Here is a 72,089-nt window from a genome sequence, read left to right as displayed (position 1 = left end):
TACCTAGTCACAACCATGCTCTCGGTGGGGGAAGATATGTTTCTATGAGGAAGATAGGATAGGGTGTATTGCCTTTAATTTTAAGATTATAAGTTATAAAATGTTTTTGGATTTGTTCTACCTTTGTCCACAATTCTCTAGATATGTTGCAACCCCAAACTTCTCAACCATATTGTTAGGGTAAACTTGACTTAATGAAATATACAAAGTTGTTAACTCCACAATGGTGGTTTCAGGCACATGGTTTTGGTGGCCTAAGGTATTAGAGCCCATGGATTACATGTGATGAAGCCTTTAAAAGTCTTGAATATTCTCCATTATAATGTGCATGAGTTAAGTAGAGGGCTCACTTGCCTTAGCTAAGATGTTGGTCGGCTTTGTTGCTTTTAAGTCATGGTTGTATTTAATCCATACGATAATAATAAATCTATTATTACATTATTTTTCCCCATTGGAGTTTTCTAGTGTAAATCATGATGTGCATGCTTTATTTGTGTTCTTGCCATGTATGAAATTGTTATCATTTATTTCTATTGGATTTTATTTTTTATTTTTAATAAGTGGTATCAGAGCTAAGGGATCATGGCCTGGAGAAGGAGGTGATGGTTGCAAATTGCAATATCCCCTAGCCTAGTTTTATTTGTGAATATTTTATATTTTAGTATGGGGGTTTACGTAGTGCATTATTTTAGATATCATTTTGGGATTCAACTGTGTTAAGTAAGTCATTCACGTATGACCATTTCCATGAGAGGTAGTCGTAACTGACTAATTTCTCATGATTTTTGAATAGTTCACTTAGCACTCATTGCATCGGGTGATGCTCACAGGGGTGAAGAAGTGGGATTGAAACTAGTGAAATGAATCACATAGTGTCAATCATCACTTTCGGGGCTTGCACCCGGTAACTAGGACTTCCTGGGAGGTCACCCATCCCAGATCGCCTCTGGCTCAAGCACGCTTAACTATGGAGTTTTCCCCACAATCAAGCCCACTTAGCTTGCTACCCCATTTGCAAAACCTTAGCAAGTATTGTGCCTCATGAACCATTCAAGTAGAGATCCCTTCACTCTTTTTTGAATTTAAGTATGGGGGTTTACGCAGTGCGTTATTTTAGATATCATTTTGGGATTCAACTGCGTTAAGTAAGTCATTCACGTATGACCATTTCCATGAGAGGTAGTCGTAACTAACTAATTTCTCATGATTTTTGAATAGTTCACTTATCACTTATTGCATCGAGTGATGCTCACAAGGGTGAAGAAGTGGGATTGAAACTAGTGAAATGAATCACATAGCATCAATCATCACTTCCGGGGCTTGCACCCGATAACGAGGACTTCCCAGGAGGTCACCCATCCTAGATCGCCTCTGACTCAAGCACGCTTAACTGTGGAGTTTTCCCCACAATCAAGCAAATAGGGTAGCAAGCTAAGTGGGCTTGATTGTGGGGAAAACTCCAAAGTTAAGCGCGCTTGAGCCAGAGGCGATATGGGATGAGTGACCTCCCGAGAAGTCCTGGTTACAGGGTGCAAGCCTCAGAAGTGATGATTGACGCTATGTGATTCATTTCACTAGTTTCAATCCCACTTATTCACCCCTGTGAGCATCGCCCAATGCAATGAGTGCTAAGTGAACTATTCAAAAATCATGAGAAATTAGTCAGTTACGACTACCTCTCGTGGAAATGGTCATACATGAATGACTTACTTAACGCAGTTGAATCCCAAAATGATATCTAGTATTTTATATGTCAAGTGTGTTGATGTTTTGACTCTAAGACTTATATGGAATTGGTTTATCTGTATTTTGTTACTAATAATTACTTTATGTAAATATGTTTTATTAAGTTATTAATAAAATTTGGAAAATAATATTGACGTTGGAAATGCTAAAGAGAAGTTATGGACTGCAAGCTAGTGGTTGGATTTATCTACCCTTGACTGATTTAAGACCTAAGAATCTAATCTGGGAATTAGATCATTAAAATGTATAAAAATGTATTTATCAATAACTCTCCCAATAGGACGGGACGTTGTCTTAGGAAGTTGGGGAGAGTAGACCTCATTAATGAGCAAAGTAACTACCTACCACCTAATGGATAAGGGAGGAAGTAGTTACTAACTATCAACAAAATCTTGAAAAGGGTCTTTTTGTCATATACTATAGTTAGACTCATGTAGTGCAGAGCTACAGTGAGGAGGTATAGTATATTGGACAGAAAAGAGAAAAACGAAACAAGAATGTTTTGTTGGCTTGTAGTCCACTGAAGCTCGAGGGGACTCATCTAGGAGTAAGAGTCAAGATTGGGAGAAGCATTGTAGCTCCAACACTTTTTTCCAAAAATATTTATACAAGTCGATACATTGATATCTTGGTTTCTTTTAAGTATTTATAATATTCCAAGTATTTTAAATGTCAAATATTTGTGTAGCAGTACTAATATTATAGTTGCAATTTTTCTAGAACGCATGTGAAGGAAAAGAAGAAAAAAATGTAGAATTACATTCTTTAAGTATTTGAAAATGTTCAAGTAAATTGAATATATTTAGAACAATAACAATCATGTTACAAATATCTAAATAGTACAGGTATTATGCTTTACAATATAATGATTTTCTGAAGCATCCTATCATAAATATTTACTTTTGAAAGCATAGACAATCTTAATTTAAAGTTCAACATCTATGTGACTACGTTAAAACAAAAAATGACATATCTTAGCAAAATATGTAGGGTATGCTAGAAGCACCCCTTTCATATATACAAATCTAGTCACGACAACATAGTAACCATAAAATAAAATGAAGAGCAAAGATGTGGCCAAGCTGGCCTAATACATCAAAGAACATTGGAATTGGAGTAATGGTCTTAGGCCAACAATAAGCTTAAGACATGGATATAAAAATATATTTGAGTAGAGCTTTAGGAAATGATAGAAAATTCTCTACAAGTGGTTTAGAAAGTCTAAGAAGATGAGATAAATACTCAAATGAGGGGCAGTAGATTTAGTTGAAATAGCAAGAAAACCATTAATGGGTAGACATATTTTGTAGCGTTTAATCTGGAATTTTCACCAAAGTAAGAAAATATTGAAAGATATTAGGAATAAACATTGGAATTGCAAAGGAACAAGGAAAATTATAGTTTATATTAACCAAGGGGAAAAATCCCTTTGCATAAGTAAACAAAAGAACTCAATATACAATATAATTACAACAAAACACAAGAATTAACCAGAAAGGTCAATTGAGACCTGGCTCATATTTAAAAATAGAATAGTGCCTGTTTGCATGCATACACAATAAGTAGTAATCTATAGATCCAAAAATCTAAAGAGAAATAAACCCTCATAGTGTAGATATTGGATTTTTAAATATAATTTTATCATATATGTTGTGACGAACGATCCAGTGGAACATCCACGATAGTTTATAGAGCAATTATCAAGTCATTGAGGAGACTTATGGATACCAACAATGTTATGGCTAGGCTATAATAAGTTCTCAAGTTGAGCAGATGAAGGAGGAAAAAATTGGGCACCAAGGTTCATATGACCAGTGTGAAAAAATATAATTGAATTCATTAGATTTACATCAAAAAATATGGAAAACCTAATTTTATTGTTTCTTCCTTCCTGCCAAACAATATTGGGCCTCTACCTCTTCCCCTTCTATTTCCTCTATTATTCCTACTGAAGAAGCTCAATTAAAAATCCATGCAAACAAAATTACTAATAGAAAGTATCATATAGTCCCCCAGGGTTAGCTCGATTAGTGATCACTATGAAAATGAAGTGTTATGTACCAAGAGATTTCAAGTTCAAATCCCTTGATTTTACTCATGGCCATGTGTTGGGGTTGACATGGTTAACCTAGGGGTTATAATGGTAGTTGTCAAAATTGACCCCATGTCACGTAAGCATGAGGTCGGCCCAGTTGTTGATTCCTCTAGTGAACAAAGTAGAAAGTATCATATTAAATGTAGTAATTACATTGCAAATTATGTTACATACATTAAACATGGTTCAAATCACAATATAATTACTCAATAATTAATAGGGATATGATACTGTTGGCATTATGATGCATGTGTTGTACTTGATGGCAAACAACTCATAGAAGATCAACTCACTTATATATATCTAGATGAATCTACGGAAGAGATATCAGATGACAATTCTCAGTATGACAAGTCCAAAGGGGGAGATTGTTGGCATTATGAGACAAGTGTTGTCCTTGATGGAAAATCACACAAATGATAAATTATAGTGCAGCAAATTTATTTGATAAATTATAGTGCAACAAAGTTTCCTTCATGTAGAGAAAAGTTCACGCACTTTTATGCAGAGAAAAGTTCATTCCATGTAGAGAAAAGTTCACGCACTTTTATGCAGAGAAAAGTTTATTCCATGTAGAGAAAAGTTCACGCACTTTTATGCAGAGAAAATTTTATTTCATGTAGAGAAAAGTTCACGCACTTTTATGCAGAGAAGAGTTTATTTCATGTAGAGAAATGTTCACACACTTTTATGCAGAGAAAAGTTTATTTCATGTAGAGAAAAGTTTACGCACTTTCATGCAGAGAAAAGTTCCCTTCATGCAAGAGAAAAGTTCACACACTTTCATGGTTGGTTCATGGTATTAGTCCGACAGTTTTTGATCCTATGGTTTTGGTCCGTGGTATTGCATCCAAAAGTGTTGATCTCACGCACTCTCATGGTTGGTTCATGGTATTAGTCCGACAGTTTTTGATCCTATGGTTTTGGTCCGTGGTATTGCATCCAAAAGTGTTGATCTCACGCACTTTCATGGTTGGTTCATGGTATTAGTCCAACAGTTTTTTGATCCTATGGTTTTGGACCGTGGTATTGAGAAAGGACTAAGGCTATAAAAGAGGAAGGAGATCATTTGGCAAAGCATCTTCTGAATTATTGAATATCTGATAAAGTGCTAGATCTGGAATATGGTGATTGGGTTATGGTGCAGATCTGGATCTGAATGAAGAAGGAACCTGAGCGTAAGGAGAAGGATAAGTTCTATTGATGGGTCAAAATCTTAAGGCTGGAATAGTGGTATGTGGCACACGCTTGATCTATAAATCTAATAATCTGGGTCTGAATTATTGATGCATGTTTTATTGTACACATGTTATGATCTGGGTATGTCTGATGTATGGAACAACTGCAAAGTTATAAGGAAATATTTGCAGATCTGTATGCAGGTTGGCTTTGGTGAAATCAGAGATTGATGATGCAAGTGTAGTTGATGGGTTTTTGATGTTCTTGGATCCAGTCTGAAAATTAATGAAAAGTGGTCCTTGAAAGAAAAGAAGTAGGGGGTTGTAGCTCCCTTCCAGGAGAGACTGGAAAATGAGAGAGAGAGAGTTGTAGCTCTCTGCAGGTTGTAGCCTGCGTACTGGTAAAGGACTGCACCAATACAAAATCATTGTAAAAGGAGTTTCTTATTAAAAGAAGATAGAGACATATTGCAGCAGGTGGTTTTCACCCACATTGGGTTTCCACCTTATATCTGGTGTTCTTTTGTGTGACTATTTGCTTTTCTTGTTCCTGCTCATTATTTTATGATACTGACATACAAAGTAATGATCAATATTTGAAGAATTATTCAAAGTAAAAATAAAGAAGATATATTGAAAAGAATTTGATAATACTGATTCACCCCCCCTCTCAGTATTATTTCCAACAGATACAGGAATATAATGCTAAGAAAAAAAAGAATTCTAAATCACTTGACCATAAACTCATTGTCTATTCATACAACACCATCAATAAAACAATCATGTTTATCCATTTTATTTCTTTCATAAATAATTTATTGCATCTTCATATATGTAATGCATCATTATCTTTGATTATGCATATTGTTTAATTATGAAAAACAAGATTTATGAATGTAATGGAATTGTATGTCCATTTGGGATAGGAATATCAAAATTCATTTAAATGAATCACACACACACACCGATACATATCTATGTATGTATGTATATATATACATATGTGTGTGTGAGAGAGAGGAAAGTGAAAACAATGAAATGATGTGGATGCACATTAACAATAGGAAAGTTGCTTGAATTCCAAGTGTGCAAATATTACAAGGAATGGATCAATCCAAGTGATTTTTTCATCATCAATTCATTGCTTTCCATATTTCCTCATAAAACAGCGTGTAGGATATGGAAATTTCTTATCTTTTAATTTTATCTTCTATAGGGTCACCAAAATATATACATGTGAAGCCAGAGGACGATTACAGACTTATATGCATATTTCTTACTAGGATGAAAATGTTTTAATTATTTTACTATTATATTACCCACTATTTGACAGTATTTACCATGTGACCATTTTGTTGAGAGCACATATGAACTTGTTGAGGAACACATGTTCCTTTCATTTTAATAATGTAGTAAAACAATGGCTCCATCCAGTGGTGAAGTTATGGTTTCAACCCTACATCTCAAAATACTATGATATAATTGTAAACTTTTAGGGTTTCTTTTTTTAACTTTAAAACATAATTTCATTCTAGGCAAGGGATAACCACATATTCATTTCAAGAAATCACATGCCCTGTGCCATGAAACTACCAAATAAGAATGCATAAGTTCGTTGTCACAAACCAATCATTATTGAACTTCAACTTCTTGTTATCTTTTAAACATTGTTCCACAATTACAACTCTATTTAGTTATGAAGTTTGGGTTTTAACCTAACTAAACAACCCATCATTAGCATTACTAACTAGTGTGAGGGTTGATGCATTCACATGCATGTAAAACCAACCAGGGTACTACAGACATTTTCGCTTACAATCATGTAGATTTTGTTTTATATTGTAATTCGTGGTAACCCCAAAATTTTATGAAGGTACTCCATAGGTAACCAATAAGTTTATCAATCAAGAGTTGTTACAAAGAATGATCATCTACATGAACTTGAAATATTACTACAACACTCGCAAATATCCACCTTTTTACCAAAATTTACTACTCAGTAAAAACCTTCAACCAATCAACACTTCAATATAAGGAAGATTACTATAACACTTCATACAACACAAAGAAATCCCCTATTTTTCCTTTACTAACATTTTCTATCTTTTTCCATGTGCAATGAACTACAACAACATAAACAAATATTGTGTCAATTCATTTATTAGGTGTAGAGTGTTTTACAATGAAGGCAAGGCAAATTTGTAGGGGAAAACTTGTTTTAAAAAATGAAAGTATGAGGAATAAAAGAACACTATGCAAAATTCTTACAGTGAAAACAACCAAACATAGCGGGCAACAACACATTTATCACCAATTTGTTTAAAAAAATAAAGATAGGGAGAAAATAATTAGAAAACGTAATATGTGTAGAGAGAGGGAGAAAAGAATTGGAAACATACTATGTGTGAGGTCAAATTTAATGTTTAAGAATATAAGAAGAAACTATAGTAAATTTCATGCAATACTAACCTCATCGAATTGTGTGAATCAAGATTTATACCTCCTATAGGAATAGTTGAGCAACCAACATGCAGAAGCAATTCTAAATTTGACTAGCGTAAAGCGTAACCACCATAGCCAAGAATGCAAAATGAAAAACAAGAATAAACCCTCTTTATGCCAAATAATATCATAATCAAGAATGTAACACAAAGAAATCCCCTCTTTTTCCTTTACTAACATTTTCTATCTTTTTCCATATGCAGTGAACTACAACAACGATAAAAATTATTGTGTCAATTCATTTATTAGGTGTAGAGTGTTTTACAATGAAGGAAAGACAAATTTGTAGGGGAAAACTTGTTTTAAAAAATGGAAGTATGAGGAATAAAATAACACTATGCAAAATTCTTACAGTGAAAACAACCAAACATAGCAGCCAACAACACATTTATCACCAATTTGTTTAAAAAAATAAAGATAGGCAGAACATAATTAGAAAACATAATATGTGTAGAGAGAGGGAGAAAAGAATTGGAAACATACTATGTGTGAGGCCAAATTTAATGTTTAAGAATATAAGAAGAAACTATAGTAAATTTCATGCAATACTAACCTCATCGAAATTGTGTGAATCAAGATTTATACCTCCTATAGGAATAGTTGAGCAACCAACATGCAAAAGCAATTCTAAATTTGACTAGCGTAAAGCGTAACCACCATATCCAAGAATGCAAAATGAACTATAAATTTGGGTCCATAGGCAATAACCAACTTATAATGCAAGCCAATGGAAAAGTTAACGTAGTAAGACAAATTTCCTATCAACATTAATGCATGGGCAGGTGTAGTGGCCACATTCGACTACCACTACTCATTTAAACCATCAATATGTATATCAATGTTTAACCATATCAATACAATCTTTCATTGAAGTAACAACATGACATTTCCATATCCAATGCAATGTATACACACAAGGTGGCGGGTATAGCATGCTTTTTTTTATTTACCGAACTCCAATACATCTGTTATCACGTTCATCCATGTTTGTTATATAGACCTTATATATGTAACCACGACATTATACACCTAACGTATGGCTTATACCTTATAACTTAGCTTATGCATGATCACCATCATAAACCTATGAGTCATGGTTACAACCCTTTTATATGCATTCACATTCTATTTCAAGTTGCAAAAAATAAACCCTCTTTATGCCAAATAATATCATAATCAAGAATGTAACACAAAGAAATCCCCTCTTTTTCCTTTACTAACATTTTCTATCTTTTTCCATATGCAATGAACTACAACAACGATAACAAATATTGTGTCAATTCATTTATTAGGTGTAGAGTGTTTTACAATGAAGGAAAGGCAAATTTGTAGGGGAAAAATTGTTTTAAAAAATGAAAGTATGAGGAATAAAAGAACACTATGCAAAATTCTTACAATGAAAACAACCAAACATATCAGCCAACAACACATTTATCACCAATTTGTTTAAAAAATAAAGATAGGGAGAAAATAATTTGAAAACATAATATGTGTAGAGAGAGGGAGAAAAGAATTGGAAACATACTATGTGTGAGGCCAAATTTAATGTTTAAGAACATAAGAAGAAACTATAGTAAATTTCATGCAATACTAACCTCATCGAATTGTGTGAATCAAGATTTATACCTCCTATTGAAATAATTGAGCAACCAACATGCAAAAGCAATTCTAAATTTGACTAGTGTAAAGCGTAACCACCATAGCCAAGAATGCAAAATGAACTATAAATTTGGGTCCATAGGCAATAACCAACTTATAATGCAAGCCAATGGAAAAGTTAATGTAGTAAGACAACTTTCCTATCAACATTAATGCATGGGCAGGTGTAGTGGCCACATTCGACTACCACTACTAATTTAAACCATCAATCTATATGTCAATGTTTAACCATATCAATGCAATCTTTCATTGAAGTAACAACATGTCATTTCCATATTCAATGCAATGTATACACACAAGGTGGCAGGTATAGCATGCTTTTTTTTATTTACCAAACTTCAATACATGTGTTATACGTTCATCCATGTCTGTTATATAGACCTTATATATGTAACCACAACATTATACACCTAATGTATGGCTTATACCTTATAACTTAGCTTATGCATGATCACCATCATAAACCTTTAAGTCATGGTTACAACCCTTTTATATGCATTCACATTCTATTTCAAGTTGCAAAAAATAAACCCTCTTTATGACAAATAATATCATAATCAAGAATGTAACACAAAGAAATCCCCTCTTTTTCCTTTACTAACATTTTCTATATTTTTCCATATGCAATGAACTACAACAACGATAACAAATATTGTGTCAATTCATTTATTAGGTGTAGAGTGTTTTACAATGAAGGCAAGGCAAATTTGTAGGGGAAAACTTGTTTTAAAAAATGAAAGTATGAGGAATAAAAGAACACTATTCAAAATTCTTACAGTGAAAACAACCAAACATAGCAGCCAACAACACATTTATCACCAATTTGTTCAAAAAAATAAAGATAGGCAGAACATAATTAGAAAACATAATATGTGTAGAGAGAGGGAGAAAAGAATTGAAAACATACTATGTGTGAGGCCAAATTTAATGTTTAAGAACATAAGAAGAAATTATAGTAAATTTCATGCAATACTAACCTCATCAAATTGTGTGAATCAAGATTTATACCTCCTATAGGAATAGTTGAGCAACCAACATGTAGAAGCAATTCTAAATTTGACTAGTGTAAAGCGTAACCACCATATCCAAGAATGCAAAATGAACTATAAATTTGGGTCCATAGGCAATAACCAACTTATAATACAAGCCAATGGAAAAGTTAACGTAGTAAGACAACTTTCCTATCAACATTAATGCATGGGCAAGTGTAGTGTCACATTCGACTACCACTACTGATTTAAACCATCAATCTATATGTCAATGTTTAACCATATCAATGCAATCTTTCATTGAAGTAACAACATGTCATTTCCATATTCAACGCAATGTATACACACAAGGTGGCGGGTATAGCATGCTTTTTTTATTTACCGAAATTCAATACATATGTTATCACGTTCATCCATGTTTGTTATATAGACCTTATATATGTAACCACAACATTATACACCTAATGTATGGCTTATACCTTATAACTTAGCTTATGCATGATCACCATCATAAACCTTTAAGTCATGGTTACAACCCTTTTATATGCATTCACATTCTACTTCAAGTTACAAAAAATAAACCCTCTTTATGCCAAATAATATCATAATCAAGAATGTAACACAAAGAAATCCCCTCTTTTTCCTTTACTAACATTTTCTATCTTTTTCCATATGCAGTGAACTACAAAAACGATAACAAATATTGTGTCAATTCATTTATTAGGTGTAGAGTGTTTTACAATGAAGGCAAGGCAAATTTGTAGGGGAAAACTTGTTTTAAAAAATGAAAGAATGAGGAATAAAAGAACACTATGCAAAATTCTTACAGTGAAAACAACCAAACATAGCAGCCAACAACACATTTATCACCAATTTGTTTAAAAAAATAAAGATAGGGAGAAAATAATTTGAAAACATAATATGTGTAGAGAGAGGGAGAAAATAATTGGAAACATACTATGTGTGAGGCCAAATTTAATGTTTAAGAACATAAGAAAAAACTATAGTAAATTTCATGCAATACTGACCTCATCGAATTGTGTGAATCAAGATTTATACCTCCTATAGGAATAGTTCAACAACCAACATGCAGAAGCAATTCTAAATTTGACTAGCGTAAAGCGTAACCACCATAGCCAAGAATGCAAAATGAACTATAAATTTGGGTCCACAGGCAATAACCAACTTATAATGCAAGCCAATGGAAAAGTTAACGTAGTAAGACAACTTTCCTATCAACAATAATGCATGGAAAGGTGTAGTGGCCACATTCGACTACCACTACTGAATTAAACCATCAATCTGTATGTCAATGTTTAAGCATATCAATGAAAGATGACATGTTCAATGCAATGTATACACACAAGGTGGTGGGTATAGCATGCTTTTTTTTTATTTACCGAACTTCAATACATATGTTATCGCGTTCATCCATGTTTGTTATATAGACCTTATATATGTAACCGCAACATTATATACCTAATGTATGGCTTATATCTTATAACTTAGCTTATGCATGATCACCATCATAAACCTTTAAGTCATTACAACCCTTTTATATGCATTCACATTCTATTTCAAGTTGAAAAAAAAAACCCTCTTTATGCCAAATAATATCATAATCAAGAATGTAACACAAAGAAATCCCCTCTTTTTCCTTTACTAACATTTTCTATCTTTTTCGAACAAAATTGGGTTGTAACTATATCCCGAGAATCGCGCGCGCTGCTGTTCTGATCCTCGGAGCCGACTGTAGGTTTGCCGCCGCCAAGCTCTTGGACGCTGCCATGAGCGGTCCCGGGGGTGGGGAGTCCGCTCCCACCCCTCCATTATCCACCGCAGATGCCTTCAGAAGACTGCTAACGCAGAAAGGGAAGAAGCATCAGCACGTTGAAGTGCCGAAATTCATTAAAAAGCTCGACGAAATACCAGAGATAGCACTTCCAGAGGAACAATCGATTAAAATCGCTCTTGCGTTGTCTGACAGAGGCCTGGTAGGGCAGTTTATGGGCCGATGGCCGTCCACCAAAACCACAGACGATTGGATCCAACGAAACTGGAGACCGCAGCTGGAAAATAATGTGATTTGTTATGCTGTAGGGCGAGGCTATTTCATTTTTGAATTTACCACCAAGGAAGATCGCGACCTGGTTTTCAGAAACGGGCCGTATTTTATGGGAAATCAGGGACTGTATCTCAATAAATGGAGTCCTGATTTTGACCCATCTGTTGATGTCCCCAAGGAGGCGCCGGTCTGGGTTCGTTTACCCAATCTCCCTCTTCACTGTTGGAGCTATCAATCTCTGCAGAAGATTGGTAATGGGCTGGGTCGATTCATTGACAAAGCTGATCACAAAGGCCAATATACATGTGCTAGAATCTGCGTAGAAGTCGACCTGGAAGCCGGGCTACCAGAAGCGATTAAACTCAAAGTTGGAGAATGGCAGCACTACCAGAAGTTGGACTACGAGCAGCTGCCTTTCAAATGTCGAACCTGTCATGAGCATGGACACTTCCAGAGAAACTGCCCAAAAGCCCCAACAGGGAACACAGTTGAAGAAGAAGGATGGAAAGAAATCAGAAAGGGAAAGGCTATTCCAAAGCCTCCCGGACAGAAAACCTCCGCCCCATCGGGAAAGCCTCACATCAACCCAAAAGCCGCTGCTGCTTCTAAAGACGGATCTCCCTCTGGAGAAAAGATGGATGATAAGGAGAACCAAGAAGAAACCGGAAATATGGAGAAACAAGGAAAAATAAATGAAGTAGAATCAACAGTTCCATCACCCGAGGAGTGTCAGAGGGGAAATGAAGGCAATGAAGAACACATTAGTCTAGCCTCAGACTCTGAAGGAGATTCAGAAGAGAGAGATTCTGAAACTGACAATTCGTTAGCCACTCCAATCAAGACGACTAGAGGGCGGAAATCCAAGAAGAAACAGAGAGAGGAAGAAACTTACAAAGATGTCCTCCAAGGCTCCCAAAAAACTCTCAAATCAATGATGAATACCAGATCTGGGCGCAAGAGCAACAAGGCTCCAATTGGAGCCTCCTCTCCCCACAAAAGTAAATAATGAAATACGTCTCCTGGAACTGCAGAGGTTTAGGCAGCAGGTCGAAAGAGGAAGCCCTGAAAGATATAGTGAGAATATACTCGCCTGAAATCCTCCTCATCCAGGAGACAAAGCTGGAGGATCTTTCTCTCCTCCATTCTAGTAAATTTTTTTGGAACAAAGGCCATGGAAGAGCGGTTAGTGCAAGAGGTGCCTCTAGTGGAATAGCCACCTTCTGGAACAGCACAATATATGACTTTATTCAAGAAAAAAGCAGCCCTCACTGGCTCTTCACTCAGCTACTCCACAAGGATTCTGGTCAGCAAGTAAGTATGTTTAACGTTTATGCTCTTGTTTTGCCAAGTGAGAAAAAAATCTGCTGGAATTCGCTTCATTCATTTCTTTTAGAGCAAAACCCCGAGAATATCATAATTGCAGGTGACCTGAATGTCACCCTTGAGATTGATGAGAAAAAGGGAGGTTCCATTGTTAGGGATCCTGCCAGAGAATGGGTTGAAGACATAATGTTGGGCTGGGACCTGGAGGATATTAAACCTTCTTCAGGAAAATTCACTTGGTCCAATAAAAGATCAGCCCCCAACCACATTGCTGCCCGGCTGGACAGATTTCTTGTCCACTCTTCTTTTCTAACCTGCGGTCTTATGGCATCCTCTAAAATTCTCCCAAATCTCACCTCTGATCATAAGCCCATTCTTCTCGAGCTTTCCCTAGATTGCAATCTTGGCCCCATCCCTTTTCGGTTCAGTCCTCTGTGGATCCAGCAAGAAGGCTTTCAAGAAGTGGTCTCCGACTCTTGGAATAGGCCCGTCCATGGTTCTCCTTTCTTTGTGTGGGAAGAGAAAATTAGGGTTCTAAAAAGAAATCTTAAAGACTGGGCTAAAAGACTGCAAACCCCCACAGGCAAAAGAAAAGAAAATATAAATAGGCTTGCTGCTCATCAACTAGAAATGGAGCATAATCCTGTTTCTCAAAGTATGCTACTAAAAGAAGTCGAGCTCCAAAAAGAGGTTCATAGATCTAGCAGGGAGGAGGAAGAATTTTGGCGGCAGAAGTCTAGGATTCTCTGGCTGAAATCCGGCGATAAGAACACCAGCTTTTTTCATAAGCAAGCGGAAGCCCGAAAGAATTTCAAATCAGTCTCAGAGATTCATTACCAAAATACTGTGATTAAGGATTTCGAAGGCATCAAGAGAGCTGCATACTCCTTCTTCCAAGATCTTTATTCGGCTCCTAAAGAACCAGCTATTGATCCCCACTCATATCCGATCAATTTAATACCCAAATGTGTCAAGGACTCGGACAACGATATGCTGACAGCTCCGATTTGTATGGAAGAGCTTGAGGAGGTACTGAACAACATGGAGCCTGACAAAGCCCCAGGGCCAGATGGGTTCTCTGTCAGGTTCTTTTTGACTTGCTGGTCAATAATAAAAAAAGATCTACTGAGGATGGTCAGAAAATCCCAGAATTGTGTAAAGATAGGCGGTGGCATCAACTCAGCCTTTCTAGCTCTGATCCCAAAAGAGAAAGGCGCCTCTGACTTTAGTAGATTTAGGCCAATATCTTTGTGCAATTCTAGTTATAAGTTGGTCTCCAAAATAATAGCCAACAGGCTGAAAAACATCTTGCCAGACATCATCCCTGAAAATCAAGGCGGATTCATAAAAGGCAGAAAGATTTTGGATAACATTGTGCTGGTCCAAGAAGCAGTCCACTCTAGTTGCCAAAGAAAGGAGAAAGGCATGGTGATTAAGCTCGACTTGGCTAACGCATTTGACAGGGTGAGACATGAATTTTTGTTTGTTGTGATGAAGAAGCTAGGCTTCTCAACAAACTTCATCAACTGGGTGAAAGCCTGTATTGCCTCGCCTTGGATTGCGCCTTTGGTTAACGGCCGTTCTACTGATTTCTTCCAAGCTTCTAGGGGCCTGAGACAGGGATGCCCATTGTCTCCGCTCCTATATGCTGTCCAAGCCTCGGTGCTAAGTTTCCAACTAGATCATAACCAGCAAATTCAAACTCTGCCTGGCCTCAGAACTACTCACAAGGTGAAAGACATTAATCATGCCCAATTTGCCGACGACACTCTGCTGCTTGGAGGAGCCAGCTTGATCTCTGCCAGACATTTCAAGAGGGAACTGGACATTTACAGGTTGATCTCGGGCAGCAAAATCAATTATAGAAAATGCTCTATCTATGGCTGGAATTGCTCGACTAAAGAACTGTCTGACATAGCAAGACTTTTAGAAATGGATGGAATCCGAAATTGGGAGTCATTTAAATACCTCGGGATCCCAATCTTCAAATCTAAGCCTAAAGTTGCTCACTGGCTGCCTCTGCTTGATAAAATAAAGAACAGAATCCAAGCCTGGGGTGCCTCATGGCTGAACAATGCAGGGAAAGTCATCCTCATGAAATCGGTCCTAATAAGCATGCCTCTATTCCAAAACTCAATCCTCCTTGCCCCAAAAACCTTTCTTAGTAAGTTAGATAGCCTGTTGAGAAGATTTTTGTGGGAAGGTGGGAATAACAATGATAGAAGAATCCATTTAGTGAGCTGGGAAATCCTCAAGAGACCTTTTCAGGAAGGAGGCCTCCAGCTGCGCAATTTGGCTGCCCAAAATCTTGCTTTGGGATCCAAGATTCTATGGAATTTAGTCTCTGGAAATACTAGCTGGAGTAAAAGAGTCATTTGGAAGAAATACTTCCAAGGGCAGCGGTTGAGATGCCTGGATAAGCCTCCAAGAACTCTAAAAGGTTCACCAATATTCAATCTTTGCAATGCTGCTAGGGAGCAATTCAGCCAACACCTATATTGGATCCCTGGAAATGGAAGGAAAATCAAAATCTGGGATGATTCGATCTTGGGTGACCAGCCAATGAAGCATGTGAATGGTCTTGCAAACATCAAAGATTGGCTTCAGTCTTGCAATCTGCACACATTGTGGGACATTTCGATCTGGAAAGAAGCTCCTGATAGAACCTGGGATGGGTGGAATCTGGGGGAGATCCCCATAATGCTGCAGGGGGAAGCCTCTTTACTTCTAGATATGCTCCAAGGTAAATCTCCTTCAAAGGCCACTGCTAAAGACAAAAGAGGCTGGGGGTTCATCTCTGGCCAATATACTGTTTCTGAAGGTTATAAAAGAATTATGGCTGTTCCTTATGCTCCTCCAAACCCGGCCCAATGGAAATTTATATGGGATTTTCCAGCTCTCCCAAAAATAGACTTCTTCTGTTGGACCGTGGCACACCAAAGCATCCTCACCAGAGATAACTTGAGAAGAAGAGGGATGGAAGGACCTTCCAGATGTCCTCTCTGTAGGTCTGATGAAGAAACTACCAATCACCTGTTGCTGCTTTGCCCCTTTGCTCAAGAAGTCTGGAGGGGAGTGCTGCTGTTAGAGCCCTCTAACCTTGCTCTTCCAGACAACATTCCTGCCCTGTTCAGAACTTGGGCCAACTTATCTCCCTTCTGCCTTAAAAATAAAAGTCTTCTTAAAACCAGCTGGATGTGGATCCCTAAATTTATTTGCTGGAAACTATGGTTGGAAAGGAACAACAGAATTTTTCGAGAAGAAAGTTGCACTACAATAAGAGTTATCTCTAAAATAAAAGCATTGTTGGGCGAGGCACTGGAAGCCAATACTTCATCAAGGAACGAAACGAGTCTGCTCATAGAAGAGGAGAATTGGTTCAAAGAATTGGTTCCAAATCTGAAGGAAAGGCCCCCTCATCCTGTTCCCGTTCATTCCAGTTGTGAGATTAGGCTGGAAGAACAAGAGTTCATCAAGTGGAGATCGGCCTTGGAAGATCACTGTTTATTCTTCGATGGGGCCTCTAAAGGAAACCCTGGGGTTGCTGGCAGTGGGGGAGTTCTATTGAGCCCTGGAGGTTTTCCGGAATTGAGATTTCATTGGGGTCTGGGATCTGAAACAAACAACAAAGCGGAGGCTCTGGCATTGTGGCAAGGGCTGACACGGGCGATTAAAAGAAATATCCTTTCTCTCTCAGTCTTTGGAGACTCAAGACTCATCATCCAGGCCATGCTTCGTCCTAAGAACTCTCACCAGGTTCAGTTAGCCACCATCATCAGGAAAATCAGACTATTGCTGCCCAAATTCAATAAAATATCCTTCTTTCATATCTTAAGGAACCTCAACTCCCTAGCTGATACTGAGGCCAACCTTGGTGTCCTCTGTTCTCGGAGATCCCTGGTAATTAACTCAATAGAATCTTCTTGTCCCATTCCCTAAATCTCCAGCTCGTTCCTCCTTTCCTCCCTGAAATAAGGGCTCCCTATTCCCCTCCCTCCCCTGCTCCTCGGGACCTCTGTTCAATCAATTTTTGTAATCCGACAATTCAAGACTAATTTCAGACTCCGAGTTTGATCTCTGTTTATTGTTTTGCTCCTGTTTCCCAAGCGATTTTAAAGGATCCTCAAGGGCGCATCCCAGTTCAGTTTCGCTTTTCTCCAATCTCTCTTTTCTGAAGGTTTGGTTCAGAAAACTCAGAGCCGATCTTCTCCGGGAAGCAGCATTTGCGGCTACTCCCAAATCTAGCGTTGATGCTTCTAGTTGATGAAGAGTCCTCCTCATTCGGTGGTCATTCAGTTTCCTATGCCAATGATGTCTTTTGGAACAGCACTTCAAAGATCCGCAGGCAGTCCATTTGAAGCGAAGTTCTGAGGCACAGTAAGCTCAAGCTCCGCTTGAGGCCCTTTGCATTGTGCGTCGTTGCATCTACAGCCATCAATATGCCGAAGTAGTTTATTTCTCTATTTCAGAACATCGACTTGATCAGCATTTCTCTCGGATTTGATCAGCAATCCTATGCATTCCCCTGTTCTCTGTTATGGATTCTTCAGAAATGTAAAAGCATGCGGTAGCTGGTTTACTGCCCATTTTAATCTAACCGTTATTGTCCAAAAAAAAACATTTTCTATCTTTTTCCATATGCAATGAACTACAACAATGATAACAAATATTGTGTCAATTCATTTATTAGGTGTAGAGTGTTTTACAATGAAGGCAAGGCAAATTTGTAGGGGAAAACTTGTTTAAAAAAATAAAAGTATGAGGAATAAAAGAACATTATGCAAAATTCTTACAATGAAAACAACCAAACATAGCGGCCAACAACACATTTATCACCGATTTGTTTTAAAAAATAAAGATAGGGAGAAAATAATTAGAAAACATAATATGTGTAGAGAGATGGAGAAACGAATTGGAAACATATTATGTGTGAGGCCAAATTTAATGTTTAAGAACATAAGAAGAAACTATCATAAATTTCATGCAATACTAACCTCATCGAATTATGTGAATCAGGATTTATACCTCCTATAGGAATAGTTGAGCAACCAACATGTAGAAGCAATTCTAAATTTGACTAGCGTAAAGCATAACCACCATAGCCAAGAATACAAAATGAACTATAAATTTGGGTCCATAGGCAATAACCAACTTTTAATGCAAGCCAATGGAAAAGTTAACGTAGTAAGACAACTTTCCTATCAACATTAATGCATGGGCAGGTGTAGTGTCCACATTCGACTACCACTACTGATTTAAACCATCAATCTGTATGTCAATGTTTTACCATATCAATGCAATCTTTCTTTGAAGTAACAACATGTCATTTCCATATTCAATGCAATGTATACACACAAGGTGGCGGGTATAGCATGCTTTTTTTTATTTACCGAACTTCAATAAATATGTTATCACCTTCATCTATGTTTGTTATATAGACCTTACATATGTAACCACAACATTATAGACCTAATGTATGGCTTATACCTTATAACTTAGCTTATGCATGATCACCATCATAAACCTTTAAGTCATGGTTACAACCCTTTTATATGCATTCACATTCTATTTCAAGTTGCACAAAATAAACCCTCTTTATGCCAAATAATATCATAATCAAGAATATAACACAAAGAAATCCCCTCTTTTTCCTTTACTAACATTTTCTATCTTTTTCCATATGCAATGAACTACAACAACAATTACAAATATTGTGTCAATTCATTTATTAGGTGTAGAGTGTTTTTACAATGAAGGCAAGGCAAATTTGTAGGGGAAAACTTGTTTTAAAAAATGAAAGTATGAGGACTAAAGAACATTATGCAAAATTCTTACAGTGAAAACAACCAAACATAGCAGCCAAAAACACATTTATCACCAATTTGTTTAAAAAAATAAAGATAGGGAGAAAATAATTTGAAAACATAATATGTGTAGAGAGAGGGAGAAAAGAATTGGAAACATACTATGTGTGAGGCAAAATTTAATGTTTAAGAACATAAGAAGAAACTATAGTAAATTTCATGCAATACTAACCTCATCGAATTGTGTGAAACAGGATTTATACCTCCTATAGGAATAGTTGAGCAACCAACATGTAGAAGCAATTCTAAATTTGACTAGCGTAAAGCGTAACCACCATAGCCAAGAATCTAAAATGAACTATAAATTTGGGTCCATAGGCAATAACCAACTTATAATGCAAGCCAATGGAAAAGTTAACGTAGTAAGACAACTTTCCTATCAACATTAATGCATGGGTAGGTGTTGTGGCCCAATTCGACTACCACTACTGATTTAAACCATCAATCTGTATGTCAATGTTTAACCATATCAGTGCAATCTTTCATTGAAGTAACAACATGTCATTTCCATAGTCAATGTAATGTATACACACAAGGTGGTGGGTATAGCATTCTTTTTTTTTATTTATCGAACTTCAATACATATGTTATCACGTTCATCCATGTTTGTTATATAGACCTTATATATGTAACCACAACATTATACACCTAATGTATGGCTTATACCTTATAACTTAGCTTATGCATGATCACCATCATAAACCTTTAAGTCATGGTTACAACCCTTTTATATGCATTCACATTCTATTTCAAGTTGCAAAAAATAAAGCCTCTTTGTGCCAAATAATATCATAATCAAGAATGTAACCAATACACATGAAATGTATATGAACTATAGAAATGGTCAAATATAATTTTGGTCAATGTATAGCGATCACCCTTATCTCTCCTTTGGCGTCACATTTGTATGTATAGATGAATGTACAATACCAATCTTCATTATGAGCAAAGAAAACATATGTGATGTATGAAAAAACAACTATATCATAGCATACCATGAAATAAATATCAAGCCTTAGCTTATTTTATTTTCTAGGGGACCCCACCTACATAAGTTTTTATTATTTCACACAATAGTGGGACTTTGCTATGTCTTGCAAGACTATGAAAAATTACAAGGGTACATATGTCAACAATTCCCACTATAAATAAAAAAGGAAAGTTTAAAAGGCTGGAATGAAAATTACATCATTCTACATTGGAGCACATTCTTTAGTCAACCAATTGTAATTAGTGAACCTATTCAATCTTATTTTCTTGTATACCTTTATACAAATTTACTAATTTGATCCACTCTATTTGGAGATCCAATGGATAGAATTAGTAGTTCATTAATCATAAATTTTCTTACCAAGATATGGTTGTTATGGATTCTTCCTTGCTTCTACCATACATGTTAAGTCTTTGGTACACTAAGAAATATTTTGTCTAGTTAGACAATAATTTATTGATCTAATGATGACCCTCCATGGATTTACCTATATAAGTTGTGGGTTGAGCCACAAATATTAGAGCTTGCATATTGCTCATAAATAATTCTAGGAACATTATAAGTATATGAACTATAAAGGTGTTGGCTTTATGATACAGGTGTTGTCCTTGATGGCAACTCACACATATGACAACTCACAATGCAACAAGTTAACAACAAAGGATTACAGATCAGACACCAGAGATTGAAGAAAGAGAGTGGTTTAAGAAGTATACGATGGTTCAATTTGTCCAAGAAGCGTATACATGCGGGTTAACAGAACAAAAGGAGTGTATACGTATACACGCACTCCCACAGGAGGAAAAGTGTGTACATGTTGGAAAACCAAGGTTTTGGTCCGAGGTATTTGGTCCAAGGTATTTGGTCTGAGGTATTGACCCTAGGTATTTGGTCTGAGGTATTGACCCTAGGTATTTGGTCCAAGGTATTGGTCCTAAGTGGTTTTGGTCTGAGGTATTGACAAAGGATCTAACTATATAAGGAGGAGAAGATCATTAGGCCATGGTGTGCAAGTATTGAATATCTTATGAAGTGTTAGATCGAATATGCAGGTTATGGGTTTCTCATGCTTTGCTTGATCTGAACTAAGGATGCACCTATGTGGTTGATGATGGATGATGGATCAGGATCATAAGGCCTGAAATGATTTATCATTATGTGGTTTGATCATGGATAGTCTAGATCTAAATACTGACGCAAGTTTTATTCTACAAATGTTATGCTCTGGGTATGCCTGAAGTCTAGAATATTTGTGAAGTTTTGAAGTTAGTATTTGCAGATTTGTACGTTGGTTCGCTTTGGTAAAAGCATGTATACACGCTGGTTCGTCACATCAAAGTAGCGTATACATTATGAAATATGACATTTGAAGTTGCAATTGGTTATGGTTGTTAATGCAGAATTCTGGGTTCTTCTTTGTGTTATGGTGACAGTGTTCTGAATCTTCAGATTGATTGATTGTGATTTGCTTCAGTGATGATGGGTTTTCAGTGATTGGTTGTATTGCAGTGGTGATTGATTTTGAGCTTCAGTGTTGCTGATGGGTTCAGTATGAAAATTTGATGAAACGTGGCCTTCAAATTGTGGTGTTGTGTTACAGGAGTATCAAGTCTTAAAATTTATGAAACTTGGTCCCTAGAGGAAGAGTGAAGGTTGGAGTCTTCTATAGGTCGGCGCCTACGTACTAGTAAATGGATCGGCCAGTACAAGAACCAGGGGGTTAGAGCTCCCTTCCAGTAGCAGCTGGAAAACGAGTGAAGGTTGGAGCCTTTTGTAGGTCGGCACCTACGTACTAGTAAACGGATCAGCTAGTACAAGAGCTTGGTGGTTGTAGCTCCCTTCCATTAGAAGCTGGAGAACGAGAGAAGGTTGTAGCCTTCTGTAGGTGGGTGCCTGCGTACTGGTATGAGTCTGCACCAATACAAGATTGTAAACAGGTTTTTCTTATATTAAAAGAAGACAGCAGCAGGTGGTTTTTGTCCCGCATTGGGTTTCTGCCCATGTGTGTTTCTTATGTGTGATGGTTTGTTCAATTATTACTGCACATGGTTACTGTTTATATGGTTAATGAAGTATTGATGCACTGATTAAAGATCAACGTATAATGAATTAACTGAATCATAAGTATGTTGGATATACGCAGGTTGCCTTAAATACAGTTGCATGTACACGCGAGTTACCTTAATTGAAGTAGCGTATATAAATCAGAGTATGAAAAGAAAAATTTATTGATTTGACTAATACTAATTCAACCCCCCCCCCCTCTTAGTATTATTTCCAACAATTGGTATCAAAGCAGGTCCTTTGGCAGAAGCTTGATCGCTTGAAGGAGATCCGTAGAAATAATGGGAAAGAAGCTAAAGAAGAAAGCGCCTAAGAAGAAGAAGACATCTCAAAGGAATAGTGACAACAGGAGAGACAATTGGTCGTTAGGTGGAAGCAAGTATTCAAATTCAGAATCACCTCAGATTGAAGATGAACAAGCAAATAAAGTATCAGGTACAAATTTTTGGTCTTCTAGTGATACTTTTCTTTGTTCATGCAATATTGAAGATATTGGAAGTGATCGTGAAAGAAACATAAAGGCAGAAGTTAAAAGACTCACAGATAAAATCAGAGATCAACAAGATCTATTTAAAAAAAGGGAGTGTGCCTTCAAAGAAGAAGTTACCAAATTAAAAGCTTAGCTGGAGGAAGGAAACAAAGTAAGGAAGTAGTACAAGTGGAAGAAGGAAGAAAGGCTGAAGAAATCTTGAAGAAGCAATATCTGGAAAAGGAAGAGCAATATCAGGTTGAGGTAAATATCTTAAAAGGTAAACTAGAAGAAAAGGATAAATTGTTACGATTTCAAGACAGTACTAAGATTTTGGATAATATTCTTAGTAGTCAAAGGTCTCCTACCATCAAAACCGGTCTTGGTTTTCATGAATCTATTGAAGACGAATCTAACTCACAAGATGAGGCAAGGAACTCTAATGCAAAATCTGAAGTGCTCAACAAGGAGATGAGAAGTCAACCCCATGAACAACAAAGGAAAGAAAGTCTTCAAAGAAAATCTTTTACTCCTAAATATGGAAGTGATAGTCAGTTGTTTCCTCTGACAAATAATGTTGAATGTTTTAAATGTCATAATTTTGGACATGTTGCAGCCAGATGCAGAAGTAGAATGGTTCAAGACCGTCACACAGAAAGATCATCAGTTTCCAGGTACTTTAAGGGATATTGTTTTTCTTGCAATATGTTCGGTCACAAAGTTATTGATTGCGATAGAAGGAATATGAAACATGTAAGATGTTATGCATGTAACAAGTTTGGAAATATAGAAAAGGAATGCAGGAGCAAATTTCGGCCACCATACCAAAGGGAGAAAACATCATCACACTCGAAGATATGGAAGAAAAAGGAAGTAAAGTAAGAAAGATGTGGCATAGTACAGTGTACAGACATAACAGACTCAGGGAGAGATGAAAGTGTGAAACTTCAGTGTTCTAAATCTCATACGGAAGTTTCATGAAGACAAGTCACATATATACACGAGTTCGAAGCTGCACAATCGCGTATGTTTTGGTTTGAGGAAAAAGCAGTGGGACAGACTTAGGAAAAGGGGTCTAATATGGTTCAGTCAATTATTTGCTCTGTTTATTGATGGTTACAATCTGCTAATGATATGTAGAAATGTGTTGGTGCTCATAAGTTGTTAAAAATTTGATGTATATCTGATTGATGATGATGCCTTCATGATTCTTACTGATATTTGCAATGATCAGATCTGATAATGAACAGTTGGCACAGGTTCAGGGGGAGCATATGCTTCTAATAATGCATTGTTGGCATTATGTTAGAAGATCTTGGTACATGAAGATGCTTATATTGCTTGATCCACATAAGTGTTTTGATTCAGGTGACTATTTTGATGATGGACATATACAGGTTGTTGATATTGATGCTACTGGAAGATGTTGATGGTGCAATTCATATATGATGTATGATAGTTGTTGATGACTATCATGGTCTTGTTTAGATTGTTGGTCCTCTTTATAAATTTCATGTATATCATTTTATGTAAAGGTCATGAAAAGACCTAATTTGTAATCCCATTATGCATGGGAAGGATGATGTAATAATTTCTATTGCAGTCATGTATAAACATTTGGTATATCCCCACTTGGTTGGGTGGATGAGTCAAAATTGGTGTATCCCCACTTGGTTGGGAGATTGATATACGTATGAGTCATTAGTGATAGGAAGGTCATACTCACTTAGTTGAGTTATAGATTCATGTTATTCTTTTGAAAAATATTTTTGCAAACTCTGCATGTGCTCACGGGGAGCATGGACGGTTTAGTGCATCTCAGCATGTACAAAGGAGGAGCTTAATCAGAGATTTCAGCATGTACTCAAGGGGAGCATGGACAACATAATGTATATCAAAGGGGGAGAATATATTGGTCCGCCCTTTGCCCTTGATGTCAAAGGGGGAGAGTGTCTTGGTGTTGTTGTTTTGTTGCCATCAAGTCCAAAGGGGGAGATTGTTGGCATTATGATGCAGGTGTTGTCCTTGATGGCAACTCACACAGATGACAACTCACAGTGTAACAAGTTAACAACAAAGGATTACAGATCAGACTCCAGAGCTTGAAGAAAGAGAGTGGTTTAAGAAGTATACGCTGGTTCACTTTCTCCATGAAGCGTATACACGCAGGTTAATAGAACAAAAGGAGCATATATGTATACACGCACTCCCACGGGAGGAAAAGTGCGTACATGTTGGAAAACCAAGGTTTTGGTCTGAGGTATTTGGTCCAAGGTATTTGGTCCGAGGTATTGACCCTAGGTATTTGGTCCAAGGTATTGGTCCTAAGTGGTTTTGGTCCAAGGTATTGACAAAGGATCTAACTATATAAGGAGGAGAAGATCATTAGGCCATGGTGTGCAAGTATTGAATATTTTATGAAGTGTTAGATCAAATATGCAAGTTATGGGTTTCTCATGCTTTGCTTGATCTGAACTAAGGATGCACCTATGTGGTTGATGATGGATGATGGATCAGGATCATAAGGCCTGAAATGAATTATCATTATGTGGTTTTATCATGGATAGTCTAAATTTAAATATTGATGCAAGTTTTATTCTACAAATGTTATGATCTGGGTATCGTTGAAGTCTGGAATAGCTGTGAAGTTTTTAAGTTAGTATTTGCAGATTTGTACGTTGGTTCGCTTTGGTAAAAGCGCGTATACACGCTGGTTTGGCACATCAAAGTAGTGTATACATTATGAAATATGATATTTGAAGTTGCAGTTGGTTATGGTTGTTAATGCAGAATTATGGGTTTTGCTCTGTGTTCTGGTGAATGTGTTTTGGTGATAGTGTTCTGAATATTCAGATTGATTGATTTTGATTTACTTCAGTGATGATGGGTTTTCAGTGATTGGTTGTATTGCAGTGGTGATTGATTTTGAGCTTCACTGTTGCTGATGGGTTCAGTATGAAAATTTGATGAAACGCGGCCTTCAGATTTTGGTATTGTGTTCCAGGAGTATCTAATCTTAAAAATTATGAAATGTGGTCCCTGGAGGAAGAGTGAAGGTTGGAGCCTTCTGTAGGTCAGCACCTACGTACTAGTAAATGGATTGGCCAGTACAAGAGCCAAGGGGTTGGAGCTCCCTTCCAGTAGCAGCTGGAAAACGAGTGAAGGTTGGAGCCTTCTGTAGGCTGGCGCCTACGTACTAGTAAACGGATTGGCTAGTACAAGAGCTAGGGGGTTGTAGCTCCCTTCTAGTAGAAGTTGGAGAACGAGAGAAGGTTGTAGCCTTCTGCAGGTGGGTGCCTACGTACTGGTATGAGTCTGCACCAGTACAAGATTGTAAACAGGTTTTTCTTATATTAAAAGAAGACAGCAGCAGGTGGTTTTTGTCTCGCATTGGGTTTCCACCTTAAATCTTGGTGTTCATGTGTGTTTCTTATGTGTGATGGTTTGTTCTGTTATTACTGCACATGGTTACTATTTATATGGTTAATGAAGTATTGATGCACTGATTAAAGATTAATGTATGATGAATTAACTGAATCATAAGTTTGTTGGATATACGTTGGTTTCCTTAAATATAGTTGCATGTACACGCGAGTTACCTTAATTGAAGTAACGTATATAAATCAGAGTATGAAAAGAAAAAGTTATTGATTTGACTAATACTGATTCACCCCTCCCCCCCTGCACACCCCCCCCCCCCCAGTATTATTTCCAACAAAAGGTACTAAAGAAACATGGATGGAAGCTACCAATTTGTTGGCTAATATATTTCTAGAGAGCCTAAAACTAGCAATAAATGTTTTGTAAAATCCCCAAAGATGATAATTGGTAAAAGTGTTGGGGTTGGTTCAATGTATTTACCAAAATAATGCTACCCTTCTTTGTGAGATTTGCAAGAAATATGTTATTGGCGTAGCTAAAGCTAGAGCAAATGTATTGTTATTCACCTTATATTCAACCATTTTAATGTAATTGCAATTAATTTTTACTATGCACCCCTTCAACTATGATATTTTTACTTACGCTCAATTGATCCACCAAGATAAGTAAGGGGTCGAAGTTGAAAATGTGTTAAATGACTCATTTTTTTAATCAGATTCAAACCACAAGTTCCTAACAAGCCTTACTACACACTAGAAGTCTCAATTAGGAAAGTTGGACATAGGTAGAACCCCACTTAAGGGGTGAAATCCATGTCATATGTCTAATTCATACCCTACTAAAATATCAACACTATTATGTCATAATCAAATCAATTTACGAGATAATTTAATTATGAAACTCTCTTGGATAAATCCCCAAAAAATTGTAATAATATTGATTTGGGCCACTCTTGATTAGAAACCAAATGGTGTGCCATAAATAATTTTGGGTTTGTTAGTTATGAAAAATCAATAGTTGTTACTAAGATGTCTAAAGAGATAACTTGCCATTAGTGCAAGAAAAATAGCATAACCAACTAGTGTCCATAACAAGGTTCCACTAACGTGTTATTTTTTGTGTTTTCTTGCTAAAACTGATGGTTAAGGACTATCAACAAATGTTACATTGTGTATAGCATGCAAAATCATAGTTACCACAATTGTCACGCTATTAAGAAACCAACATTTACTTAGCACATGTAATACTTTAATACAACAAACACAGTAGGAATTATGTAGCTAAACTTGCCAATTTTTATTAATCACAAACAATTATCCATGTGCAACATTAACCATCCATTTTAATCATGTCTGAAGTGTTAGAATGTGTTTTAATGTTGTTTAGTGGCTTGATGTAATTTTTTACTTAATGTCATAATTATGACCGTTATAACATCATTTGTGGGGCACTTGTGCATGTAACATGGCCTCACTAGATTTTTGTAATATAGCACATGTGCACGTGGAGATAGTTTTGGGAGTTATTTTGTGGTGACTTATTTATCAGAATTAACAATGACCTACACCCATAGGTAATTCTTATCCACTACTTCTCCCTTATCTCTTGATGAGCTTATCATCAACCTTTATGGGCTGGTTGATCTCCAGCTTTGATTATGCCTTACGATCAACAATCTAGGTTTCTTTTGGTTACTACAAATTGAGACAACTGGTCTAGAGTCATGATAGAGTGGAGGGTGATTTATGATGTTGATTGTTATCCTAGAACCTATGGTTCCTTAGGTTAAATCATCCATATGCTTGAGAATTGTATGGAACCCATTTGAACTACATAAATATGCATTTTCTAGCAATTTTAATTGGTGGATGTCTGAAGAATAGAAGGCCTCGCTTCAGTGGATGTTTCACCACGTTAGGGTTTAACCATATAAATTTCTTGTCTCCTCTGTCTTATTCAATAAATCTACTTTGATTCTTTCCATAGGAGTTTAAATAGGATAGATTTTGGTATTATGTTTATGCATATTTTCCCTAGTATTACATGGCATCAATCCATACATTTAACTCCCAAAACTATCTCCATGTTCACATGTACAATATTATGAAATTATGGTGAGGCTATGTTACATATATAAGTGCCCAACAAATGATGTTGTAATGATCATCATTATGAAATCAAATACAAAATTACGTCAAGCCATTATACAACACTAAAACACATTCTAACATGAAGCATCATTGATCATGGCATAGCTAACCACAATAAGTCAATATCTCAGATTTAGTTATAGTTCTTTCCTTCACTTGATTAAGTGTGTATGCCTTACATGCACATGACCAAAATAAAAAATGAAACACAACTCATGTATAAAAGCATCAAATTAGAAGATGGAAAGCACCATAATGTCTCAACTAAGGTATGTGGGGACATACATTGCAAAAATTCCCATGCAGCAACCCCAATCTTTATATGTGTTTTTATTATTTAGGCAACTACAAATCATTTAACTATCCAATGGTTAAAGGTGCAAACATGAATTGTACCAATATGTTTTGCTTAAATCCAACATAATAAGCAAATGCACAAACATCAACCTTTATGTTGGAAGTGAGGACTCATGTAGATGCTCATGTGTGCATTATTGCTCATGTGAATCCTTAAGAGTTCAACATAGTTTAAACCCAAAGCATCAATCAATGGAGATTCTTTGGTCCTTATAATATGTTAAATACAAACCTTCTAAGTAAATGTTTCCAATATACTTAATAATGATCAATTAGCTAAAATATATGTTGTATTGAATGGAGAAAATGGCAATTCGAACACTAAATCCCTGCACAATGATATAAGGTCACCCCAAATACCTTTATTATGCATTACTAACAAGAAATATGCAAATTTAATGTGCATCAAGAGCTACAATTAGTGCATCCTTAGTCACTCAAGGTTACGAAGATAGTAAAATAACTACTTGTGCATGCATTAGACAAATTTGAATGTGAATGACCTTCTCTTGGATGGTTCATATATGCTTAAGGTCTAAACATCATTATATGAACCATATGTTGATAAGGACCCTATCAACAACAACCACCTAGCCTTTATTATGTGGTAAATGTTGATATGTGCATTTTTTATCCATTTCAATGGTATCAAATAGGTATGCATTATTTTGGATTGAAGCATTGAAACTAATATCATTTTTGCCTCCTCATGACTAAGAATTGGTAAACCTCCTCTCATGATAGAATGCTTCATTCTTATGGGTGATGATAGACGAAAGATGGTTTGAGTACATTAAACGATATTACTAAGTAGATATAATATTGCAATATACATAAAAAGAGTAAAGGGTTTAAGGTCCTTTTCAGCCAACAATATCTTCATTACATGCATGAACGTATTTGGAAACTAATTCACAAATTAAATGCCCTCCTCAACAACATTGAATCCATGCAAGAGGAAAAGTGCACACTTACAAACTTTGAGTTTGAGCAAAATGATGTCATATTTACATAAATAATGCAAACATTGCCTCATTCCTAAAATAACACAATTGGAAAAGACTTGCATGAGATATGTGATGATTTCTTCAATAATTTAGTATTCTTGATTTACTAAACCTAGGTTAATATGGATTTATATGTTATTTTGGTTTATGGGTAGAATGACTTCGTGAAGTGTATGCCACCCCTATCCATTATATAATTGCCATGCAATCATCACCCATTCCTCTTATCATGAGGATAATAGTGCCTACGTTCTTTAATCAAACCTTTACTATCATATATGTACATAGTATTGACTGTATTGAGTCCCGATGTCCTTTAGGGGTGTTGTTTGACAATGTTTTCCAAGTACATAGTGGGAAACATGATCTTAAATCTCCTTCCAAATAAAATATATAAAGATTCAAGTCCTCTGAATTGTTAAGCCTCTTACTCATATACAATCATTAAGTCCTAATATACCACCTTAATGTATTTCACATCTTGGAATATAGTTTTTATTCTAAGTATGTTTCTAGATCATGTTTCGTCTCGTCTTATTTTATCTCTTTATGAGTTCTCAAGCTAAGAGCAATTGAGGTGGTTTCATAATTGTATTATACATCTGTATCATTACAAGATGAAATACAATATGAGTGATTATGACTCGAGGCTTTTTCCACGCCTCTCATATTATCATCACTGTTTTCTTTATTTTATTAATTGGTATTAGAGCACCTATGGTTCTTATGGCCTGGGTGAATCCATGATCGTTTTCCACAGAAAATCTTGATATTAAATTGACGAGGCACAACAACACTCAAATCGAACCCTAGTCACAAAGGCAGAGCTCGAAGGGGCATTGACCGGGGGCGAACTTGGTTCGTTGGCAGTGGAGTGAATGATATCAACGCACAAACCCATTATCAAACCCATTATGGTGAGGATGAAAATCGTGTAAACACGTGGCTGAAGCAGATCACGTGGGAATTGGATTTGGCTTTTTGTTTCACATCTGGCGACTCCACAACAGTTGAAAGGAACTTCACGTATTTTGTTCGCTTCCCTCCAACATTGTGTTGCGTAAGCTACCTCACTGGTGGTTGAACAGACGTTGGCAGCTTCCTTTGTTTCTATTCCAGTTTGCTTTCTACTTCACACTTTATTATGAAACTTCAGAGGGCATCTTTAAGAGATATTTGCGTTCCAATAATAATCAAAGCAATACGCATGTTAAAAGCAGAGTCTGGAAAACTTTGTGGCCAAGCAATTGAAAAATATAATCATGAAATTGTTGATATTGAAAGGAAGAACAAAGCAAAAGATGGCATATCTATGATTCAAAGCAATGTTGAATATGTATCAAAAATTTTGTTTAGAATATTAAACTGATCAAAGGTCTTTTCGGATTTTGTAATGGATGCAGAATTTGTCAATTTGATGTGTTCATATAATTTCCAAACAAAATTATACGTTCCGAGCTAAAATTAATGTTTTCGATATGAAGAAAGCTCTTATTGTTGCTTCCAATTTACTGAGTTGTAAGATGAGTCCATTTTGGTGTGTGAGATCAAAGGCATTTGATGTGTGCAGATTGAGAGTTTGGAACCACTGTGGAGAAAGCCGTAGTGGTGTGAGAGAAGTGTAATTCTAGTAGCAGTGAAGTTGTGGTCAAGCAACCTCTATGACCAAGAATGTCATGGAACCCGACGCTTTAACATGGATTGTAGTAGGCCACTCGCTAACAGTGATGTTAGAACCATTTTTCATAGATGAGCTCCTTGGGACATGGAACTCTGTGATTTCTCTACTGTGAACTATTTTTATTGTTTGTACCTTATAGATGCTACTAAGTTTCCGATTTTATAGCTCATCATTATTTTTTTCTTTTTTGATCGAAGATACTATTTTGATATAGGCTTCGTTGGGGCTATCAAGTTATCTCTTGTTTCAATGAGGAGGCTTCTTACCAGAAAGAGCTTTTACAAACCCCTAGTTCTAAGCATCTAATTGTTCTTCTTTCACTGTGATTTTCTATTCGTTCTTCTTTCACTGTGATTTTCTTTGTTACTTTCCACTCGTTACAGGGTGTCTGATTCTCTGTTATCTTTTTCTCTACAGACAGTTCAATCATAGTAAAAAGATTTTTTTGTGATGTTCTCTGTTATCTTTTTCTCTACAGACAGTTCAATCATAGTAAAAAGATTTTTTTGTGATGTTGAAGCATTCTCCTCGATCCACTTGAAATTGAATAAGGTGATCTAAGGACATTTGTCATTGTGTGTGATGGTGAATACTCTATTGATTGTATTCAGCAAGGGAGAAATCAAAGCTTATGAATTCAATGCATTGAACAACATTCAACAAATCAATTGTAAGTGGCAAACAACATTTTCTTAAGTTAACTTGTAATCAAGTTGAATTGTACTTACAATAGTATATTTGTAAGTGCTAATGTGAAAATCAAGTTGAATTGAAATTATTGGGTGCACTTTAGGTTGAACCTGACACTCGTAAATTGATTAAGCCCACATTACAACAATTGAGTCAAATTTTCCAAGATTGACTAGTTGAAACTCAAGAACCATTGTACAAATCACTAGTTTGGGTGCATTTTCGGTGGTACCTGACACCCCCATCGTGTTGAAGAAAAAATCAAGTGAGCATGAAATGCAAACAAGTGAATTCAAATGGAGTGAAGTATGGAATTTTTGGACCTATTGAATACTTTGATAATCATAGATAAAGACAACACAATTGTTATGCACAAAAATACTGTCCAGATAATAATAACTTGTATAGAAGTAAAGCAAGCTCAAGTTGATCTTCTCCAAGATGAACTTCAATGAAGTAATTTTGAACTAGTAGTGGTCCATAAAAACCCTCTTTTTTAGGATAATGATGAGGACGGTGATGTCGATGATGATTCACTTCAATAAACCACTCATGAGTCACTCAGTGATACAAATTCAAGTGCAGAATATGATGAAGTTGTACACAATGAAAATCTAATTTCTCTTTGCAAGTCAATCATCAAACCATGAGAAAAAATTAGTGCAACAAAAATCGGCATGGATTAGGATATAAAAAAGAAGACAATACCTTGCATATTCCATATTACTCAAAACCAATCAAGTTTGTCACTGGTGATTATTTGGATAAAGAAACATCAAGAAACAATGAGGAGAAAGATAAATTCCAACATTGCAATCGCATTGGTCACATGGAATATCATTGCTTTGATCTCCATCCATTGTGGCAATAAGAATCATTTTCCAAAAAGATGCTACAAAAGAAACCCACCTGCAAGATTGAAGATTGATTATGAATGGATTGATCCTTGGGAGTGGTCATCAACATACAAGCGACTACATCAATTTTACCGAAGAATTCAATCTCGAGTGAAGACAAATATTGTAGTTGACAGTGAAAATAATATGGTACTCTCATGTGTGTGAAAGGGGAAAGAACTCTCCTACACCTTAAAGGGAGGAAGTTCAGAACTCAAGTGAATTGGTCTCTCCTTTCAACTGACAAAGGGGGGAATTGATGATGAATTGAAATTGAATTGATGATGAAATTGAAGATGATTGGCAGACTTAAAGTTTTGAAAACACAATAAAATTGTCAGATGGGGATCAAAAAATTTTCCAAATGGCCATCAAAATTTGCCAGATGGAGCAAGCAAACTTTGCAAGAACTATGGTTCAATATTTTGCAGTTGAATCACACATTGGATATAAGAATGGGATATTGGCTAAGAGCAAATTTGTGGACATTCTTTGTTCACTTGGATGGTCATTTGACCTAGCAAAGGATAGATGGATCCTTTTGCATTATAGCTTGGCATTATATTGAGTTGTCAAGCATTTTCAAGGATGTGTCAGACTTGTAGTTGATTCACTTCTCTTGGTGTGTTCTCTTCAAATCGGAGTTTTCGGAATCCTTTTTTGGCAGTTTTTCGAGCAATTCTTCATTGAGGATCAAATCAAGGGTTTCAGGGTGAAGGCTTGGAGATGGTACTAATTTATGTTGCATTTCTAGTATTATTTCTTGGACTTATGATTGGGGGGGTAGTGTTAGCCTCTTACTCATATACAATCATTAAGTCCTAATATACCACCTTTATGTATTTCACATCTTGGGATATAGTTTTTATCCTAAGTATGTTTCTAGATCCTATTTTGTCTCATCCTACTTTATCTCTTTGTGAGGTGTCAAGGTGAGAGAAATTAAGGTGGTTTCATAATTGTATTATATATTTGTATCATTGGAAGATGAAACACAATGTGAGTGATTATGGCTTGAGGCATTTTCTACCGATCTTTTCGTCTCTCATGTTATCTTCTTTTTTTCTTTTTTCTTTTAATCAAGAATTTCATTTAAGCAATGGCAATAAATTATGCATTGAAGTGTTAAAAATTTTAAAGCATTATTTACCAACTATATTGATGCTTTTGCATGAAAATATAAACATGGAAATAATTTTACAATACCTAGGCATAACATTGATTAAGCTACTTCCAAAAACTAAACCAATCCACTTACATGAAATCCACCATGATTTGTAGCTCAAGATCAAGTCTACAATTAAGAAATTATTAGGCTTTTGCCATATTTGCCTCATTTGGGAGATTAAATGAGAAAACCATATCACCTTATCGTGACAAAATGTTGGTCATTTATAATTTACAAACATTTTTGTGTGCTAAATAAAATAAAAATTCACAAACCATTTCTCATTCCTCTCATCAAGAATTTGTTCATGAGTCCTCCACTAGTGGATACTACTAAGTTAGGATAATGAAGGAAGTTCAATAAAATAACACATTTGTCATTGAATGTTGCTTATATTGTTACATTTTCATGCCATTTAATCTCACCCATCACTGTATTATTTATTGGAATTGTTTTCATTATCTTCTAATAAATTATCTAAATTTAATTTTTGAATATATTTATATAATTAAATTTTTAAAAACTTAACTATCAGCATTAAACAATTAAATTAAATACTATGATATTGTTGAAATTATAAAATATTCTTATAATTTTCTCCATATATATGGACTCCTAATAAATGATGCCTAAACAAAAAAGAAAGATAACTGAGATGGGACATAGTTTAGAGGTCTACAAGAGAAAGAATTGCTTGTAAATCGAAATTTACATTTAAATATTATCTCAAAAGATAAATTATACAACTAAATTAAAATAACATTAATGTGTATCCATTGGTTAATGTTATTCATATCTAAATTGTCTTACGGTACACAAACTATCATGATTATGCACACATTACCCCAAACTAAATAACTTGTCACATAAATAAGATTAAAACTTCATTGATTTAAAGCTTATCAAAAACTATTCCAAAAGAAATATGAAAGCGCCAATCTTAATCTATCTAAATGAAGTAAGGCACTCCATGTCCCTCCAATAAATTCCATGCTTAAAGAAAGGTTTACTTGGTCCAAAGGCCACCATGATGATAGGGAAATAGTAAAGAAATCCATCAAAATAAGCAATAGATTTTGGTTGACTTATTAAGGGAGAGAAGTTCCTCCCATTTAAAGCACATAAATAGAGTCCAACAAAACCATTTCCCATTTCGTAACACTTATGGCTCTCCAATACGAAGCTCCTTGATCTAATTGTAGACTAAACGAAAGGCTATGGGGAGTCTCTACCCAAAAAAATCTCAACTAGTGGATGGGTAAATACTATATCGATAAATACATAAAATGCTTTATTGAAGAGAAATTTCATTATTATACCCCGCTCAGGTATAGCGCATTAGGTTGTTAGTTGAATTTATATTAATTTGTTTTCGAGTAAAAAAAAAATCTAACATCATAGCTTAACTTTATATATTAAATTTTCTTATTATTTAATAATATTTAAATATATATTTTTTCAAATATTATTTTTATTTTTTAATCATAATTTAATTTTATATATTAATTTTTTTTATTATTTAATAATATTTAAATATATATTTTTTAAAATATTATTTTTATTTTTTAATCATAATTTGTATTTATACAAGTCTCAAGCGTTAGCTCAACCGGTCGAATTCTCGTTGTTAAAGTACCTCGCGGATTAGGAAATCACAAGGTCGATTTTTCTTGATGCCCTTGGAATTATCCCCTTGGGAATTAATCACAGTTTTGCTCAGTCTTTCTCCATGATTCTCCATGATTCTCAGTTTCACAATATTTATTACAATACTGACCTTCCTAGCCTTTTACAATGTCAAAATTATAGTGAGCTCGGGAGGCTTCTTTCCAAGCTTTTTGAGCATAGGAATAAAATCTTAAATCAAAATAAATAATTTGTTTCTTTAGGTCCCATAGACCAATGTTTGGGCTTAGCGGACATTAACCATCATCATCATCATAAAGAGTCATCAAACATGGCAATATGTTGAATAATATATTTTTATTATAATTAATATTCAAATTTTAGAAATGGTCTTTTTTATAAATTTAAGAATATTTTTGGACTTTCACAACTATCATTAAGGAAGAGTTTTGATTGACATAAATAACTTCAACCCATTAACATAAAGCACAACAATAGTAATTATACTAAGTATTAAGTAAATAGTTGAAATTGGACAATGTTAACAATTTTGCTTTAAATAACAAAAATTGATAAATACAAGAAATCTAAATTGCTAATAACAAATTCATACTAACATTGTATAGTATACAAATAAATTCATCAATTATCTCTTTTGAATAGATCCTTATTTAAAAACTAATAAATCCTTGAGCTAGATCTAAATTAATATTTTTATATCTATAGCAGACATGGTATTACACATTCAATTTTTTCTTTCACTGGGCATTACTTTGTTTTTGACCAAAAATTTCTCCATGATTTAACGTTTATTAGATTTATTCCTTGCCAACTACTAATAATAACAAAATGAACTCTTATTAACCATTAATTAATTAAATTGTAATTTGATTATTTTATAATATTTAAATTACTTTTATGATAAATATTATTAGTTAACAAATTCAAATAAATATTGCTACAATGCAGAATTACAAATAACAAATACCTCAATTTACCTATCTGTAAAACCTAAATTTACAGATTCTAAATCTTAAAACTAACTTGAATTCACTATTTTTACTTTAGTTTAGCTAGATACTAGCTACTATGTAGCACTTGTTAAATTCAAAGGTTTACACTCATGGTGTATCATTGGAACAAAACTTTGGTTTTTTATCCATTTTTCTCCCTTGATTTCTATAGTAAGTATTTGTAGATGGAGGCCTTTATAATGGGAATTTAATGTAATTGTTTTATATGATAAATTTTTATAAGTAAAGACTAAGACCAGTTCAAGTGATCAAGGTGAATTACTATATTCTCTATCTAAATTTAATTCTTGTAAGTGGCATGTTAAACTCTCAATGAGTATATTATTTGGGGTGGTAGGTGTAGGAAGGATTATCATTAACCAAAGAGGAACAATAGTATTTACATTTGCTTTTAACCTAGGTGCATCCACTAATAACTAGCCTAAAGCCTACATTCTATTGCAAGGTATGAGAATTGATGCTTCTCTCATATTTGGAATTTGATTGAAGGACTCCAAAAATGTCATCAAGCACATGACATTGAACACTTCTCTTATGGATTCCCACTTGGATTTAGTGATATAAAGGACATGTAATGCCACAATGTCATTCTGTGGAGTCCAATTTTGCCACATGTTGATGGAAAAGAATCCTACAGTAGATAGGTATGCAAACACAATTTTCAAAAAAGAGGATGGTATACCTATCAAAAACAAACTTTATATCCAATATATACCTTGATATGATAGAGGAGAAGAGTCATAATATGCATTTAAATTAAAACATGGGTTATTGTAAGGCAAGTAGGTCATTTAGTAGAGATAATTGTGATCAATGATTCTCCCCATCATTTCACATGCTTTCGTTCCTCTTCTCAGATGCTTATGAAATGCTGAGAGGAATTTCTTATAATCAATATGGGATCATGGCTCCATGGTCTAGTCTATTTGAATCACATAATTGACATTCCAATTTGAAGTCCTATTTGATGAAATTTGTTCTTTGGGTCTAGTTAGTGGTAATGGTTCCTCTCATCATTTGTTTCTCAAGTAACTTGTCACCTTTATTGTAACAGCCCTGGTTAAAAATCCATGTAAAAAATATAAGACCAAGGTCATGGGGCACATATTCCAAACTGAATGGTGGGCAAAACATCTTAGTGGGTGTTCATTTCAGTCATGGCTAAAATAAAATGGCAAAGGCTTTGAAAAGGAAAAGTGGCATTAATTGGCATGTAGTTATGAAAATAAAGGAAATTAGGAAAAAGTGAAGGTGAAAGCTCACAGGTTGCATGTGATGAGAAAAATTGAAGAAAATAGAGACCTCATTAATAAAATGGCTTTTCAGGATTATTTGGTAGCTTTTGTCAGTGTAACCTTTTGTCAGTTCAGTTTTGGAGCTCTCTCTCTATTCTCTCTCTCTCACTCACTCTTGGACACTTAGAGTTTTCTTGGAGCACTTTAGCTTTGGATTAAGGAAAGAAAAGAAGGCAAGGGGAAGCAAAGATCAAGCAAGGAAGAGCAAGTTCAAGCAGCTATAGTAGGATTATTTGCAGGTATCAATTTGCATGTGTGATTTCCTTGTTAGATTTATCATGCATGGTTATGCATGTGTGTTCTTAGTTCTCTTGTTGTCATGGGCATGGATTTTTCCAAGTGTGAAAGTGTTCTCCAGCCTTACCTTTCCATTTCTGAATAGCCATGGTGTGATGGGGTTCTCATGTTTTGGTTGAGTTAGATTGCCAAATGGATTCGAAACTGAGTGAGGTGGATCTTTGAAAGGAATAACGCATGGCCTAGTGATCCTTGAACTAAATTATGGATTGTGGTAAAGCCTTGGCCGAATAACCCATGAACCAGACTGTGGGTTGCGATAAAGATGTATTTTGGGTTGCCTCGGTGGGCCAAGGAATCCTCGATCGATGAACGGCGAGATATACGGTAAATTCTAAAGGTGGGTGCCCTTAATTAGGCCTGGGAATCCTTGGTCGTTGAATGGCATGATATATGGTAAAGCCTGGAGGGTGGTGTCTCGATAATGGCCTAGGGATCTTTGGATCAGACTGTGGATTGTGGTAAATCCTAGAGACCAGGAGACAGTAAAATTCTTCACGGCGTAGGTGGAGAAATCTAATGGCATCCATGCTTATTTAGGGCCTAGTGATCCAATGAGGATTGCGGTAAAGCCTAGTTATATTGATGAGGGTGAGGTGGTTTAGCCTCGGGAAACTCGGGTTAATTTTTGGTTATGAGTCCCACATTCATGCTTGGAATATGGAACCGAGGTGATTGGTTGAAAGAAATATTTGGTTCAGCTAATTTATGGTCGGGTGGTTCATGGAAGTCCCAAACCCTGTTGGCTTTTGCATTCATTAATAAGAGTTCCTTCTCCTTGGTATTTCATGTGTAAATGTATTAGTTTATATGTGGATTCTATGGTTGTTGTATCCTTATTATTTCTGTTGTTTATATGCTAGTTATGAGTATGTTTTATGACAATGATAATGTATGGCTCTCATCATGTTTTGATTTGTAAATGAATGAACAATGAATATGTGACCTAATAGATGATAATATAGCTAATGTGATAAGGCATCAATGCTTCTTAATAATTCTCGAATAAGTATGAGACCCCTATGCTTAGATTTGTTGTTATGACCTGTAAAATGCATATTTGTGACATGTTTGATGAAATGTTTGTCATGGCTAGTAGGGGTCCAATCAAGTCTTTGTTCAAGTATTTTCATTTGTATCATTGCTTCGATGTTACTTTTCATTTTTGGAAGCTTCATGGAGTTCTAGGTAGTGGCTTGAGACCTAGCCCTAAAAAAGTGGCACAAAATCAGGGGGTCACAGGCTCAGAACTAGCTGGAAAAGTTTTAAGATTAGGTATGTTCTATGCTGGAGCAATTTATTTAATTTCTTTTCCATATTAGCAATCACATCAACATAAAGTAAACTACAGATAGAACATAAATATAAATTGCAGAAGACAAGCCAAGATAAGAGGACACAAGATGTGACGCTAGCCAAGGACAAACCCCACAATGTGTGTGGAAACCCTTGATCAATTCTTCTTTTATGTTCTTCAAAGTTCAGCAGAGAAAGAGAGAGAGAGATAGTACATTTACAATAGACGTCAACACTTTGACTTATCTAGATCTAGCATAGATCATTTCGTATAACGATGAGATCAGTTGAAGACATTATGCTTCAACTGATTCTCCAAGGTGACGGCTTCACCTATCGTAGTGCTGCATCTGGTCCACTTGCTGCACCATTGCATGCTACACTAATCATGATTATCATCATGGTGCCCATTTCCATGATCTTATCCATCATCATGCTTCATGCAGCCCATGCTGCCCATGATCTCATCATGCTTCATGCTACTCATGCATAATCATGCTTCATGCTGCCCATGCTGCCCATGATCTCATCGTGCTTCATGCTACTCATGCATCATCATGCTTCATGCTACCCATGCTTATGATTACACTCATCATGGTGTTGTCCAAGGTCCATGTATCATTGTGCTACCCATGCACATTATATCATAGCTGCATCCTTATGATAATACGTCATTCTATCTGCATAGATATTTATTGCCATAACCTGCATATATATACCTTGCCATGTATATATGTTGTACTGCAGATTTGCCTGTGTATATGAGCATAGGTCAGAATATATGAGTCTTCATATACAACATATCACTGTCCACATACATACACAACGTATAACTTGTATCACCCCAACATATATATTGTGAGTGACCACGCTGCCAGATCTAGGGCCTGCGTTTATATATCTACGTGGTATATCATATGACTGCATTCTATATCATATAACCTGCGTGATATATCACCAAGTCTTCCCAGCATGTCATGACTGTCCAGCGTTTCATGACTATCCAGCGAATTCAATATATCGTTATGTATGCGTTCCAATGTATATCACTGCGTTGCCTTTACAATGTATATGACTGCATTCCAATGTGTTCCTTACCTTGTTGCCTTGACTGCGTTCAATACGAATGTGCTGTGAATATTTCCACCTGCGTGTTGGGGACAGTGTATGAGTGTTATGGCTGCATGTTGGGGACAGCATATGAGAGCTCATAACTTTTCCTTTGCATGTTAGGGTTTTTGCATTCTAGACTGCAATTCCCCTAACCTTGAAAGCGGCTCCATTCACCTGCGACTACACCTCAGGATTGTAACTGTGGCTACCATGCATTGACGGTGGCTACACCTCAAGATAGCGGGATTATGACCGCGGCTTGACTGCGTCCTTTTATTCCTGCAGCCACCTTTTATGTTACAGCGTGTAAGTGCCTCAAGAATGGCGTTTGCCATGGCTTGTTTATATATGTATATCTTGCTGCATTGTATCATAGCCTACGTATAGATGTTTCCATAGACACAAATTAGAGCATCACTTTGAGGGCAACATGTTGACTGTGATTAGGGCTTTATCTGTAGTTAGGGCTTCTTCTAGGCTAGTGTATTCTTTTGGTTTTCTCCTTCTCCAAAAACTCAAGACGTGGAGAGGAGATCACCTCAAGAATGTGTGTCCAAATGACATCAAATCCTCATATATTTATACCAAAAACATATAGGTTGAATAGACATGACGTTTGGGCTTCTTGAGCCTACGGAAGAGCTAGTCGGCTAGATAATAAAACCATAATCTAAATAAATTCATATCTCCATAAATACTTATCGGAATCGGATGATCTTTGGATCAATCCTACACCTCTCGACGAGAGGGATCCAATAAAAATATCAGCTGCCATAAATAAGCCGACCCACATGGAGTTTGGCCCTAGTTGCCAATTTAACACTCCCTCTCAACTAGGGAGAACTCCATCTGTAGATCCATAAGTCTGACTATACTATCTCTGCCATCAGTGCCCTGCACTGCTCGGCCCATCTCTGCTCAGCTCTACTAGCTTTGCTGGCTCTGCTCAGCTCTACTGGCTCTGCTCTGCTCTGCTCAGCTCTGCTGGCTCTGCTCTGCTTTGCTCAACTTAGCTCTGCTGAACTATGAAGAAGAAGAATTGATCGAGAATGTCTCATGCCATTCTCCACTGACCCAAAGTTAGTCTCAGAGTGCGTACCACTGGTCCCAAACCAGTCTCAACCGACTCAAAGTTAGCGTCATAGTATGTACCACTCTCACTGGTCCCAGACCAGTATCGCAGGCTCAGAGAGTGTACCACTGGTCCCAGACTATTCTCAACCAACCCAAAGTCAGCGTCATAGTATGTACCACTCTCATTGGTCCCAAACCAATATTGCAGTCTTAGAGAGTGTACCACTAGTCCCAGACCAGTCTCAACTGACCTGTAGTCAGCGTCATAGTATGTACCACTCTCACTGGTCCCAGACCAGTATTGCAGTCTCAGAGAGTGTACCACTGGTCCCAGACCAGTCTCAACCGACCCGAAGTCAGCGTCATAGTATGTACCACTCTCACTGGTCCCAGACCAGTATCACAGGCTCAGAGAGTGTACCACTGGTCCTAGACCAGTCTCAACCAACCCGAAGTCAGCATCATAGTATGTACCACTCTCACTAGTCCCAGACCAGTCCTGCACTGACACGAAGTCAGTCTCAGAGTATGTACCACTGGTCCCAGACTAGTCTCAACCGACCCGAAGTCAGCGTCATAGTATGTACCACTCTCACTGGTCCCAAACCAGTATTGCAAGCTCAGAGAGTGTACCACTAGTCCCAGAGCAGTCTCAACCGACCCGAAGTCAGCATCATAGTATGTACCACTCTCACTGGTCCTAGACCAATATTGCAGTCTCAGAGAGTGTACCACTGGTCCCAGACCAGTCTCAACCGACCCGAAGTTAGCGTCATAGTATGGTACAACTCCTACCACTGGTCCCAGACCAGTATCATTGATCTCAGATCAATGGAGGTCATCCTAGCATAGGGAGTACGATAGATACAATGATGCATCCATCGGTACCACTATGTCCCTAACTTCATTTCCCTGCTCATTGATCAGATGAGAGGTACTTCCCATGAGTCCCAAACTGCATGGGTAGGATGCCTCGACAGGAGAACTAATCAATCATGTCCTCACAGGAGAACACATCAATCCTGCTACAATCGACATGGAGAACACATCAATCCAGGCTGCCATGGAGAACACATCAATCCAGGCCTCACAGGAGAACTAATCAATCCTGCCACAGTCGCCATGGAGAACACATCAATCCAGGCCTCACAGGAGAACTAATCAATCCTGCTACAGTCACCATGGAGAACACATCAATCCAGGCCTCACAGGAGAACTAATCATCTTGCTGCACAGGAGAGCGAATCATCCTATTCCACAAGAGAGTGAGTCATCTTGTCCCACAAGAGAGCGAATCATCTTGTTCCAGTGTGCACCACCAGGGGAGGGTGAGTCACCCTGTGGTCATATGTTGCTCCAGTAAGAACTGCAAGCCCCCGAGATCTCTGAGAGCTCAATGTATGCAACATGCAGGACCCTTTTACAAAGGTCTCTCGACGACTCCAAGTCGTTCACAAAAATCACAAATTTGATCATTCCCCGGGGGCTCTGACCTGTACATTATCTCAGTGCGATGGGGCCTACTTGCTCATCGACTTACCATATCCCAGATAAGGGAGTATTTGATGTCTATTTGCTGGAGAAATCATTGAATACGGGATTCCTTAATAATCGAATCCCACCTCTAGTTGTCACAGAGAATCACAGTGGTATTCATCATGTGTACTCACTGAAGAGTTTCCACAGCCACGCAACTTCATACGAGGTCATACTCGTAGTTATGTATCCGGTCCCGATGGTACTTATAACAACCGATTTATGCTTCCTGCTCATCCATGATATCGAAGCAAAATCCAAAGAGAACCAGCACTGAGAAGTGCTCTCGTGATTCTCCACAATGCTTGCCCAGTCAGCATTCGAATATATTTCCGGTAGTATATCTCAATCCATGAGAGATTTTGCCCCGAAGATATCTCAAAGGATTCTTGGCACCAATCCAATGAGGCTCAACCAAATATGAGCTCACCATGCTAACTGCAAAACATATGTCCAGATGGAAGTTCAACAAGAACATCAACGTGATTGAGTTGATGATTCCCAAATCTGGTCCAACATCACTACCATATAGCTTCTGAAAGTTAACATCCTTGAGGTAGTCACAGGCTTGCAGTTTATCATTCCACATATGGAATCCAACTCCCTCTGTCTCCTACAAATGAGAGGGTCTACACCTATCAGACATAGGTGTCGGTATGAGAGGTCTATCATCCACAACCTTCGGATGGTTTGGATAGATTTCACTCCTAGTGAATCTCAGCTTCATCAGACAGCTGTTGATCCTCTCATACTATGCTCAAGGTGTCTTGCTTCAAGCCATAGAGGGCTTTCTTCCACCTGTATACATGAGATTCCTGTTCATGAATCTCAAACTCCACGGGTTGTTCCAAACATGTGGACTTGCTACATGAGGGGGAAAGGTCTCCTTGTAAGATTTTCCTTCAGACATATACCTTCATGCTCTTTTGAATTCAGGCATCTTTGTCACCATCTGACTTACAGACCTCCGGTGCTGTGTCAATGGACATGGTCCCCATTGGACTTCCTGCAACTTGATACAACCTTGAACTCAAAAACATCTTCTAAAATTCAATTTTCAAACACGTACCTTTCCATTGATGAATGCCAGGATAAAACCTTTGACTTCCATTCCCTTTTCAGGATAGGTGGCATTGGCTCCAAGTGTAATCCCATGATTTTTTTCCATCTCTATCAAATTAGAGAGTGCACCCTTCTATCCGATGAAGTGCCTTGAAGCACTACAATCAATATGCCAAATTCCCAAAGAATCTGAAGGAGGGGGCCAATACAAGATAACACTTCTCCATCTTATCAGAAACAATATTTGATTCTTCTTACCTGGGGTTCCTTGCTTCCTTGAAGCATCGGTCGTGTCTTTGATGACCTGCATCTCTGTCATTTGGACACTCCTTCTCATAACCAAGACATCTTCCTTTCCTTCCACCCTCAAATACAAACTTCCCAATGAAGTGATATTTAGGTATGCCATCAAAAGTTCTGCTACACCATTCTGATAATATGCTCTGCTTCGACTTCACCCTAAGTGAATTGTGAAGAACCCATTGATCCTTTTGTCTTGTCCCAACTGTCTTTGGTGATTGCTCTTTCACTCTTGCTTGGGCATTGTCTTCACCTCAGCTCTGATACCATGTTAAGATTAGGTATGTTCTATGCTGGAGCAATTTATTTAATTTCTTTTCCATATTAGCAATCACATCAGCATAAAGTAAACTGTAGATAGAACATAAATATAAATCGTAGAAGACAAGCCAAGACAAGAGGACACAAGATGTGGCGCTAGCCAGGGACAAACCCCACAATGTGTGGGGAAACCCTTGATCAATTCTTCTTTTATGTTCTTCAAAGTTCAGCAGAGAAAGAGAGAGAGAGAGATAGTACATTTACAATAGAAGTCAACACTTTGACTTATCTAGATCTAGCATAGATCATTTCGTATAACGATGAGATTAGTTGAAGACATTCTGCTTCAACTGATTCTCCAAGGTGACGGCTTCACCTATCGTAGTGCTGCATCTGGTCCACTTGTTGCACCACTGCATGCTGCACTAATCATGATTATCATCATGCTGCCCATGTCCATGATCTTATCCATCATCATGCTTCATGTTGCCCATGCTGCCCATGATCTCATCATGCTTCATGCTACTCATGCATCATCATGCTTCATGCTACCCATGCTGCCCATGATCTCATCATGCTTCATGTTACTCATGCATCATCATGCTTCATGCTGCCCATGCTTATGATTACACTCATCATGGTGCTGTCCATGGTCCATGTATCATTGTGCTACCCATGCACATTATATCATAGCTGCATCCTTATGATAATACATCCTTCTGCCTGCATAGATATTTATTGCCATAACCTGCATATATAAACCTTGCCATGTATATATGTTGTACTGCAGATTTTCCTGTGTATATGAGCATAGGCTAGAATATATGAGTCTTCATATACAGCATATCTTTGTCCACATACATACACAGCGTATAACTTGTATCACCCCAGCGTATATATTGTGAGTGACCATGCTGCTAGATCTAGGGCCTGCGTTTGTATATCTGCATGGTATATCATATGACTGCATTCTATATCATATAACCTGCGTGATATATCACCAAGTCTTCCCAGCATGTCATGACTCTCCAGCGTTTCATGACTATCCAGCGAATTCAATATATCGTTATGTATGCGTTCCAATGTATATGACTGTGTTGCGTTTACAATGTATATGACTGCGTTCCAATGTGTTCCTTACCTTGCTGCCTTGACTGCGTTCAATATGAATGTGCTACGAATATTTCCACCTGCGTGTTGGGGACAGCGTATGAGTGTTCTGGCTGCGTGTTGGGGACAGCATATGAGAGCTCATAACTTTTCCTTTGCGTGTTAGGGTTTCTGCGTTCTAGACTGCGATTCTCCTAACCTTGATAGCGGCTCCATTCACCTGCAACTACACCTCAGGACTGTGACTGCGGCTACCATGCATTGATGGTGGCTACACCTCAGGACAGCGGGATTATGACCACGTCCTTTTATTCCTGCAGCCACCGTTTATGTTACAACCTGTAAGTGCCTCAAGAACGGCGTTTGCCATGGCTTGCGTATATATGTATATCTTGTTGCGTTGTATCATAGCCTACGTATAGATGTTTCCATAGACATGAATTAGAGCATCACTTTGAGGGCAACACATTGACTGTGATTAGAGCTTTATCTGCAGCTAGGGCTTCTTCTAGGCCAGCACATTCTTTTGGTTTTCTCCTTCTCCAAAAACCCAAGACGTGGAGAGGAGATCACCTCAAGAATGTGTGTCCAAATGACATCAAATCCTCATCTATTTATACCAAAAACGTATAGGTTGAATAGACATGATGTTTGGGCTTCTTCAGCCTACGTAAGAGCTGGTCGGCTAGATAATAAAACCATAATCTAAATAAATTCATATTTCCATAAATACTTATCAGAATCGGATGATCCAATAAATATATCAGCTGCCATAAATAAGCCGACCCACATGGAGTTTGGCCCTAGTTGCCAATTTAACAAAAAGACGCCATTCGCTTTCATTCCCTTGATGTGAGAGTGACTAGAGGGTCCCTGTCATATGTATGCCCATGTCATGGGAGTGACTGAGGCTCTAGGTCAGTAAAATGCTAGGTTGTCTCAGGGGCAATCACCTAGAAGGGTTGGTTGGCTCCTAAGTGTTTTGTAGCATGTGTAGAAGGTCAAATTAGTTGTGTTGTGTCAGTTCCCCTTCCTTAGTTGTACATGGGGAGTTGAATCGGATCATAGTAGCCTCTCGTCACATGTTTACCCCAATGGACCGATTAACTTGGGTAAATGTGGGAGGAGGGTGTTACATTTACCTTCCTCTCTTCCTAAAGGTTTGATAGTTTTTTGTTAGATTCTTGTATCAATTTGAGAGAGTATGCTCTTACTTTCCTCATTGATGAGTTTATTTCTCAATTTGAGGTTCGTTAGCCAATTACTGTAGATAGTGGGATTATGGATTATTCTTCCTTGAATCTTGGTTATTGATAGGTCTGAGTTGAAATAAATTAGAATTGGTCTGAGTTTTCTATGAGTTTTAGGTAGTTAGTTGTTTTATTTCTTGTATAGGTGTACAAAAGGTTTACCCTTGGGACTTTGTTTTTTTCTTGGAATCCCATGTTTGTTCTCAACCTAGGTAGCACTCACTGGGATAATTGGAATTAATTTTTGTCCTACCTTGGATTACATGTGACCTGGTTATTGAGATAAGGATTGACAATGAAGACTAATTGAAATTCCTTCTTGTCTTTTTTATTTGGTTTATTGATATGTTCATATGGACAATAGGTAACTCCAAGAGATAACATGAGCTCTACAAAGGCATGAGGAAGAGATTTAGGGCATCCATGGCTCAATTCTCATGGCCTATAATAAAATATGTGAGCAAGGCAACAATGTAACTCCCCAAATTAGGAGTATAATGGGAACCCTGGTGTAGTAGAAATGTCAAATAAATGTGGTGGAGGTAGAATGTAATATGCTTAGGGATATGGGAGTTAACTTGTCTAAGGAAGAAAAAATGAAGCTTTTAAAAAAAGTGAAATCTATTAATTCAAACTATGGGAGACCAAGGGAAGAAGATAGATTACATCAACTTTGAAGAATTTAGAATGGGTTAAGTAAGATTTAGATTTTAAAATAAGGAAGAAACGAATGAAGCCACCAAGCAACATGCCTTGTATATATATAACAAACTTCTTATGCTTTTAGGTTTTGTAGGGTCTAAACTGTTGGGATTTTTTCAAATGTTATGAATTTGAAACTACTTGAGTTGTATAGCTTCATATTGGAAGTTAGCCACTTTTTATTTTCATTTATATTCTTCTAAAACAAACTATGATATGCTCTCACTGAACCTTACATAAATTTTGCTTATTATAAAATCTTCCGAAAAAACAAAAACACAAAACAATAACAAAAAAACAAAACAAAACAAAAAACAAAAAAATTCCATATGCAAAGAGAAAACATTTGTAGAGTTTGACTCCATGAGTAAGGACTTTAGGATTACTACTATGGCAAGCTACCTCATCACTTTAAATTTAGATCTAGTTTCATCACAACTTTGTCTCCACGTTTATGGTTTATAATTTTTTATATTATAAAATGCTTCCCTTATAATTATTTTCTCTTTAAAAAAACAAAAACAAACAAACAAAACAAAACAAAAATGTAAAATACATAATCTCCATTAAATAAGTTCATTTAAAAACCTTGAATGCTAACAAAACCACCCATGAGCATAAGCCTCATCACCATTACCAGTTAGCACAATAAAAATTATAATAGTCTCAAAATTTATCTTAACATAAAAGATAACACTAGAAAGAATGTCTTACACCAACCTAGATCCATCTTAACTCTGGATCTATCAAACACCAAGAGGGATCACATCGCTCAATGTGAAAACCTTTTTTTTTAGTTCAAAAGAGATTTGATATCTCTCGGCGCTTGATAGATGCGGAGTTAAGATGGATCTAGGCTAGTTTAATTTCTATAAATAATGAATATTTTCCCCTTTAAATAGGGTATGCTCCACATGAATACCATGAGTTCTCATAGCTCAAAAACTATTGGTAACTTGACCAAGTCAATTTTACCTTAACTACCTAACAAAAAATAATAATAACATAGATTTTTTATTTTTATTTTTATTATTTTAGTTTGAAGTTATATTTACTTTAACGTAGCAATTTTATTTTTATTTTATTTGTTTACATAACATTACAACAACTCTTCCATACCGCAAAGAAAAAAAAAATTGCATAAAGACATAAAAAGAGATCAAACATTTCCATGAAAATGATTAAAATTGATATTTGTATTAGACCCAAATTTTAGGGGAAGTTATTATTTGTTGAGCTCTCATGATTAATTTATTTTTCATGTGGATAATGGTGCCCTTACTATCATTTCCAAGTTACTTTTTAATTTTTATGGTTGCAAGCACGAGAGTCGGGAGCTTCTCAATTAAAAAGTGTGAAGGAGGATTGTATCACTCTGACATTTTCATGTAACATGATCTATTATGTGCTTTAGCCTCCCATCATCAAGCTCCTTTTTTGTGTGTGGGGGAGGGGGTGGTGTTTTATAGTGAGTAAATGGTGCGAGAGAATCAATAATGAGCTTTCTAGCTTTCTAACTCATGGTGTTTCATGTTACATGACATGCCATGTGCTTTAGCCTCCCATCGTTAAACCTTTTTTTGGAGACCATAGTGAATAAATGGTGAAAGAAAATCAATAATGAGCTCTTTACTCATGGTGCAAAGAGCATTTTTTTTGCAGAAAAAAGATGTAATTTCATTAATGAAAAAAAATTCATTCTATAAATGCATTTTTATACATTCATATTAGCTTGTATCCATCTATGTCCAAAATCTTCAAAAAGATAAACGGGCATATCATAATGCCCAGTTGTCAGCCTATATGCCTTTGTGTCATGATATGTCACCATATTATAAAAATACATACAAAACCATAATTGTAAATACGAAATATAGTTCTACCTGAAAAGTGTAAATATACAAAAGATTATATAAATATGTAGAGTTGTCCAAAAAGTTTGTTGTCCATATAAAAAGTCATAAAACCTAATCCTGGGTCACGATGTCAGTGAAAGGCCTATGGTTGTATTCTTGTATGTTCACATCTTATTGTTCTATGATTTTCCACCTACCGAGAACATGTTGAGCACCCGATTTAGATAGTTGGTATGTAGATGTATTTCACTCCCTATAAATATGATAGCATGTAATTTGATCAAAAGAATGTTTTAGATGTAGAATCTCCTCAAGGATATGTGACACTGTGTGATTGTCGCATATCTCGGTTTCATTAAACCAATTTATCACAACTATAGAATCCCAAAAAATCTGAACATTTTGACATCCTTTTTCAATGGCAAAAAGGATGAGGTATTTTAAAGCAAGAAGCTCATCAAAATTGTTTGTCCCTTTGCCAAAACTAAGATGCATATTGTAGAAATGTTTTTTATGTAGGAACTAGACCACCCCCCACCACACATATTATTTTCCAGTGAAGCACCATCAAAGTATGCCCATGGAGAGGATGTATCAATTTCTTCAGCAGTGATGAGTTGAATATCATGTGTGGATTCAGAAACAGGAAGTTGACAGAAAGTGCTTATAACTTGCATCACCACTAATTCTGTTGAGGAAGACTTCTCTTTAATGGTGTATTCATTCCTAGCTAGCCACACTCCCCAACATATGAGTGGTGGAATGTTTATGAACTTCTTTTAATTGATCTGCTCCCACCATGATTGCCAAACCTCTAGAAAGGTATCCCCTAACCAAATTGTAACAATACCTAGCCTTTGTTTGCAATCTACCCAAATTTCTAGAAATGGTGCAAAGAACATTGCTCTAGTTTTTGACAGCTACTACAAATTAGCCACGTCCCTTTTTTTCTTTTTTTTGAAAGGTTGGGGAGGGGGGTTCATAATGATCTATATACATATTAATGCAAATTTTTTTATTAATATTCATTTTATTTAAGATTTAATATTGAAATATATGTATGATTTATATATATATATATATATATATATATATATAGATATAGTTAGTCAAAGCTTTCAATTAGTTTTGAAAATTTTAAATAGATTTTATGAATTTTATTAAAGTTTTGAAAAAATATATATATGAAATTGAATATTTTGAAAATTAAAAAATATTTTTTTTTAAATGTAAATTGTTTTTTCCTAATTGGTTTATGACAATTTTTATGTGGTTTTAAATTGAATTGTCAAATATAAAGAAATTATATTAAAAAAATTTAAAAAAAAAAAATCTAAAACAAGAAATTTATTACCCAAGTGTCATAATAATTTAGGCTTTATTGTGATATCATGGGCCAATACCATAGCTTATCAATACCACATGCCCAAAAACCATAACTTGTTTCAAAATCAAAATATTTTATAAACATTTTATTTTAATTTAATTTTATAACATTTTTTAAATTAAACTTAATACTTACAATATAACAAGATTTTTAACCATGAATATTTACCCCCATTTTACCATGGATATTATTAACTTGTAAATAGGCTTTGTTAAAATACCATGGGCCAGTATCATGGCTTATCAATACCATTTTCCCAAAAACCATAACTCATTTCAAAATCAAAATATTTATAAATATTTTATTTTATAACATTTTTATACTTACTTAAGGCAAGTTATATTGTCTTTTAAAAGCTTTCAATTTCAATTAGTTTTGAAATTTTTAAACACATACAGATTGAGTGGGCCTAATGTTTAAGAGCATCTCTTTCCTCCTAAGAGGTCACAGGTTCAAAAACCAGAGGGAGGCAGAGTATGTATGCCTTCGTAGACTTAACAGTCAAATTGTTGCGAGGAGGTGGGTCCCTTGTCCCACAAACAAGGGAGTCTCATACACCAATCTAGTGTTTGGCTTGGTTGTGTCCTTAAAATTGGATAATAATAATAATTAAGTTGTTACTACGTTATTTTTTTATATTAGTTTTTAATATTATATTAACTTAAAAATATATTAATGTTTTATATATATATATATATATATAAAATTATCAATTATTTTTTGCGTAAGAGGCAAGTACTAAGTAGCAACGCTACATATTACACTTGTTTTATTAAGAAATTTGTGTTATTGATTTTTGTAAATACATAATGATGAGCATAAGCACAATTTTATCACCAAGAAACTTGAACCCTGACGAAGGTAATAACACCACCCACTCGTATCAACTTAATTAAATATGTGTTGATAATCAATTTAGATTACATTGTTTCATCTTTAATACTAAACCATCGTTGGTAAATAGATGTGACCTAGGGTTCAGATTTAAGCCAACAAAACCCCAACAAACACTGGTGTTTTTTAACACCTACAAACAAGTGAGGTCTCACCAAGGTTATGCTAATGGGTTTGCAAGAACCTTTGAAGGTTTTGCAAGGGAAAGGGGAAACAGAGACGACTTCGATTACAAACAATCCACCTCAAATTATGTTATTTTCTATATGTTGTAGATATAACCATTTAAAAGGAATTACACCCAAAACCCTTCATAATGTGTGTTATAATATTCCCAATCAACTACGACACACATCGGTTAAGTGTAAAAACATTCAATAATTAGTGAAATAACCATTCAACATGAGTTCAGTATACAGGTGGAAAAATAACTCTGACAGAAAATAGGGGAACGTAGTTTCGTTCATACGTCGATAAAATTATTGGCGTTATGCCTCATCTACAAACTATCAACACAAGACATTCACCAAAAGCTCTATAATGACTCTGTATTTCATTAATTTATCCAACTCTTTATACAAGATGCATTTACAATAGAACCATGATAAACTGGCAAGAATCCCTAAATACTTCATATTAGCAGCAAAGATCAATGATACATATTACAAGGCGTATCATATGCCCGGATGGAAAAAATCATACCGTCATGACATACCATTACAATTCATTTCATAATATCCATCCAAACCCCAATACAATTAGAACCAGAAAGTATTCAAAAAAATCAAGTAGTAAAAGCATCCAGATGCATAATAAAATTGGCAGTAACTCTTTACATAACACGATCTCTAGCATCGAACTCCTGTGAATCTTTGACTAGCCAACTCACCCTAATGAGTTGTCCACTCTCATGTTGAATTGCAACCAACTTTTGAACCATAGTGTGATGAATCGCAACCAACTACTTGACCATAACTAACTAAACCATACAACTAGAGAGTGAGATGTTGACAAACACGTCTTTTTGTTATGTCATGCATTTTATTGCTTCTTACACACATTTGTGCAGTGTTTCGAACATCTACATGGTATGCCTATCCACTTTTGTGTTATATGCGATGTCCACCAACCTATGATGTGTTTGGTATTCTAGTTTTCCTCCTTACCATGTGGTTTCTCCATACTTAGCCAAAATTTCAAAAAAAAAAACACCCTTTTCACCTTGGCTCCAGCAGGCCCCCTACACTATTCATGGCTCACCTTCAAGCCACTCTAGCTTGTTTGTGCACCAAGCAAAGGGAATACATTTACGATTTTCTTCATATAACTTATTACATCCATGCTTAAGATCACATGCATTATCGAAGGAATTAGAGGCTATTTTTACCTTTTCTCGTCTTCGTACTTCCTCTAGTGGGGTAGCAAGTTTTTACTTTTCTGCAATTAGATAATTTATGTAGAGAAATTTAAGACGTTAAATTGACTAGGCGCCAAAATGTCTAGTCAATTTAACGTCTTAAATTGCTCTACATAAATTATCAATCCGGGTATTGTAAACTGATGAAGTGTGGTGCACCATATGTGCTTAGTTAACCTTTTTCTTACTTCGTTGTTTTATAGATTTTGTTTTGTTTTGGGGTTTTGTTCTTGTTGATCTCCTAAAGTATCTAATGCAAATGGAAATCCTATTCTAAGGTCTTAAGAATACTTTTAAAGGTCAAGTATGGATGTAGATTTCAAGACAAAGTCTATGTCCCTAATGGTAACTTCCAAAACTTAGCACTTCAAAAGATCTTAAAACATGTTATTGATGGAATTAGTACTTAAACAAAAGTGTAAGTATGCAGCTACTTCAATCAAGCAAAATATGAAATACTGATCATGAAATCATTGTCTCTGTTGCTTGTCTAAATACGGAAATAAAAGTTAAGCTATTGCACTCAAAGAAATCAAAAATTGCAAGGAAAGTAAAACTAAAATCAAATTACACATTCATAATTCGATCCCTTGCCATTAGTCCCGCTATGGCTTTCGGAGGTAACCATCAATGATATGAGCAATTTAATATCTAATTGCAGAAAAGTAAAAATAAATAAGATCACATCAATTCATAGTTTGACCCCTCGCCATTAGTCCCGCTATGGCTTTCAGAGGTAATCATCAACAACTTGAGCAATCTGATATCTAATTGCAGAAAAGTAAACTTAAAATCAAATCACATCAATTCATAGTCTGATCCCTCGCCATTAGTCCCGCTATGGCTTTTGGAGGTAATCATCAACAACTTGAGCAATCTGATATCTAATTGCAGAAAAGTAAACTTAAAATCAAATCACATCAATTCATAGTCTGATCCCTCGCCATTAGTCCCGCTATGGCTTTCGGAGGTAATCATCAATAACTTGAGCAATCTGATATCTAAACTAACTAACAAAGCAAATGAATAAGACTGAAATCAAAACATAACTGAAATTGAAAAGCTAAAAAAAAAAAAAAGTCAGCAGAGAGGTAAATCTCATGTCACTATTTGATGCAAAAACATGTAAAGGAAAAACTAATCTACAATCAACCGGTTGAACACACTTACATGAATTAAAATTGCATGAATGGAAAATCTAATCTATCAAACTTGAAAGCAATCAAATGACATAATGAAATCAAAGCAAAATTACAAAATGAAATCTACTCTACCTTACATTCTAATATGCTCCATGACATCTACTTCACATCTCCTTCCATGTTGAGAACATCAAAGCTTTATTCAAATTCTTCAAAATTACAAAGTACAACAAAGCTCTCCAAAGCTTTCCAAAGCCATCTCACAAGCTAACAAGCTAAGACTTAAGAACTCACAAGCTAAAAGACTAACAAATGAAGGAGAGAGATCTCCTATTTATACAAAAAGATGAGAAGCCATCTCATTAATGAGAGTCCATGAATCTCTCCCTCTACCTCTAGAGTCCTAATCAAAATAGGAACTGATAAGACACATGTCTTTTTAGAGTTACAATATAATTAGGAGATGTGACACATATCCTCATGATCCCATGATTCTTTCCACTCAAATTCGAATTTGGCCTTAGAGTGCCACATAAGGGTCTTCTAGAAGCCTCCTTTCAACCTACACATGTCAACAATCTCAACCCATTTGTTAGGTATAAGCATGTGCACATTATTTTCTAATTTTTAACCACAAATTCACTTAAAAGGCTTAGAATTAATAAAGATTGGAAAAACATAAATGTGGCCCAATGATAATGAGAGTGGGATGAATGTGGTGACATAGTAATGAAATGGAGGTGAAATGGAGGTGATATAATGGACATAATAGTGAAAGTGTAATGGAAATAAATGACATTTTCAAGACTTAACAGTAGCCTCAGCCGAGAACATCTGAGTTTCATCTGGTTATCAAAATTGTCCCATGTTTGGGAAAACCAGTTACACTTTGCAAAAAACTATGCAGAAAGTCGGGAATACAACAGTAGAACCAAAATGAGAGCTTGAGAGAGCACCATTTGAAGCAGTCGAGACAACATCATATGACAGATTGCTACACAAATCAGTAGCAGAACCACAAAGCTACAAGCAGTATCACAAAAACGACTAACAACAGAGCCTAACCAGTTAGCAGCAAAAAACTTGGGTGACACGTGGGCGACCATGTGGCATCACATAGGGAAGTTCGAGTCCAGTGGCTCCTTGATGACGGGGCACTCGTTCCCATACCAAATCTCACCTTCCTTCACCACGTCGCCCTTTGCCCCGCCACCTGGAGGTTCCGAAGCCTGAAGGGTGCCACCCGAGCTGCCAGCAATGGCCATAGAAATTGTGGTGTCGTGAGAGCTGCCACCTGGTTGCCGAGTGTCGCCTGCAGCATCACCTGCCTCATGCTGGCCGTCGCGCCTTTCTGCTTTGCCTTCATCTGCCAAGAGCTGCTCTGAGCCATGTCTGCCGACAATTTTGTGGTTGTCCTGAGGTTGCTCGGCCGAGTTACGCTCTGGAGCCTAGTGATGTTCTTCTTCTTCCGAGAAGATGATGGTAATATTAGTAATGATAATGGGCCGGTTTAGGTTGCTCTGGAATCTGAAGTGAGTCGACTGGAAGGCACTTTGCGGATAAACTCTTTGAGGCGGGCTAGGAGGGGGAGAATTAGCCTGGGATGAAGTCGAAGAGGCAGGTGGTGGTGGCTGCTCCATGATTTGTGCAGCCTGAGAGCTAGCACGGCCCCCTCGGCTACCTCCATGGCGGCTCCTCATGCGGTGACGAACCATGGTAATGTAGCGAAGGAGAAGCGCAGGCGAATTGGGTGCTTGGATGGGAAGCAGAGAGTGCTTAGAGGGGGCCTGAATAGGGTTCAGAGGGCAGAGCTGGGAGAGTGAATTAAGACAGCAAGGAATTGAACAACGATTGCCTGTAACAATTCTGCTGCAGGGGTTTCCTGCTTGGAGCGGGCATATACTGCAGGAGGGCGGACCGACAATGGAGTTGATGGGCTTATGCACCATGTTTAATCTAACCATCTCCTTATCTCGACCGGGGCGTTCATTTATTATGTCCTACAGGCGGATCTGCTCTCGCCTGAGGTGAGTTTGCAGGTGCCTGAGCTGGGCATGGAGATTAGCGTTGGCCTGCAGCTGGCTGGGCCGAGCATCGTCGTTCCCCTGAAGCGCCATTAATAGCCTTGAATATCACCCGCATCTGGGTGCTCTTCTTCTCCCTGTTTCATTTCATTCTTCACCAGATTTTGGTATTATATTGATTGGATTTCAGTTGTCAGCATAGAGAGTGAACCAGTATGAAGATCCATGCCACTTTCTACTCCGATATTAGCCACTAGATCAGCTACTTTGTTTCCTTCCCGACGTATGTGCTTGAAAGTGATCGCTCTGTGAGAAGAGAGCCAGATTTCAATGAGTTCAAGCCGCTTCACCATTCTCCAGCTGTTGCTCACTTTGCTTGAAGGTGTGCCTTGCATAATTTTGTTGACCATATTTATGAGGATCTGAGAGTCTCCTTCTATAATGAGCGGAAAGTATCCCTTTTTTTGAGCTAGAATAAGACCCTGCCATAGTCCTTCTAATTCGGCCGAGTTGTTGGTGTCCCATCCATTTGAACCCAAGAAAGTAAGAAGGGGAGCACCCTTATGATCTCTGTATATCCCTCTGAATCCTGCTTTGCCTGGATTTCCTTTTGAGGCCCCATCAAAGTTTAGCTGGACCATATGTTTGGGAGGGGGAAGCCACTTTTCAGGAGTTCTTTCCTTTGGTGTAGTTGTTCTTTTGATTATTGAATCTTGATTCCACTGAAGGTTCTAGTTTGCCCAGATATTTTGTTCCTGGGGGAGAGAAGGAAAGTCCTCCTCATGCCAGGTTTGGAGAAGTAAGGTTCCCTTGATATTTTGGCAGATCATGTTCCATAGATTTTCCAGGGGCGAGGAGTGATCCTTGAAGATTCTCCTGTTTCTCTCCTTCCATATTGTCCACATGAGAAAGCCTGGAATAAACTTCCATAAAAAATTTAAAATCTTACTTTGAAATGGGTTCCGTTCCCAATTACGAATAGTGGCTATGATGTCTCCTTGGATCCATCCTTCCTTTTGGCATCGAAAACTGACTTTTTCCCAAAGCTTGCGAGCCAGTTGACAAGAGGGCATAAGATGCTTAGTTGTTTCCTCTTCTTTCCTGCAGTTAGGGCACAGGGAGGGCCCATGATAGTTTCTTTTCCTGAGATTATCCCATGTGAGGATTTTGTTTTGACATAAAAGCCATAGAAAGGTTGAGACTTTCGGCCAAATTTTTGGGTCCCAGACTTTGTTCCAGATAGGATCTTTGACCATTTGTTCTTTGATAATGATATTATAATCCTCCCGAGTAGTGAAGGTGCCTTTTTCTTCGTAGCCCCATCTAAGTATATCCCTTTCGTCTGAGTGTTGTATTTTCCTCTTCATTAGTTCTGTGTCAAGAATCTATTGATCTTGTACTATTCCGTGTCTTAAGATGTGTTCCACGCTGAGCCATTGCCTCATTCCCTGTGTTGTAGAAGGATTACAGAAAAGCTTGACTTTGTCATGAGTCTGCACATCCTGCTCCGGAAGTTGAAGAGGTGAGATTATGTCCCTTAATTTGGGCTACTACTGCCAGGAGTCTTCCCAGAACCGTGTTGTATTGCCGTCCTTAACTTCCCAGAAACTGTGCTGCTGAATTAGGCTTCTGTGTTGCTTGGCCACATTCCATATTAGAGAGCCTGGCCTAGCTTCTGTCATTCGAATTAGTTCCTCTGTTGGACAATTACTGGCATATTTTGTTGTCCATAGGGTTTCCGAGGGGGTGAATGGGGCAGTAAGCCATTTCCACCAGATGCGAGCTCCCATGACCTCATTGCTATGATAAGGATCCCTTAGTCCAGTTCCACCGGCACATTTTGGAAGGCACACTGTGTCCCATTTGATCAGAGCCCATTTGCGAGTTTGACCTAAACTGCCCCACAAGAAAGATCATTGGATATGTTTTATTTCTTTGAGAACTCATTTAGGAGCAGCCAGGATCGAGAAAAGGTGTAGCGGCATTGATTGAAGGACTGCTTTTATTAAGACTAGACGACTGGCCATATTGAGGGCCCTATGAGTCCAAGAGGTTAAGCGAGCCTCCAGATTTTCTAAAAGGATCTTCCAAGAAGAGTGCTTCAAGGTCGTATTAGTCATGGGTGCTCCTAGATATTTGGAAGGGAGGACAGCGATAGAGAATCCAAGAATGCGGGCTATGGAGGCCTGGGTACTAGCAGGGGTATGAAAAAAGAAGATTTGGGACTTGGCTTTATTGATATTAGCACCTGAAGCATCCAAAAATTCTGTCAGTATAGATTTGAACTGACGAGCTTCCTGGACTGAGGGATGACCAAAAAGCATGTTGTCATCTACAAACTGCTGGTGGGTGAAAGCGGTGGTGTTATGGAATGACAATCCTTTTAGCTGCTGTGATCGTTGAGCTTTTTGAATGCTACGGCCCAGACCTTTTGCCATTATGACGAAGAGGAAGGGGGAAAGAGGGTCTCCTTATCTAATTCCTTAAGAAGGATGAAAGGGGGAAGAGGGAATACCATTTATCAGAATAGAAAAGAAGGAGGAGGAAATGAGGCCCATGACCCACCTTACCCAGGGGAGAGCGAAACCGAAAGCAATTAGAGTTTTTTGAATATATTGCTAGCTTAAGCTATCAAATGCTTTTGAAAGATCTATTTTAAGTAGCATACCTGACTTTTTGGAGTGCTTTAGGGAATGGATGATTTCATGAGTAAGGATGATGCCATCCGTAATCTGCCTTCCTTCAACATATCCAGATTGCTCAGGCAATATGAGAAGAGGGAGCAGCAATTTTAGTCTGGAAGCAATGATTTTGGAGACAATCTTGTAAATGACGTTGCACAAAGCAATAGGTCTATACTTGTCAGGGGTATTGGGTTGAGCTTCCTTGCGAATAAGAGCGATGAATGTAGCATTCATGGCTGGAAGCATCCATCTCAAAGTTCTCGATTCCTCAACTACCTGCTAGACTTCCATTTTAGTCAGCTCCCAGAAATTGTGGAAAAAATTTGATGTGAAACCGTCAGGGCCTAGCACCTTCCCATCTTTCAATTGACGAACTGCAGTTTCCACCTCCTGTATGTCGACAGAGCGGAGGAGGAGTTGGTTATGCTCCTCTGTAATAACCTTTGGAATGTTCTTGGTGATTTTTTCTATGGCTTGCATCTTGTCTATTTGTGGCTCACGATGTGCCTGCTTGAAGTATTTTAGAAGTTCGCTTTCGATTTCTTCATTTGTTTCCACCTTTATCCCCTGCTAATTTGAATATGAGTGATGTTGTTATTAATTCTTCGTTGGATGGTAGTCTTGTGAAAAAAATTTGTGTTTTTTTCTCCTTCCTTAAGCCATATTTTGTCTCCAGAGTGTTTCTTCCTGTTTTTCCCTCTCTGAAATTTGAGACTCAAGATGATTTTCCTGTTCTAACAGGTCATCTGATCTGCCTTCTGTAATAATCTGTTGCTGTAGTCGTTTCATATCTTGATCGAGGGCAATTTGAGCCTGAAAAATATTGCCAAAAGAAGAATGATTCCATTGTTTGATCTTACTCTTGAGGTGTTTACGTTTCTGCTGAAATTGAAACATTTTTGTGCCACTTGGAGGAGAAAAATTGTTCCATTCAGAGCTTACTAGGTTGTTGAAATCTGGATGTGACATCCAAAAAGCCTCAAAGCGAAATGTCTTTCGGGTTGTATTGCTAGGACGAGACCATTGAAGAGAGATTGGCCAGTGATCTGACCCTGAGATCGGCAAAATTAAAGCTAAGAAGTCTCCTCCTAGATGGATTGCATTGTCTAATAGTAAGAATCTATCCAGACGAGAGGCAATCTGATGCAGACATGCTCTTTTACTATTCCAGGTATAAAAACCATTATTGAATGGCATGTCAATGAGCCAGTTGTTTTGAATGAATTCTTTTAGATTATTACCTTCCTTTTCCAGTTTGTTCCTACCTCCCCTTTTTTCTTCCAAGTTGGTAATCATATTGAAGTCACCTCCAGTGATCCATAGTGGATGCGCTCTTTCAGTATTGACTGCCGAAAGGGTATTCGAAATTTCTATCTTGTGCATGACCTCCTGGGGAAAATACACATTGGTTAGATGACCGTGTATATCGATCCCTGTGATGTGAAAAGTGGCTTGAATAAAATGCTTAGTTGCATGGATGTTATTGAGCCTGATGGTACGAGTGTCCCAAATGATTGCTAGACCTCCTAAGGCTCCAGAGGCATCCACTACAGCTGTGAGACATCCTGGCCAAGCTTTTACTACAATTCCTTCCAGAGAGGTTGAATTGCATTTGGTTTCTTGCAAGAATAGGATTTGTGGCTTCTCTTGCAGTATCATATTTTTAATCAGTCTTCCTTTCCTAGGGCCATTGAGCCCTCTGATATTCCATGAAATTAACTTCATTGAGTAACGTTGGGAAGGGAGTTGTAATACTTTGTAAGCTTGGAGTATCTGCCTGACTCCACTAGCATTTCCCCGACGCGGATTGTTCGTTGGAGATCTGTTTTCCTTCCACACTTTTTGTTATCTTTGGTTATATGTCTCCCATCCCAAAGGCCGCCAGTCTGAATTCCTAGAGATTTTTGCCTTTGTGCTCGTGAGAGGATCACTTCCAGATTCTCTAATTGTCTTTCAGGGATTTTGTCATAATTTTTTGTTTTACAAGCCTGTTCAAGGCCTAGAATGTCTAGGTCCCTAATATCTATGCTTTCTGGTTCCTCTTCCATGTGTTGAGATTCATTTAATCCTTCCGTTGTTTATGTTGTTATTCTAGAGTCAGGCTGCAAGTTGTCTACCTCCATTCCTTGGGTATTCCAAGCTGAGACTTTGTGCTGGGCAGATGGGGAAGGATCTTTAGTCAGGGGATCTTCATGGATTTTCTTGGAGTTTACCTGGGCAGATTGTTTGTCCTTCTCTGGCCCCTTCTCTGAGGAAGTGGGGTTTTCAGGGTTAAGATCATCTTGTCGAGCCAACGCTTCAAAGTTGTTGCTCGTGGAGGGCTTGGAAGAGCTGGTTTGAGGCATCTTAGGATTTGAGGCCGGTTTCTTGTGGCTTTTCCTACAATTAGCTACTTTAGAGAAGCCGTCTGAATCAGGCTTATCAAGTGCAGATGGATTTGAGGGTTTCTGATTTGAAGGACAGTCCCTAAATAAGTGGCCCAGGGCATGGCATATTCTACATCTAAACGGAACATGTTCATAGTCAATTAACTGAACCCATTCAACATCGTCATGGTATAGACTTACCGCATCCGGAAGTGCCTTGCTGAGGTGCATATATACACAAATTCTGGCATAGGAGGTGTATCGTCGGAGTTTTGTTTCCTTTGTAACTTTGATAAATTCTCCAAGACCATTCCTAATGTCTTGTAGAGAAACTTTGTCCCGATATTCCAAGGGGAGGGAGTAGAGACATATCCAGACTGGAGCCCAGATTAGGTCTTCTTTATCAGGGTTGAAGCGCTTGACCCAGTCTCTGAGATATAGGCCAGTAGCGTTGAAAAAATATGGCCCTCCATCTATGACCCTGTTCTGATCGTTAAGCAGTTGAAGATGGTCATGAAGAACCCTTTAGGTCCCAGTTGAAGGGTTATGTGTCCCTTCGGATTCCATTTAGCTGCTATCCAGCCTTGTAGCACTTTCTTTGTTGGCCATAGACCTATAAACTTCCCTATCAGTGCATGGTCCCTCATATACTGTATTTGAGCATTGATTCGGTGACTTGGAAGTTCTATTTTCGGTCGTTCAGCCGCCACTGGCTTGCAAGTGGTTGAAGTGAATTTGGTTTGTTCTTTGTCATCTGTTTTGGCTTGATGTGCATTCATATCCGTGCCTTCCTCATTTTGTTCCTCTAGTTTGGCATCTTCCTCATTCGTTTGCCGGTTTTCATTTTCATTGGGGGGAGGCACTGCGTCCTCCCCCTGGGGGGGATTCATGCTACTCGTGACTTTCCTGTCGTATTTGGAGGATCGTATTGTTGTCCTTGCAGGCCGCATTGCAGAGGTCTGTGTTAATCTGTCATTGCAGACACAGTAGAAACCCTAGAATCCTGATCCGCCGCGCTCCGTTTCCTGAAGTCACTGCCATCTATTCATCAATGCCATCATGATGTCCCCCCCAACAACCACAATTCAATATATTAAAAATATATATTTTTTACCATCTAAATCTTAAACTAACATGGATTCATCTCAAATTTAGATCTATCATGTGTCGAGAGATATTAAATTTAATATCTCTTGCCACATGATAGATCTAAAGTTGAGATGAACATATATATATATATATATATATATATATATAGAGAGAGAGAGAGAGAGAGAGAGAATGGTCCTTCTTCGGATATATTTTCTGGTCAATTTTGTTCAAATTCCGATAGATATTTTTAAAAAGTCATAAGTTTAAGTTATTTAATCTACAAATATCAAGTGCATTAGGTGTTTTTCAAGGCGTTGAATCCATTTATGCATTCAAAAGTGCATTTTAAACAATAAAAAATCATAATCTTACTAAAATTGTATTATTGAATTCTGGCCAAAAAACCATTTTGTCTATCAGTTAGTCAATTTTCTTTGTTTTTTCGGCTTGAACTTACTTATTGGTGCTCTTTTATCAGCTTTCCTCTTTCCCTATCGAAGTTCAGACTACTTGTGTTTGTTTTATAATAATGATTTTTTATTTTTATTTTTTTTGTTATTATTGTTTTCAAAAAAATTACTTAAAATATTTATTTTCATATAAAAATAAAAGATAGAGAACTTAAATTCTTTGTTTAAAAAAATTGAAATTTGTATTAATACCAGCCTAGACCCATCTTAACTTTGAATCTACCAAGCGCCCAGAGGGATCAAATCTCTTTTCACTTTAAAAGAGGTTTGCATCTCAAGAGATTTGATCCCTCTCGGCGCTTGATAGATCTGGAGTTAACATGGATCTAGGCTAGTTTAATTTCCCCCTTTAAATAGGCTATATTCCACTGATAAACTTGGAGCTCAAAAACCACCCAACAAAAATTAATAAAAAATAATAACAATAACATATAATTTTTATTTTTATTTTTTTATATACAATAATAACATAATGTTATATTTAGATTTAGATTTAGATCTTTAGTTTGACTGAGTAAAAATGTTTACAAGACATTACATTACATTACGTTGCAACATCTCTACCATACTAGGGCGGAAAGTGCCTCTCGCCGCAATAAGGATAAGATATTTGAACCTTATGTCCTTTTTAATAAAAAAAGAAAAACATCATCAATTATTAATTATTTATTATAGAGTCTCTCAATTTATTTTTGAAAAAGAATTAAACCATTATATTATTTAAAAATTTATATTATTTATTTATCATGGTCATTGACTAGTGAATTATTTTTTTGTCAAGTAAGAGTGGAGCCTTCAATTAACCGCAAGAAAGATTACATATGTTACACGTCTTTACAAGTGTAAAGACCAAGAAAAAAAGAGACAGACCCATTGATGATTAATAGTCAACAGGGTCAACAAAACCCGAAACCTAACATATATAGCTTACATATAAACCTCTGGCCATTATCTAACCCGAGATCCATTAGATAAGGACCCCTGTGATCTGATGGCCCTTATATAAATCGCATCAGAAACTTACACGACCCTTACCCGCTTTTATGGAGCCGATAGAGAAAATAAACTATTAATGTATAAAACTTCAGGTCCGTTCTTGGGCATAACCTCCTCCCATTTTGAAACTCGATATCCTTTCGATCAAGATCACAAATGATCTGACAGTCATTAATGATATCGCCCCAGCAACATACGTGACTCTTACCCGCTTCATGGATCCGATAAGGATTATAAGCCATTGGTTTATAAAAATCCAAGTCTGGTCTAAGTCTTAACCTCCGATCACTTTAAAACCTGATATCCATGCGATCGGGGCCCTGTTGATCTGATGGTCATCAGAGATATCGGGTCGGAAACTAGCAAGAATTTTACCCGCTTTACGGAGCCAATAAAGATTATAAACCACCAATCTATGAATCTTCGGGTCCGCCTGTAAACTTAACCTTCGGTCATTTGCAACCCGATAGCCATTCGATAATGAAGGCCATTCAAATCTATGGTCGGTGGCCTTTCTAGTAGCCCTCTATTTACCATGTTCTCATCCCCTGTAGCTTGCTCTGTCTTAAGCATTTTTTGTGGGATCAACGGTTAGGATTGACTCCTACTTCCACTCTCTCATGCTTCCACTGGTCTTCCTTCTACTCATTTCTCATGGTCTGGAAGTGCTCCATGTCTTTGGCTACGTGACTTTGTCAATCATCCTGCAATTTCCCCGAGGGTATTGAATCCCAATCGTACCTGCTAAAACTTTCCTTGCGAAGCACTCCTTCATTCGCCAGATGATCAGCTAGCATATTGGCTTTTCTTCACACATGAACAAAACTACCAGTTCTTAGGGTTCGCAAGTGGGAATAAATACGTTGAAATATCTGCGATAGCCTCCAATGTTTCGAAACTTTTCCTGGTGCCATTCCATTACATATCTTCTTGGCCGCATTGATGACCAATTCAGAGTCTGCTTCAGTGATGGCATTGTATACTCAATCAAGATTTCCAGGCACTGCTCTAAGGCCATGAGCTCCGCCATGTTATTAGTGGCAGTCCCCAAATGACTATGAAAGATGTTCTTTATGCGCCCCTGCTCATCTCTTATAACCCCACCAAATCCAGCCATCCCTGGGTTACCCTTAGAGGATCCGTCTATATTTATTTTCAAAAAACCATGAGGAGAAGGCTGCCAGATGTCTTTACCAGCAATTGTTTGGCTCACACCCTTGTTTATGCCTTGGGGAACTAGCGAATGGATACCCAACTGTAGTAGTATGCGATCATCCTGTGGAAAAGGAGGGTTCTCAAGAATTTTCCACAAAAGGGCTCCAACTGTGTCTTTGAGCTATCATAATATTTGTGCAATGATGTGTTGGGTTGAGCTTGTTTTGTTCTTGAAAATCCTGCTATTGCGTTCTTTCCATACATCCTAGATAATAAAGCCTGGAACCAGAGTCCAAGCTTTATTGATGATTTCATTGCCTGAGAAGTCTTTCCTCCAATTCTTCAAAGTGTTGGTGATGCTGAGTCTGTCCCTGTTAGTTTGCCTGAAGACTGAGGCCACCCAATCCCACAAGGTAGAGGTGAAGGGGCAGAGGTTGAGTAAGTGTTCCATTGTCTCCTCTTGTAAGCCACGTAGATGGCATTTCAATGGGCCAACAAAACCCCTTTTTAGAAGATTCTCCCAAGTTATAATTTTCTTTTGTTTAACCAACCACATAAACAACTTTATTTTCATCCAATGCGGGTTCTGCCAAAGGTTCTTCCATACCTGATCAGGGTTTTGATAATCAAACCCTAGGGCTATTAGTTTAGCTTCTTTGAGGTTAAAGTTGCCTTCGGTGTTTCTTCCCCATCTCAGTTGATCAGACAAGGATGATACCAAAATCTTCCCCTGTTCCAAGTCCAGAGCAAGAGAAACTGCCTGAGCCTTCAAAGGGCTCTCTACATTCTAACCTAGATCCTTCCACATTCTCCATTTACCATTGTTCCTTACCTAATCCCAGAAGTCACTTACCATAAATAAACCTTTGTTGTCAGTGTCATTCTTGAGAGTGGTTAATTCTTCCTTAAACAAATTCGGTTCCTACTGCCTGTTATCCTCCCAAAACCGTGCTAGGTTCCCAGCTCAAATCTCCCAAAAACTATGTTGCTAGACAATGCTCCTATTCTCCCAAGCAAGGTTCCAAATGTGGGAGCCCTTGATGAGCCCTGACATTCGGATATGATCCCTCTCCTACCAATTATTTGCATATTTCTATTTCCAAAGCTTGGCCCAAGGGGTTGTTGATTCCTTAAGCCATCTCCACCAAAGTTTTGCTCTCAAAACTCTACTAAGGGTTTCAGGGTCATGAAGCCCTAAACCACCATGGACCTTAGGTTTGCAGAGCTTGTCCCAAGCTACCAAAGCCCACTTCTTTTTCTCTTCCCCTCTACCCCAAAGAAAATCTCGTTGAATACTCCTGATCTGTTGCATAAGTCCTTTAGGAGCAAGAAGAGCTGAAAACATGAAAATGGGAATAGCTTGCAGGACAGCCTTCGTAAGCACAAGACGCCCCGCCAAATTTAAAGACATGCATGTCCATTTCCTGACCTTGTCCTGAAGTTTATTCGTTACCGCTCCCACACTCCCTTGCTTAGATTTTTGTCCGTAAGAGGCATTCCAAGGTGCTTGGAAGGTAACTGATCCCTTTGAAACCCGAGAATTCTGGTGAGGTTCCTCTGACTAACAATGTCAGTGTTAAAAAAGAAAACTTTTGATTTGTCAAGGCTTACCTCTATACCAGCGGCCATAACGAATTCATTCAGGATTTGTTTGAAAGCTCTGGCTTCCCTGACCGTGGGAATACCCTGTAGCAATGTGTCATCCACAAGTTGTTGATGAGTAGAAGCCGCACCATCTAGGGTAAGTTTCAGACCCTGGATTCTTCCTTCAGCATTTGCCATTTTGATCGCTCTGCCTAGCCCTTCCATCATGAGAACAAAGAGGAAGGGGGATAGCGGATCCCCTTGTCTAAGACCCCTAGAAGGCATAAAGGTTTTAGAGGGAGATCCGTTAAGCAGGATGGAAAAATTGGTCATGGATACAAGGGCCATAACCCATCTTATCTAGTTGTGGTCGAAGTCATAAGCTCTTAGCACTTCCCTGATGTAACACCAACTTAGTTTATCATAAGCCTTCACTAAGTCTAGTTGTATGATCATACCACCTTACTTATTGCTCTTAAGAGAGTGTACCACCTCGTGAGCTTGAATGATATTATTGATAATCTATCTCCCTTCCACATAACTAGTTTGCTCCTCTGAGACAAGAGCTGGAAGCAGGGGCTTGAGTCTATTAGTGATCACTTTGGAAATAATTTTTTACACCACATTGCATAAAGTTATGGGCCTGAAATGGTCCGGTGTCATAGCTTTTTCCTGCTTTGGAATCAAAGCTATGAAAGATGCATTAAGAGCCTTCAGAACCGTTTTGGATCTTCTTGAGTCTTCCACAACCTCAAGGATATCTTGTTTGACTTTTTTCCAGCAAGCTTTGAAGAAGTCCACATTGAACCCATCCGGGCCAGGAGCTTTTCCATTTTGCATCTCATTGATAACTTCATTGACCTCCTCTTCAGACACTGGTCTGTTAAGATTGTGGTTGTCTTCCTAGTTACAATCTTAGGAATGTGCTTTGTGAAATTGTTGATGAACCGAGATCTGTCAATGAGAGGCTCCTCTGCTATGCTAAGGAAGTGTTGAACAAGGACAGATTCCATTTCTTTGTGAGAGATGAGCTCTTTCCCTTGAGAATATTTTATTTTTTTAATTCTGTTATGTAACCTGTGATCCCGGGTTGATTTATGAAAAAACTTCGTGTTTCTTTCTCCTTCTCTAATCCACTGCACCCTCAATTTCCGTCTCTAGAAAATCTCCTCTTGCATGCACCGATATTCCCATTCGTTCTGAAGAGAGTCAGCCTGATTTTTCCATTCCTCGGTAAAACCATCTATGATGATGATCTGATTAATCCCCTGGAGTTTCTGCTCAACTTCTCTTTTGTCTTTAAAAATATTAGCAAACTCCTTTTTGTTCCAATCTTTAAGCCTGGATTTTATGTGTTTAAGTCTCTATTGTAGCATGAACATTTTAGCGCCTTGAACAGGCATATCTTCCATCCACCATTTGTCAATATTGCTAGTGAAGTCAGGGTGAGATAGCCAGACATTTTCAAACCTGAAAGCTCTATTCCTCAGTGTACCCATAAAAGTGGCTTCAAGTTGGACAGGCTAGTGGTCTGAGCCTCCAAAGGGAAGGATTGAAGCTAACATGTCAAGGCCTGTGAGAAGGAGTTCCTCTGAGATTATAAATCTATCTAGTTTAGAGGTGACTTGAGAAGCCCCTCCCCTCTTATTGTCCAGGTAAAAGTGCCATTTATTATTTCAGTGTCCACTAGCCCCATGTTATTTATGAAGTTCTGGAAGGCAATGGAGTCTCTGCGTAGTTTTCTGGTACTGCCTTTTTTCTCTGTAAGAGATCTGATCATATTGAAATACCCTGCCAGAATCTAGGGCACATCAGGATATCTCTCTCTTAGCTCCTCAAGGGAGGTGAGAAGCTTGATTTTGTCTTCTTGTTTTTTAGAACCATAGACGTTTGTGATCATGTAAATCTCCTTATCACCCAAAGGTTGAATCACCAATGATGAAGCATCCAGGATTCCAAGTTTCTAGGGATCCCAAAGCATAAGGATCCCCCTCGCCGAGTTGTTTGATTTAACCTTTAGATACTCATACTTGATTAACCATTTGTTGTGTATCTCTATGATCTTGTCCATCGAACACTTTGTTTCCTAAATAAAAACCATATCTGGTTTTTCTCCTTTTAGTCTACTGCTAAGATTCCTTTGTTTCCTTTTACTTCCTAGACCCCTGATGTTCCAAGCTGTAAGCTTCATTAAGAAATATTTGTAAAGGAGTAACTGGTAAGATCTTTCATCTTACCTGAGTTAATCATGAGTTTCCCACATTCGGTCAGCAGCTCATTCTGTCTTTTTCTTCCTCTTTTCCTACTTGAGTTCTTGGAAGAATGCATCGGTGTATCCTCCATCGTTTTCACTCCTCTATTCTCCTGGCTATCATGGTTTCTTTTGAATCCAGAGCCCTTTGATTGTGATCTCCAGAGGAAGAGCTATTGAACCCTGTCAAACTCCTCTTTTGGCAGGGAGTCCACACCTTTGGTGATTCCTTGCTCCAGAAACTTTTCTAGATCTAAATTCTCCCTTTCTAGAATCTCCTGCAGTTCATGGTCCTTTGTTCCACCCTCACTTGGGGTCATCTCATGGTCCCTACTAAGCTCCATAATTCTCAGCAAATCATCCTTTTGTTGGTTGTTCTTTGTTATATCTTCCATGCTAGCATCCCTTTCCTTCTCAGTGGATTATTCTCTGATTCCTGGTTTGTCCCATTATTTCCAACTTCTTCTTCTAAGATTTTGAAATTGTTGTGGCTCGGTTGTCCGTCCTCATTGATCTTCTTTTGGTACCTCTTTCCTCCTTTCCCTTTACCCCCAACCTTAGTAAAACCCTCGAGATATTTGTCTGTGGTGTTTTTCGTGTTGCTCTCCAGTCTGTTTAATGGGCAGTCTTTGTATAGGTGCCCCTGTTAATCGCACTTGCGGCACCTAAATGGGACATGTTCATAGTCCACTGCCTGCACCCATTCTTCGTCATACACTTCTAAAATGATCGCGTCCGAAAGTGCCCCAGATAAGTCCATTCCCACACATATCCAAGCAAAGGAAGTGTATTTTCCTTTTACAGTCGCATCTGAGATCTTTATAAAATGCCCTAGATTGTTGTCGATAGCCTTTAGAGACCCTAACAGCCAATAATCTAAAGGAAGGGAGTAAAGTCTTATCCATATCGGTACCAATGTGAAAGTTTCTCGTTTTGGGACAAAGTTCATCATCCATGGTCGCATGTAAAGGCCTGCAACAGCATAAAAATAGGATCCTCCATCGAACACTCTGTCTTTATCCTCCAAGCTTGTGAACACAACCATAAAGAAGCCCTTAGACCCAAGGTGAAGGTTTATTTCCCCCTTTGGTTTCTTGTGGTTCCTTATCCATGTTTGCAAAGCCTTCTCCGTCGACCAAATTCCCATAAATTTGCATATAACAGCGTATTCCGCCATGTGATCTCTGTGCACCTATAGCACTGGGTCACTTAAAATGACCCGAGGAATAATGGTTGACTTGGGTTTATAGACCCCTGTTGTACTCATAGGAGAAACTTTCTGACTGCTGCCCCTTGTCCTCCTCTCCCTACTAGCTTCCTCATGATTCCCTTCCTGTCCATGAGGTCTGATGTTTTTTTATTTTTATGTGTTATTAGCCTCTATTGCCACCTCCATTGGTTTTTTGAAGTGATGTGATCCAGATCCCTTGCTTCTATCCGCAACTACTTGACTGTAGGAGGGAGCAGAACTCCCTCCTTCACATCTCGCCATGGTGACTAGCGACAAAACCCTAGTTTAGATTGCAGAGCCCTCGACCCAATATTTATGAGATTGTTAAGACTACTTAGATTTGAGAGCATTGACTAGTGAATTCATATTTATTTATCCTTAAATATATATTTTAAGGAAAATTTTTGAATACCTTTCTTTATTTCAAAAATGATAAATAGGGTAAACAAGATTACATAAAAGTTTGTGACTTTTACGACATTATGTTTGTTAAGAACTTAGTATGTCACTTGGAGGAATTAAATATGGGTAGGGAGGATAACACTTCACTTCTCACTTGTCGTGGATACATTTGTAATGAATTCATATTATGTGAATAGAATGTGATTTACATATGTCAATGCATATTAAATAGATTTAACCATTTTTTTTTAATCGTCTAAGTCCCTACCAAGTAGGGTCATTGGGTATCAACATATCACATATAATTAGCCTATTAGGTCAGGTAAAATGGTGGATGTCCCATTGGAAAGATTTTATTGGCCAATATTGAGGCCCCACCCAAGTTCAAAACTTGGTTAACCTACTTAGTATACTTACGAGCAATTGCATTAGGCTCAAGAGTATGGGGGCCAGTCCCTTCGATTCGACCCTAGGCCTCCTTAGTGATAGGTGACATTTTTGTCAATTCTAATGATACCAAAAAAAAGAAACTTAACATATCACAAATAGTTGACCCGCTAATTTGATCCTAAAATCTCTTATTTCAATTCACAACACTTAATCATTTTTGTTAATCCTTTGAGCTCACAAAGTATGATAAATTATGGACATGGTCATCACAATACATAAAAATATTGTAAGCCCCAAGGGATAGCTCAGTCGGTGGAGTTTTCGTTGCTAAGTACCTTGCCAATTGGGAGGTCACGGGGTCAAATCTCCTCGACGCCCTTGGGGTTAAGCCTAACATATTTGGCCAATGGGTAGATCCCTTCAGGTGGATTTGCCTGGATTATTTCCCATGGATGTAGCGGCCACTCAGTGACCGTGAACGACAGTTGAAAAAAAATACATAAAAGTATTGTAAATG

General features: G+C 37.4%; 1 protein-coding gene across 1 annotated transcript; it reads left to right on the top strand.

The window, feature by feature from the left end:
• Positions 1-13,239: 13,239 nt before the first annotated feature.
• On the top strand, positions 13,240-17,821 carry LOC149149462 (uncharacterized). Its single transcript, XM_089442489.1, has 3 exons — positions 13,240-14,642; positions 15,021-17,457; positions 17,735-17,821. The coding sequence occupies exons 1-3, from the start codon at positions 13,240-13,242 to the stop codon at positions 17,819-17,821; spliced, it is 3,927 nt and encodes a 1,308-aa protein (XP_089298615.1).
• Positions 17,822-72,089: the final 54,268 nt, after the last annotated feature.

The sequence above is a fragment of the Pinus tabuliformis genome, chromosome 9 (genome assembly GCF_031772625.1).
Source record: "Pinus tabuliformis cultivar Carrire ecotype Pingquan chromosome 9, CPIR1, whole genome shotgun sequence".
NCBI lineage: Eukaryota > Viridiplantae > Streptophyta > Pinopsida > Pinales > Pinaceae > Pinus > Pinus tabuliformis.
This window is presented reverse-complemented; position numbering and strand designations above follow the sequence as displayed.

Coding starts and splice junctions, on each gene's coding strand:
- LOC149149462 (XM_089442489.1), top strand. CDS start 13,240: ATGAAATACGTCTCCTGGAACTGCAGAGGTTTAGGCAGCAGGTCGAAA. Junction 14,643..15,020: donor CCAGATGGGTTCTCTGTCAG/GTTCTTTTTGAC, acceptor CGCATTTGACAG/GGTGAGACATGAATTTTTGT. Junction 17,458..17,734: donor TCTGTTCTCGGAGATCCCTG/GTAATTAACTCA, acceptor TCTTTTCTGAAG/GTTTGGTTCAGAAAACTCAG.